At 45.6% G+C, this 72,089-nt stretch overlaps 1 protein-coding gene and 2 long non-coding RNA genes across 3 annotated transcripts in view; 1 reads left to right on the top strand and 2 right to left on the bottom strand.

The window, feature by feature from the left end:
* LOC137533694 (uncharacterized) overlaps positions 1-9,193 on the bottom strand; it is a 12,090-nt gene extending 2,897 nt beyond the window's left edge. The window contains exon 1 of the long non-coding RNA XR_011024186.1: positions 9,128-9,193. This is a non-coding gene — a long non-coding RNA (uncharacterized lncRNA). The remainder of the gene's footprint in view (positions 1-9,127) is intronic.
* A 24,690-nt stretch (positions 9,194-33,883) lies between these two features.
* EIF3D (eukaryotic translation initiation factor 3 subunit D) lies at positions 33,884-55,881 on the bottom strand. Its single transcript, XM_068251963.1, has 15 exons — positions 55,769-55,881; positions 52,045-52,177; positions 51,807-51,852; positions 49,216-49,352; positions 48,226-48,311; positions 45,948-46,020; positions 45,734-45,849; positions 42,909-43,041; positions 42,672-42,819; positions 40,654-40,784; positions 40,486-40,571; positions 36,829-36,958; positions 36,605-36,747; positions 35,589-35,781; positions 33,884-33,985 (listed from the first exon to the last, which is right to left on the bottom strand). Exons 2-15 carry the CDS (start codon positions 52,165-52,167, stop codon positions 33,884-33,886), a joined length of 1,647 nt encoding a protein of 548 aa, XP_068108064.1. The 5' UTR covers positions 52,168-52,177; positions 55,769-55,881.
* A 200-nt stretch (positions 55,882-56,081) lies between these two features.
* On the top strand, positions 56,082-66,514 carry LOC137533693 (uncharacterized). Its single transcript, XR_011024185.1, has 4 exons — positions 56,082-56,141; positions 58,684-58,807; positions 61,677-61,796; positions 66,309-66,514. It is a non-coding gene; the product is annotated as an uncharacterized lncRNA (long non-coding RNA).
* The last annotated feature ends 5,575 nt before the right edge of the window (positions 66,515-72,089 follow it).

Below are 72,089 nucleotides of genomic sequence, written 5' to 3'. Positions count from 1 at the left end.
TTTGTTTAGAAAAAAAATATTGCTTTCTGGTTTTAGATATATCCTACTGCAAAAATCGAAATGTAGTATATAATTCTGTACTACTATGTAATGTAACTTTATTTCTCTGAACCTCAAGATATTTAGGTATCAGTAACTAGACGTCTTTACAATACACAAAGAATAATGATTAGAATTTACATGCGCCATTCAGAACAGAGATTTTGTGTTTGTCACGTCTAATGTATTTCAACGGCATCACATTTAACCTGGGTCTTTCATATTTTTCATGCGTTTTGTGATTTTTGTGCGTTTTTAAATGGAGTGCAGGGTTTTTTTCTGTGCGCAATTCACATGTAATGTTAATCAATGGAAATGCAAAAAAAAAAAATTCTAATTTTTTTATGAGGAAATCTCATTCTTGTGTAAAAAAAAAAATCTAATTTTTTTATGAGGAAATCTCATTCTTGTGTAAATTAACTTCATTAGTATGCATGGGAAAAATTGAAATCTGAGAAATCGCATACAAGATGTGCACCCCACAGAGGAAGAAAATCAAAGGACAAAACCGAAAAATAGCAAACCGCAGCGTTGGATGTGTGGAGATCGAATACTGCCTGGCTGCTTATCGTGTTACACGATAAAATAATATTCATCTTAAAAGCATTAAAGTGGAGCTGAACTCTTGCACATGACAGAAGGTAAACAGAGAAATGCACCCTGTATGTACAGGTCCTTCTCAAAAAATTAGCATATTGTGATAAAGTTCATTATGTTCTGTAATGTACTGATAAACATTAGACTTTCATATATTTTAGATTCATTACACACAACTGAAGTAGTTCAAGCCTTTTATTGTTTTAATATTGATATTTTGGCATACAGCTCATGAAAACCCAAATTTCCTATCTCAAAAAATTAGCATATCATGAAAAGGTTCTCTAAACGAGCTATTAACCTAATCATCTGCATCAACTAATTAACTCTAAATACCTGCAAAAGATTCCTGAGGCTTTTAAAAACTCCCAGCCTAGATCATTACTCAAAACCGCAATCATGGGTAAGACTGCCGACCTGACTGCTGTCCAGAAGGCCATCATTGACACCCTCAAGTAAGAGGGTAAGACACAGAAAGACATTTCTGAATGAATAGGCTGTTCCCAGAGTGCTGTATCAAGGCACCTCAGTGGGAAGTCTGTGGGAAGGAAAAAGTGTGGCAGAAAACGCTGCACAACGAGAAGAGGTGACCGGACCCTGAGGAAGATTGTGGAGAAGGACTGATTCCAGACCTTGGGGGACCTGTGGAAGCAGTGGACTGAGTCTGGAGTAGAAACATCCAGAGCCACCGTGTACAGGCGTGTGCAGGAAATGGGCTACAGGTGCCGCATTTCCCAGGTCAAGCCACTTCTGAACCAGAAACAGCGGCAGAAGCGCCTGACCTGGGCTACAGAGAGAAGCAGCACTGGAATGCTGCTCAGTAGAGTTGGGCCGAACCTCCGATTTTAGGTTCGCGAACCTGGTTCGCGAACTTCCGCGGAAGGTTCGGTTCGCGTTAAAGTTCGCGAACCGCAATAGACTTCAATGGGGATGCGAACTTTGAAAAAAGAAATAATTATGCTGGCCACAAAAGTGATGGAAAAGATGTTTCAAGGGGTCTAACACCTGGAGGGGGGCATGGCGGAGTGGGATACATGCCAAAAGTCCCGGGGAAAAATCTGGATTTGACGCAAAGCAGCGTTTTAAGGGCAGAAATCACATTGAATGCTAAATGACAGGCCTAAAGTGCTTTCAAACATCTTGCATGTGTATACATCAATCAGGTAGTGTAATTAAGGTACTGCTTCACACTGACACACCAAACTCACCGTGTAACGCACCGCAAACAGCTGTTTGTGTAGTGACGGCCGTGCTGGACTGGTGCGCACCATGGCGAGAGTGCAGGTTTTGGTGGCTTTACAGCCCATATGGTCGCCTGGCTGATGTAGCTGAATGACAGAACAGTGACTGTCCAGCTGATCAAATTTGGTCTGACCACAATGAGGCAACGACCTTATTATCTTTTGTGTGCCCCCCGAGACACTCATCTAGGCGCCGGTCATTGCTTCATTGTGATACGCAAGCCCCTTCACCACGGCAAGGTAATGATCACGAAGGGGAATGGGCGCATGTACATGCCTTTTCTTTTGTTGTTGCAGCTGCCCGCAGTGCAGCCAGAAAAATTAGGCAGTCATGTACACGCACCAGAAAAATTATTACAGCGGCCGCTGCTAGCAGCGGCCTAAAAAATTCAGCAATCCGCCTGGAGTCCCGGACCCTGTTGGTGGTGGCGGAGAAGGTAGTCAAGCGGCCTGCAGGCAGACATGCTGTGTGGAGGGACTGGGAGCGACTTAGTCTTCTTGGGGCAGGCCAGGCAGCCAGTCACACGGCGTGCAGGCAAAGATGCTGTGTGTGCGGGGACTGACTTAGTCTTGGGGCGGGCAGCAGCCCTCTGGGATCCATGCCTCATTCATTTTGATAAAGGTGAGGTACTTAACACTTTTGTGACTTAGGCGACTTCTCTTCTCTGTGACAATGCCTCCAGCTGCGCTGAAGGTCCTTTCTGACAGGACGCTTGCGGCAGGGCAGGAGAGAAGTTGGATGGCAAATTGGGACAGCTCTGGCCACAGGTCAAGCCTGCGCACCCAGTAGTTCAAGGGTTCCTCATCGCTGTTCACAGCAGTGTCTACATCCACACTTAAGGCCAGGTAGTCGGCTACCTGCCGTTCCAGGCGTTGGTGGAGGGTGGATCCGGAAGGGCTACGGCGAGGCGTTGGACTAAAGAACGTCCGCATGTCCGACATCACCATGAGAACGCTGGAGCGTCCTGTCTTTGACTGCGTGGACACGGGAGGAGGATTAGTGGCAGTGGTACCTTGCTGGCGTTGTGCCGTCACATCACCCTTAAAGGACTTCCGAGGCCAAAACTAAGAAAATTACACTGTACCTTTTTTCTAGCCGAATCCACGGAGGACGCCCTGCGCGTCCTCCGCTCCGTTCTGCCGTCAGTGTCGGCCTATTCGTTCCCCCAGGGCAAGCCCCGACCCCACCGAACGGGTCGCATCAATGCCACCCCTAAGATGGCCGCCGCCTTGATCCGCGGCTGCGCAGTACGCTTTGCCGCGATTGCGACTGCGCAGCCTATAGCCCGCCTCTCGCCGCGTATGGGTCCCGGCATCCTCCTGAAGCGTGCGGCGGGAGGCGGGCTAAAGGCTGCGCAGTCGCAATCGCGGCAAAGCGTACTGCGCAGCCGCGGATCAAGGCGGCGGCCATCTTAGGGGTGGCATCGATGCGACCCGTTCGGTGGGGTCGGGGCTTGCCCTGGGGGAACGAATAGGCCGACACTGACGGCAGAACGGAGCGGAGGACGCGCAGGGCGTCCTCCGTGGATTCGGCTAGAAAAAAGGTACAGTGTAATTTTCTTAGTTTTGGCCTCGGAAGTCCTTTAAAGGCATTGTAAAGCATAGTTGACAGCTGGTTCTGCATGTGCTGCATCCTTTCCACCTTCAGGTGAGTTGGTAACAGGTCCGCCACTTTGTGCCTGTACCGAGGGTCTAGTAGTGTGGCCACCCAGTACAGCTCATTCCCCTTGAGGTTTTTTTATACGGGGGTCCCTCAACAGGCAGGACAGCATAAAAGACGACATCTGCACAAAGTCGGATCCAGTACCCTCCATCTCCTCTTGCTCTTCCTCAGTGATGTCAGGTAAGTCAACCTCCTCCCCCCAGCCGCGAACAATACCACGGGAAGGTTGAGCAGCACAAGCCCCTTGCGATGCCTGCTGAGGTTGTTCTCCTGCCGCTGTCCCCTCCTCCTCCTCCTCCTCCTCCCCCAAAGAAACACCTTGCTCATCATCCTCTGAGTCTGACTCGTCTTCTGCACACGACTTCTCTTCTTCCTCCTCCTCCCCCCTCTGTGCTGCCGCAGGTGTTGAGGAAACAGCTGGGTCTGATGAAAATTGGTCCCATGCCTGTTCCTGCCGTAACGGTTCCTGGTCACGCTCATTCACAGCTTCATCCGCCACTCTACGCACAGCACGCTCCAAGAAGTAAGCGTAGGGAATTAAGTCGCTGATGGTGCCCTCACTGCGGCTCACCAGGTTTGCCACCTCCTCAAACGGCCGCATGAGCCTGCATGCATTTTCCATCAGTGTCCAGTTGTCGGGCCAGAACATCCCCATCTTCCCAGACTGTTTCATTCTACTGTAGTTGTAGAGGTAGTGGGTCACGGCTTTCTTCTGTTCTAGCAGGCGGGAGAACATGAGCAGGGTCGAGTTCCAGCGAGTCGGGCTATCGCAAATGAGGCGTCTCACCGGCATGTTGTTTTTGCGCTGAATTTCCGCAAAGCGTGCCATGGCTGTGTAAGACCGCCTCAAATGCCCACAGAACTTCCTGGCCTGCTTCAGGACATTCGCTAAGCCAGGGTACTTTGCCACAAATCTTTGAACCACTAGATTCATGACATGTGCCATGCAGGGTATGTGTGTCAGCTTCCCCATATGCAAAGCGGCAAGCAGATTGCTGCCGTTGTCGCACACCACGTTGCCTATCTCCAGGTGGTGCGGGGTCAGCCACTCATCCACCTGTTTCTTAAGAGCAGCCAGGAGAGCTGCTCCAGTGTGACTCTCCGCTTTGAGACAAGACATGTCTAAGATGGCGTGACACCGTCTTACCTGGCATGCAGCATAGGCCCTGCGGAGCTGGGGCTGTGTAGCTGGAGAGGAGAACTGCCACTCAGCCAAGGAGGAGGAGGACAGCGAAGAGCATGTAGCAGGAGGAGAGGAGGTGGCAGGAGGCCTGCCTGCAAGCCGTGGAGGTGTCACAATTTGGTCCGCTGCACCCTGCTTGCCATCGTTCACCACCAGGTTCACCCAATGGGCTGTGTAGGTAATGTAGCGGCCCTGCCCGTGCTTGGCAGACCAGGCATCCGTGGTCAGGTGTACCCTTGACCCAACGCTCTTCGCAAGAGATGACACCACTTGCCTCTCAACTTCACGGTGCAGTTGGGGTATGGCCTTTCTCGAAAAATAAGTGCGGCCTGGCATCTTCCACTGCGGTGTTCCGATGGCCACAAATTTACGGAAGGCCTCAGAGTCCACCAGCCGGTATGGTAACAGCTGCCGAGCTAACAGTTCCGCCACGCCAGCTGTCAGACGCCGGGCAAGGGGGTGACTGGCCGAAATTGGCTTCTTCCGCTCAAACATTTCCTTCACGGACACCTGACTGCTGCTGTGGGCAGAGGAGCAGGAACCGCTCAAGGGCAGAGGCGGAGTGGAGGAGGGTGCCTGTGAAGGTGGAAGGGAGAAAGCGGCAGAAGCAGATAATGCACCTGATGGAGGAGGAAGAGGAGAAGGAGGGTGGCTTTGCTTTTGTGTGCTGCTGCTGCTTTTGCTCAGGTGGCCATCCCATTGCTGTTTGTGCCTTTTCTCCAGGTGCCTTCGTAAGGCACTTGTCCCTACGTGAGTGTTGGCCTTTCCACGGCTCAATTTTTGTTGGCAGAGCGAACAGATGGCTTTGGTCCGATCTGAGGCACACACATTAAAAAATTTCCACACCGCTGAGCCACCCTGGGATGTGGGCACTATGGGGACCTCAGCAGCTTATGCTGAAGGGCAAGTTGGCTGGCTGTACATAGGTGGCGATACATGGTGCCGGACTTCTCTCCTCCTACTACTCTCTGACTCCCCCTCTGAACTGTCCCCCTCTTCATCTCCTCTATTGGGAACATACAGAGGATCCCTATCATCGTCATCATCGTAATCATCCTGCCCAGCTTCGCTTGCCTCAGACAAATCCAAACATGCACCATCAGTAGGTCCTTCATCCTCCTTACACGTTACATCCATAGTGTTGCCGCGTAACTCAAATATATGAGCTGGTGAAAATTCATCTGGCTGTAACAACAATGGCTGTGCATCAGTGATTTCAACACTAAATAATTCTTGCGAAGTGTCAAATGCAGCGGAAGTGGTGCTAGTAGTAGCGCTGGTGGCTGAGCAAGATGAGGTGTTCTGTGTCGCTAAATACTCAACCACGTCCTGACAATCTTGGGAGGTGATGGGACGTGCCTTCTTCCGAGCACTGTACTGTGGGCCAGGTCCACACGAAATTACATTTACACGACCTCGCGCAGACCTGCCGGGTGGCCTTCCTCTGGCTCTGGCACTACCTCTTCCTCTACCTGTTTTGTCCATATCGGGTATGCACGGAGTGGTATATCACACTGCGTGCACTCACGTAGGTAGGTGGGTTCACTTAACTGCACAGGTATGCGCACTGATGCGGTGGGTTCACTGAACAGAACAGGTATACAGTGGCGGGTTCACAGAACAGGTATGCAGTGGCGGGCTCACTGAACAGGTATACAGTGGCGGGTTCACTGAACAGAACAGGTATGCAGTGGCGGGTTCACTAAACAGAACAGGTATACAGTGGCGGGTTCACAGAACAGGTATGCAGTGGCAGGTTCACTGAACACAACAGGTATGCAGTGGCAGGTTCACTGAACACAACAGGTATGCAGTGGCGGGTTCACTGAACAGGTATACAGTGGCGGGTTCACTAAACAGAACAGGTATACAGTGGCGGGTTCACTAAACAGAACAGGTATACAGTGGCGGGTTCACAGAACAGGTATGCAGTGGCAGGTTCACTGAACACAACAGGTATGCAGTGGCGGGTTCACTGAACAGGTATACAGTGGCGGGACCACTGAACAGAACAGGTATGCAGTGGCGGGTTCACTGAACAGGTATACAGTGGCGGGTCCACTGAACAGAACAGGTATGCAGTGGCGGGTTCACTAAACAGAACAGGTATACAGTGGCGGGTTCACTAAACAGAACAGGTATACAGTGGCAGGTTCACTGAACACAACAGGTATGCAGTGGCGGGTTCACTGAACAGGTATACAGTGGCGGGTCCACTGAACAGAACAGGTATGCAGTGGCGGGTTCACTAAACAGAACAGGTATACAGTGGCGGGTTCACTAAACAGAACAGGTATACAGTGGTGGGTTCACAGAACAGGTATGCAGTGGCAGGTTCACTGAACACAACAGGTATGCAGTGGCGGGTTCACTGAACAGGTATACAGTGGCGGGTCCACTGAACAGAACAGGTATGCAGTGGCGGGTTCACTGAACAGGTATACAGTGGCGGGTCCACTGAACAGAACAGGTATGCAGTGGCGGGTTCACTAAACAGAACAGGTATACAGTGGCGGGTTCACTAAACAGAACAGGTATACAGTGGCGGGTTCACAGAACAGGTATGCAGTGGCAGGTTCACTGAACACAACAGGTATGCAGTGGTGGGTTCACAGAACAGGTATGCAGTGGTGGGTTCACAGCACAGGTATGCAGTGGCGGGTTCACAGAACAGGTATGCAGTGGCGGGTTCACTGAACAGGTATACAGTGGCGGGTTCACTAAACAGAACAGGTATACAGTGGCGGGTTCACAGAACAGGTATGCAGTGGCAGGTTCACTGAACACAACAGGTATGCAGTGGTGGGTTCAATGAACAGGTATACAGTGGCGGGTCCACTGAACAGAACAGGTATGCAGTGGCAAGTTCACTGAACAGGTATGCAGTGGTGGGTTCACAGCACAGGTATGCAGTGGTGGGTTCACTGAACAGGTATGCAGTGGTGGGTTCACAACACAGGTATGCAGTGGTGGGTTCACAGCACAGGTATGCAGTGGTGGGTTCACAGAACAGGTATGCAGCCAGACAGGAACAAGTTAAGCCTAACTAATCTTTCCCTGAGAGACAGTCTGCAGCAGCTCGCCCTACTCTCACTAACGCAGGCAGCACACGAGTGACCGTAATGGCCGCCGCTGCCTGCCTTATATAAGGGGGGGTGGGGCTCCAGGGGCTAGTGTAGCCTAATTGGCTACACTGGGCCTGCTGACTGTGATGTAGAGGGTCAAAGTTGACCCTCCATGTGCATTATGGGGCGAACCGAACTTCCGCAAAGGTTCGCCTGCGGGATGCGAACGCGAACCACTGAAGTTCGCATGGAACCGTTCGCAGGCGAACCGTTCGGCCCAACTCTACTGCTCAGTGGTCCAAAGTACTTTTTTCGGATGAAAGCAACTTTTGCATGTCATTCGGAAATCAAGGTGCCAGAGTCTGGAGGAAGACTGGGGAGAGGGAAATGCCAAAATGCCTGAAGTCCAGTGTCAAGTACCCACAGTCAGTGATGGTCTGGGGTGCCATGTCAGCTGCTGGTGTTGGTCCACTGTGTTTTATCAAGGACAGGGTCAATGCAGCTAGCTATCAGGAGATTTTGGAGCACTTCATGCTTCCATCTGCTGAAAAGCTTTATGAAGATGAAGATTTCATTTTTCAGCACGACCTGGCACCTGCTCACAGTGCCAAAACCACTGGTAAATGGTTTACTAAGCATGGTATTACTGTGCTCATTTGGCCTGCCAACTCTCCTGACCTGGACCCCATAGAGAATCTGTGGGATATTGTGAAGAGAAAGTTGAGAGACGCAAGACCCAACACTCTGGATGAGCTTAAGGCCGCTATCCTGGCATCCTGGGCATCCTGGGCCTCCATAACACCTGAGCAGTGCCACAGGCTGATTGCCTCCATGCCACGCCGCATTGAAGCAGTCATTTATGCAAAAGGATTCCCAACCAAGTATTGAGTGCGTAACTGAATATAATTATTTGAAGGTTGACTTTTTTTGTTTTAAAAACACTTTTCTTTTATTGATCGGAAGAAATATGCTAATTTTTTTAGATAGGAAATTTGGGTTTTCATAAGCTGTATGCCAAAATCATCAATAGGAAAAACAATAAAAGGCTTGAACTACCGGTACTTCAGTTGTGTGTAATGAATCTAAAATATATGAAAGTCTAATGTTTATCAGTACATTACAGAAAATAATGAACTTCATCACAATATGCTAATTTTTTGAGAAGGTCCTGTATTTAGAGAGTTTAGACAGTTTAATCCCCCCTCATATGTGTCTAATCACAAGTTGTTATTTGAGCTCTCCCTTGTGTCACCTGACTGTTACAGCAGATAAGCTGATTTCAAAGCACAGGATAACCCTATGTCTGCTTCCAGGTATGAGCAGTGCGCAGCAAATTTACCTGCCCGAACGTCAGGGTCGCACCACCCGTTACTCTGTTAGCGCCACGCGCATCATCAGGTTAATGTGCACGTTGCTATAGTAACATGCATTACCCCGGTAACATATTTGGCACTAATAGAGAGAAGGGCGGAGCTGCCCTGACATTTAGCTGCACATGTCATTAAAACGTTGTAGACCATTCCTATACAATAACTTTTATGTTAAGTGCGTGCTCATAGTCGTCTTTCTCAGAATACTGATGGTTCCATGATAATATCCATCTTTGTATAGACAGCCAAAAGCACTGCTTCATAAACGAGGAATATTCCCTGCCCACTCTACGTATGTATTTTTAAAGGGAACCAAAACTGAGAGGGATATTGATGTTTCTTTTTAAACAATACCAGTTGCCTGGCAGCCCTGCTGATCTCTTTGGCTGCAGTAGTGGCTGAATCACACACCTGAAACACGCATGCAGCTAATCCGGTCACACTGCAGTCAGAGCACCTAATCTGCTGCATGCTTGTTCAGGGGCTGTGGCTAAAAGTATTAGAGACACAGGATCAGCAGGACAGTCAGGCAACTGGTATTGTTTTAAAAGGAAAAATCCATATCCTTCTCGGTTTAGGTTCCCTTTAAAAGAACATTATTCTATTACTGAACAAATTATCTTTGATGTAATACTGTTAGTGCATTTAGGAGTAAATATAATTTAATCTGCTGAATTAAACCGAATATCAGCTGCAGTGTTCTAGAAGATCGGAAAAATATTTTTCATAATTAAATCTCATTTGGAATAAAAATCAGCGTCTAGTGTTCTTGTGCTCACACAGATCTTAAAGCTGGGCTCTAGACCGCACAATTACACTGTAAAGTCTGGTGCGCACAATTTATCACTCCCCTGTACAGTAGTTTGAGAGCTTACCTGCACACCTGGCCCGCATACTACATGGAGGTGGTGCTATGAATTGGCCAACCAAAATTGGATGTGTGGGAGGGCGCATGCGCGAACCACCCAAGATGGCCGCATAGGAGATACGCTCCGCTCACCGCCGCTCTTCACAGCCGCATCCTCCGCCCCAGAAGCAACAGACAGCGGCGGTTTTGCTGGGGGTAATCTCCGCACACCTTCCTGCCCGGAATGACATCCAAAGGGGGCCCTAAATCTTCGTCCCCAGCGGGCACTATGGACAAGTTTCTCCGTCCCTCCCCCAGCCAAGATGGCGCCGATCCCACAGACCAGCCAGAAGCTCCTTCCTCTGACCAGGCAAGTGACATACATGCTACGCAGCCACTAACTGCAGCACTCCTGGAACTCTCTTTAGACAAACACTACCACAGCTTGCAAGATTCTCTGCAGAAAGTTATTATGGCTGCAGTGGGGGAAATACGTGCTGACATGGCAGGGCTGGGGGAGCGCACACAGGCCTTGGAGGAAAAAGTAGATGCCCTTGCTACAAAACAGGCTGATTTAACAGAAGATCAACAACTCATGCAATCTGATATAAAAGCAATGCGTTTAGCCCAGGAAGATATGGAAAGCAGAGAGAGGAGGCAAAACGTGCGCATCAAAGGGGTCTCTATGTCTCTTAAAAATGAACACATTGTTCCTTATCTGAAAGAGTTGTTCCACACTATTGTTCCAGATTTGCCAGATGAGATGTGGAGAATGGACAGAGCACACAGATCGTTGGGGGAAAGGAAACCAGGCTCTAGATCACCTAAAGACATAATTGCTAGACTGCACTACTTTGAGGCAAAGGATGCTCTCTTCAAAGCACTGCGGAACACATCAAACATCCCTTTTAAGGGAGAAGATATTGCTATCTACAATGACTTATCCCTAATAACTTTGACAAAACGCAGGATCCTTAGACCAGTTACACAGCTACTTAGGGATGCCGGCATCGCATACAAATGGGGCTTCCCCTTTCGCCTAATTGTTAATAAACAAGGCCTTATCCTAACTCTATCTGATGTGGACGATGCCCCCATGTTCTTAAAACAACTAGGCCTCAAACTCCCATCTACTTCCGCATCCCTCATTCGCCCTGCGATAACTTCTTCACCACCGAGGAAAATCCGCCACATCTCTGAATGGACTAAGCAACCACTGAGGAGCCTCACGTTTTCAGATAGAACAGAAGACATGGATGACCACCCCGCTTGAGTATATCCTCACAACGCTATAGCTTTACATAACAATTATGGAAAGTTATTACAGCTTCCATATACTCCTTTTTCTTTTTTTTTTCTCCCTATCTTTTTGACTGATAGTTGAATGTTTCTTTATGTTGTTCCCTGGCCTAGCAGGAGAAATGTCTTCAATTACATTCTGATATATAGCGTAACCACCCCCCCTCAGTTTTCATACTCCTGGGATTTGTCTATACGAGCGGCGGGAGGGAGCTTATCTCGTTATTTCTCTTAATGGTTCATGATATGTTTATTACTATGTTTACCCTAATGTTCCTATTCTTGGGTCTCGGCATGCACCTCAGGGAGACCCTCCTTCGAATTGTCTGGTTGCTACGGCAGCTAGCCAATCAAGGACGATTTCCATCTAGGCAGCAGTTTTATGCTGCCCATACGTTTAGCCATTGGTCTATATATGGCTTGCCTCTAGATAACCGATACGCTAAGCCACAATACGTTATTCTCAGTACAATATATATCGTCATGTATATATACACGGTTATACCTTTTACTTTTTATTGTTTGTTCATACTTGTTCTCTTTTTTTTTTTTCTCTTTTTCCTTATATGGCATATGAGCATCACAGGGTCTGTCCACCAAATACCTACACTACCTTATATACATCTCAAAAATGGTTAAATTCCTGACACTAAATACTAAAGGCCTAAACACACCTCAGAAAAGGTTCTCACTATTTCGAGATATGAAGAGGCTGGATATTGACTTAGCATTCCTTCAGGAAACCCATCTCCGCAAAACTGACAATACACGTTTATACCATAGACTATATTCTGAGGTGTGTTTGGCCTCCGGCCCCACAAAAAAGGCAGGAGTAGCAATCATATATAAAAAAGATTTCCCCCTACAAATCTCCAAAACTATATCTGACCCAAAAGGTCACTATTTGATACTACAGGGATCACTAGCAGGTAAAGATATCACATTGGCTAATGTCTATGTCCCTAATAATAGTCAGATATCTTTCCTTACCTCATTTCTTAAGAAACTACTCAAATATACCAAAGGCTGCTTATTGTTGGGAGGTGATTTTAATCTAGCATTCTCTAACCTTAAAGATCGATATGTTCCCCCCAGTACGACTTCAACGGCCACTCATGACCGCAATTCCCGCAAGTTTAGAATCCTTATGAGACAGTATAAACTGCTTGACTTGTGGAGGATCTCTAACCCCACTTCTATTGAATACACCTTCTTTTCTCCCCCACATGCATCTCACTCCCGTCTAGACTATTTCTTCTCAACATCTAGTCTCCTGTCATTGCTGAAGGGAGCAGAGATATTACCAATTGCATGGTCAGACCACCAAGCAGTCATTACAGAAATTGACCTACTCTCCCACACACATAAACCGATCTTCTGGAGATTGAATGAAACCCTACTACAAGATAAAAAGATACTATCCAGGCTGACGGAAGAATTGCAATCCTATTTTTCAGTGAATATCGATTCAGTTCCCTCCTTTGGGATGATATGGGAAGCACACAAGGCCTTCATCAGGGGTATATGTATATCAGAGGCTACTAAACGTAAAAGAATGTCCTCCTCTAGACTCTCTAAGCTTTACTCAGACCTAGACTCGGCCCAAAAATTATACAAATCTAACCCAATCCAGATGCATTATTCTAATCTACAAACCCTCAAACAAGAAATACAAACCCTCCAATGTACACAACTGGAAAAAAGCATGAGATGGACTAGACAACTTTTTTATGAAAGAGGTAATAAACCACACACGATTCTTGCCCGCAAATTAAATCCAAAATCTTCTAACCACCATATATACTCTATGAAAGACACCCAAGGGACTGTCCATTATCACCCAAGAAAGGTAGCACAAATCTTTACAGACTACTATAAGATCCTTTACAATCTACCAAAACACCCCAATCCTTCAACACATCTACCCAAGATAGATGCGTTCCTAGATCAATTAAATATGCCTTCTTTAACTCCAGAAAACATCAAATCACTTAATGCCCCTATAACAGACGAAGAAATTACAGAAGTCATAAAACATCTTCCTTCCACAAAAGCTCCAGGCCCAGATGGCCTACCATATTCCTACTATAAAAAGCTCCAAACCATCCTGGTCCCATACTTAAATAAATTAGCAAACACACTTATGAAGGGGAATGTAGCACCCAACTCATTCCTGAACTCCTTAATCACTATGATTCCCAAGGAGGGTAAGGATCCACAACTACCACAGAATTTTCGGCCTATATCTCTACTCAACTCGGATCTAAAAATTATCACAAAAGTAATGGCAAACCGTCTAAACCCAATCCTGATTTCTATGATTAATAATGACCAGGTAGGTTTCATACTGGGTCGCCAGGCGGGAGACAATACTAGAAAGGCTATCAACTTGATAGAATTGATGAACAGAGCTGGGAAGCCTTCTCTGCTTCTAAGTTTGGATGCAGAGAAGGCTTTCGACAGATTGTCGTGGCCGTTCCTATTTAGGGTTATGGAACGTCAGGGTTTTTGTGGATCCTTCCTGACGTTAGTCCGGTATCTATACTCTTCTCCATCCACAATGGTCAAACTTCCCTTTGCCCCAGTGTCCCCCTTCCCAATAACGAATGGCACCCGACAGGGGTGCCCCCTATCCCCACTCTTATTTGCAATAAGCATTGAGCCCCTGGCGTGTGCCATTAGACAAAATCAAGATATCACTGGAGTCAAACAAAACACTCAGGAATATAAGATATCGCTTTTCGCAGACGATATATTATTAACGATCACTAATCCTCTCACTTCTCTCCCAGTACTACACACAATTTTAAAAGAATTTGAAGCCATATCAGGTTTCAAACTTAACCAGGATAAGACGGAAGCACTCCCCATTAAAATACCACAGACAATGCTTCAAAACCTAAAACAATCCTTTTCCTATAAATGGAAGACGCATTCTATTAAATACTTAGGGATCCAATTAACAACTACCTACACCACCCTATACAAAGCTAATTTCCCTTCCTTAATACAATCCATCCTACAAGACTTACATAAATGGACAGCCTACAAAATTTCATGGATAGGTAGGATCTACTCCTTAAAAATGAATATACTACCACGCCTGCTATACTTATTCGAAACGCTACCTGTCCAAGTTCCCTCCTTACAGTTTAAAATCCTACAATGAGCCTTTTTAAAGTTTGTCTGGAACAACTCTAAACCACGAATCCATTCCTCTGTCCTGCTAGCTTCTAGGGAACAAGGGGGCTTAGGCCTACCTAATTTGAAACTATACTATCAAGCTGCCCATCTACGCCAACTCCCTGAATGGTCGGACCTTAAGACATATACTAAATGGGGCCTTATTGAGGCATTCAGTGTTTACCCAACTTCCCTGGCTTCTTTAATTTGGTCCTCACCTCCTCCCAAGCTACCCCAAATTAAACTACTCCCTACAATTAAATTTACTATCCAAATATGGCACTCGACAGTTCTAAAAGCTAACCTCAGATCTTCAATATCCCCTCTCTATCCTATACTAGGAAACCCAGCATTTACTCCGGGTATGACAGAAAACTTCATGGGCAGATGGTTTAGTCTTAAGTACACCAATCTTCATAATTGGACGAACGTTCTCACTAGAAAACTTATCAATAACACTGCCTTAGAAGAAAAAATAACTTTCACGCCACAACTGTTTATGGAATATAACCAAATTAGTCACTTTCTTAGAACTCTCACTAGGGGAATAGACCCCCTGCCCACGTTTACCCCTTTTGAAAGACTATGTCACAATAAAGGTCACCAAAAAGGACTTATTTCAGCTATCTATATGCTACTCCTGGACAACTCTGGTACCCTCAAAATTAAACACTCATATATGAATAAATGGGAACAAGCTCATGGACAATCCTTAGAATTGGAAGATTGGGCCTCAATATGGGAAAACGCGAAAAAAACATCAATATGCACACAGGTAAAAGAGAATATTTATAAGTTGATGTTTCGGTGGTATAGAACGCCGGAAGTGTTATCAAAAATATACCCTGATGTACCCAACCACTGCTGGAGGGGATGTGATCAGGTAGGCTCCCTAGAGCATATATTCTGGTATTGTCCAATAGTTCAACCACTATGGGTCGAAATCCAATCTCTGATAACAAGGATAACAAACTCTAATATTCCCCTAGACCCCTTATATATGCTCCTAGGTAAACCTATACCCGGAATAAAGAAAAATACGATGAGACTGATCACACATATACTCACAGCCACTAGATTGTCCATAGCATCCTATTGGCGTAAACCTCTCTCCCCTACAATCTCTGCAGTCATTATCAAAATCAATTGGACTAAGGCTATGGAATATCTCACCTCCCTACTAAGAGACACGGAAGAAAGATTTAAACAAATCTGGGATCCATGGGAAACATATTTCCTCAACTATATCCCTCCCTGACTTGTGATCTTACTCCCTAACTTCCACTGAAATGACCTATGGGACATAAATTGGGTAACAAACTCTATCTGGGAATTTTCAGACTTTGAATGGTTTAACTGATACATACCATAATGACCCATGATTTATGGTGCTTCTCCTCCTTAATGGGGCACAACCCAAATCATAACTGGTACGCTTTCTTCTCCGCATTGATGGACAGACCATAGGAACAAAAGACTCATATGCTAACTTAGCTTGGATTATATTAGTGTGTTGTCTTTATTTTTTCTATTCTGTATAGGTTATTTGGACAATTGGAAACACTGGACAATACAAACCTATAAGAATAATACAGGTTACATACCTTCAACGCTATTGTATTGTAAACATGATATGTTCTCCTTTTTGTTAAAAATGGACATATACTGATATTTTCAAACGTATGTAAGATACAATGTATGTTCAATAAAAACAGTGTTACAAAAAAAAAAAAAAATTGGATGTGTGAATGCAGCCTAGTGCTGGGAATACACCATGAGTTTATTTGGCAGATAGATGGTTTGATAACTTGCAACAGGTCTGATCTTATTTTCGATCATTTTTCTAATCGCTTTCTCATAGAAGTGAATAGAAATCGATTAGAAAAACGATAGCAAAATCGATCGCACAGTAAATCTGCTGAAAAATGTCATGGTGTATTCCCAGCATAACGGTGCACATACATGTATGGGCAGATCGACCAAGAGACAGATCTCTCTCTGATCCAATCTGATTGGAGAGAGAGATCTGTTGTCTGCCCATACACCAAAGGCTGATTCCCGATCAATTTCATGCTGAAATCGATCCAGAATTGGCCTTGTGACGCCGCATCCGCCATCCCCCCCCCCCCCCCCGGTGCCCAGTGCGCTGTACATTACCTGTCCGCATCCGTAGCTCGTCCGCCGCTGCCTCTGGGCCGGATCCTTCATCCATACACGCGCCCCACGGCGTTGCCGGTGCCGGAGTCATGTGGGCGTATGCGTGACGTACAGGCGCACCCTCGTGCACAGAGGACCGCCCCCGGAGCCAGCAGCAGACACGGACAGGTAATGTAGAGTGCACTAGGCATCAGGGCGCACATTGAACATTATAGGGACAGCGTTTTGTCACTCGTCCCGATATTGCTTATCGTTACCACTACGCACCCAACCAACCAAGACCACCTGACATCTTGCAGCATGTCTGACCGATAATGCAACCAATTTAAGGCTGAAATTGGTTGCATTGTCAATTGGGCATATACTTGGCGGTACTGTTTTTAATTTGATTTGATTCTAATAATCGAATTGGATGGTCGATTGGCCACCAAGTTGTCTGATGTATGGCCAGCTTAAAGGGAACCAGAGACGAAGCACCCTCATGTATTTTACCATATATATCAGTGGGAACATTAGAGAAAACACCTACCCTGATCTCTGTTTCATTATTCACTGCTCAGCCTGCTTGTTAGCAGCCCTGATAAAATCCCCGACTGAGCATTCAGCCTGGCTTTGCTCAGGAATCATTATAGCTGAGTCTGTCTTCTCTGATGTCTTTTCAAACCCAAGCCTGCCCCCTTCTGGCTCTGCTATAATGACTCGGCTATAATGATTCCTGAGCAAAGCCAGACTGAATGTTCAGTCAGGGATTTTATCAGGGCTGATAACAAGCAGGCTGAGCAGTGAAGAATGAAACAGAGAGCAGGTTAGGTGTTTTCTCTAATGTTCCCACGGATATATATATGGTAGAATACATGAGGGTGCTTCGTCTCTGGTTCACTTAAAATGCTGTATAGCTGTCAGAGAGATTAGAGCGGTGTTATTAGATCTTCCCTGTTGTTCCGCAAGTCCCAGTCTTACATTGGTGCAGACCTTAGGCAAGATTCACAGTAGGCATTGCGCTGTCTGTGTTCCCTGTAACAGCAGGAACATGAAGCAACGGGTAAGCAGCTCTGTACATTACTCTCGCGTAGCATCGCGTAGTCAATGGAAAGTATGCTTCACTGTTAACACGCTGCATGCAGTGCGTTGGGATGCTGCCCACTGTTAACCATTTCAGCAGCCCAGACGAGAGCCTCACGTTTGTGGCAGATGCTGCTGTAGTAGCAGGGACGTGAGGCTCACATCTGTGCAGTCTACGGTGGTGTGTGCGTGATCGTGCAAGCAGAAGCTCGCAATTGTGATGGTCCCGGTGTCAGGGGACAGAAGTTCCCTGAGCCAATCCGTTTTTGTCTGCCGAGAATGATCACTGTTTTTGTTCGAAAACAGTGATCATTCTCAATTGGTGCCGCCGCGCTGCCTCCCGCTCGCTCGTTTCCACCACTCCCACCACCGATCGTTAGATTAATAAATGGGAAGTTTGTTCCCATTCATTCATCTCCCCTCTAGGCCACTGTGATCAATGCGATGCTTGCGTCACTTCCAAGTAACACAGCAGCGCATAACTTCATAATAAGCATACTTATTGTACGCTTAAAGGAAATATTTGCATGAGGACATCTTGTGGCCAAATAGTAATATTACACATACATACATTAGGGCAGTGATGGCTAACCTTGGCACTCCAGCTGTGATGGAACTACGAGTCCCATGAGGCATTGCAATACTCTGACAGCTCTAAGCATAACTCGGGGAGGCAGATGCATGAAGGGATTTGTAGTTTTGTCACAGCTGGAGTGCCAAGGTTAGTCATCACTGCATTAGGGAATACATTTTTTTTAATATGTATGTCAAGAGGGTATATTATTACTACATTTTGGGCTTGCAATTAGTGATGGACATAAAACTGAAAAAATAAACCTTTATTTCCAAATAAAATATTTGCATTGCAATAATTGGGACACATGTGCAAATAACATGTGGCTTTTATCCAAAGTAGAATGTTTTATTTTAAAACTATATTGGCCGAAAACTGAGAAATAATTAATTTTTTAAATTTTTCCCTGGTTCTGGACACCGTCCGCAATTCGCATACACGCCCCCCCCCCCCCCACACAAACACGTTACAGCGGGAACCACAAGGGGTGCGTGTACGCGGAAGGAGCCCTCAGCCAGAAGAAGAAAGATAACCCTAAAGGCAATTATATGAAAAATTGGGTAAAGCATGGGTCAGGGTAGCCCTGAGACCTTGTTCACATTGCGTTCCGCTCACGTGTCCATCCGCTGTGGGCTTTTTTTTTAGGCGTTTTTTTTTTTCGGTCAGCGGTTTCTGACGTGTTTTTCCCAAGCGTTTTGGTAATGCACTCCCTTCCAGGAAGTGAACTCTTTGATCCGGAAAAGAATAAATACTTATATTTATTCTTAAAAACGCGAACACAATCGATTCACAAAGCGGTTTTGTGAGCGTTTTGCGTTTTTCTATACCTTCCATTGAGGCGAAATCGCCTCAAAAATGGCTCAAGCACCGCTTTATAAAGCGGAACGCAAACGAGCAGCTCAAATGTGAGCTATCTCATACGGAATCATTGTGTAAGCGCTTTCAGGGCGATTTTGAAAAATCTTAAAAAAAAAAAAAAAAGCTTAAAAAATAACAAAACCGCCTGCAGTGTAAACAATCCCTGACTGCAGATGAAGGAGGTTTCTAAAGCCTGGTACAATTCCATGTAGTATGACAGTTTACCTACACAATCTGCCCTTAGGCCCAGTGCACACCAAAACCGCTAGCAGATCGTCAAAACGCTAGTGGTTTTGGGAGCAGAGAGCCGACATTTGCCGGGTGCACACCGAGCGGATTTTGTATGAGATCCGCCGGCCGCATCCGCGTGGCTAATGTATCTCTATGGGCTGGTGCACACCGGCGGTTTGAGGTTTTTAGCAAACCGCAAACATGCAGCAAGAGGCACGTTTGCAGCTTGCTAAAAATCTCAAACCGCCAGTGTGCACCAGCCCATAGAGATACATTAGCCATGCGGATTTTCAGGTGGATTCAGCTGGCGGATCCGCCCGGTGTGCACTGGGCCTTAGTCTTCAATATCTGTTAACCCCCGTACTACACGGAGGTGGTAAAATTGGTCAGTGATTGACCAATCAAAATTGAAAGTGTGTACCAGGCTTAATAGACTGATTCACCCATCGTCTGCAGGAAACACACATTCTGGAATATAAAGCGGGAAATGACAGGGACTCCAGGCAGACCTTTGTTTGCAATGATTGCATTTGTTCTCTAGTGTTAATCGTAATGGATCATAATTTCGCTTTTGACAACTTTTGTGTCATTTTCTCAACTACGATGTAAATCATAACTGGGACTTCACATGTAATCTTGATTCTGCGTAATTTGTGCACGTTACACGAAATGACGTCCACGGAATTCACTGAAGAGTTCTGAACATTTTCTCACATAAACTGTGTAATTCAAAGACAGAGCAAAACTTTAGGTGAAACCGCCTCTACTTAAAAATGATGCCCTAGTTACCATACGAACAGCTAACTTCCCCTTCAGAGTAAGCTGGCAGGTCCCCTGCATAACAATTAGGCAGCATGCTCCCCCAAACCACAGAATTCAGCAGTGTGTGCACTACAAATGGCCTGAACAGTTCGCTAATGAGCAGTATTCGGCGATATTCCGCTGTTTGCATTTGCGGCGAACGTTTGGCGTGTTCAATCCGCCCCATATACATCATCATGGAGCCAAAGTTTGACCCCGTACCTCAAAGTCAGCAGACACATGGCAGCCAATCAGCTAGCACCCCCTCCTGGACCCCCCATCCACCTATTAAAAAGCAGTTGCGGTGGCCATATTGGATTCATTCTCTGCTGATGGTTAGTGAGAGCAGGGACAGACTTGCTGCAGATAGGTAGGGAAAGCATTAGCTAGGCCTGTGTTCTTGTTCCTCACTGACTACTTGCAAAAAGTACCCCAAATAGCCCTTTTGAGGGCTAGTACATCGGTCTCCTATGTGTTTTTTTTTGTATGTGACGCTCCACAGCCCACTGACACCCAGAGCTGGGTGCACACTACTGTTGTTGCCTCATTAATTAACAGGCACAGAACCACTCCAGTGCATTATTATGTCACTTTATTCTGATAATACTACTGCATTTCTGTGTGTGAGACACTCCGCAGCCCACTGATGCCCAGAGCTGTGTGCACACTACTGTTGTTGCCTCATTAATTAACAGGCACAGAACCACTCCAGTGCATTATTATGTCACTTTATTCTGATAGTACTACTGCATTTCTGTGTGTGAGACACTCCGCAGCCCACTGATGCCCAGAGCTGTGCACACTACTGCTATTGTGGCCACATTAAGTTGCAGGAACAGAGTACCACTCCACTGCATTATTTGTAGGAATGTAATGTGTTTTAATCGCTAAAGGGCAGAAATCACAACTGCGACAACTCTGTAATTTTTGGTGGGACTTTTGGCATGGATCCCCCTCCGGCATGACTCTAATACTTTTAGCCGTAGCTCCTGAACAAGCATGCAGCAGAACAGGTGTTTCTGACAGGTTTCTGACACCAAGATTAGCTTGTTTCTGGTGTGATTCAGACACTACTGCAGCCAAATATATCAGCAGGGCTGCCAGGCAACTGCTATTGTTTAAAAGGAAATAAATATGGCAGCCTCCATATTCTTCTCACGTCATTTGTCCTTTCAAGCGGGAGTGTCACCATAAAAATCAAATTTCAACAGCAACTGGTCTGAGTGTATTAAGTGATAAAGATGCTAATCCTGCATTCAAAACTTGCAAAACTTTTTCTACTGTTATGGTTTGTAGTGATCACATACTTTAGGAGCACTGGCCCTAGTGCCACACAGTGCCAAAGAGTTGAATGCTGGGAGTTCTTTTATCTATAATATATTCCTCCTCTCCCATTTATTTCCCTGCCTAGCTGCTTATCAGAAACACCCTCTGATTACTTGTGTTTACAAGCAAGGCTGAGGTGACTCAGCGATTGGAGGATAAGACAGTGTAGTTCCTAGTATACACCTCAGTGGGAGTGTCTGAAGTCTCTGGGAGGAGGGCAGCTAATGAATACACAATGAGCAAGAGAAGGGAGGGGGGGGGGGGGGGGGACAAGAGTCAGGGAGGATATGATGTCAGCATTAGCTTGGCAAGATGGCCACTGCCTAGAATAGGATTTTCTGCTTTTCCTTTATAGAATTCACAGGAATCATTACGTGGATAGCACAATCCATCTGTTATGTAAGTAGAAGTAGTATTTATCTACTTATATATGTGTTTTTTATTTCTAGGTTAGCATGGGTGTCGCTTGTTCTTTAAAAAATTCACAGCTTCCCAATGTAAATGATCAGGTGGGACTGTGTGATGCCTGGCAAGATCTACATTTACATTATATAGGTGAAGAGATGCAAAGTTATTTTATCCATTTTTCTGGTAGGTACAAAAGCAGACTGTTGACATTTTTTGCAAGTATTACTACCAACCTCCCTGCATTTTCGCAGTAGTTTGTATATGCAGCATGCGATGTCATTCTTAAAATATCTTCTCATGAACACTTTTTTTCGCTCTAGCAAAGCAATGCACCTGCTGTGCTATAAAGTAAATTAAACCTACAACTCATAATGAAATTTCCCCCTTGTTCCCTTTCAGTTGATGGAGATCCACATTTCCTAGTGAAGCCACCAGGGGGAGATGTGGCTCTTTGCTTTCATGTTCAGCAGAGATCTGCTATTTTCCAGGGTTTGGTGGAGGATCCGGAGACAAGCAACACACATGAATATTGATATCATTAAAGCAGAACTCCAGCAAGATATTTTTGTATTGGATGATGTGTGGAGGAATTAATACCTATGTTTTTTTATTAATTTGTACATATATTGGTTGATTGAACATGTGTACATGTTACATAAAAAATGGGTTAAAGGACCACTATCATAAAAAAAATATCAACATTTAAAGGGGAAATGAAGTAAGAGGTATACGGAGGCTGCCCTGTTTATTTCATTTTAATCCATACCAGTTGCCTGGCAGCCCTGCTGGTCTATTGCTCTGCAGTAGTATCTGAATAACACCAGAAACAAGCATGCAGCTAGTCTTGTCAGATCTAACTTTAAAGTCTGAAACACCTGATCTGCTGCATGCTTGTTCAGGGGCTATGGCTAATAGTATTAGAGGCAGAAGATCAGCAGGGCTGCCAGGTAACTGGTATTGCTTAAAAGGAAATAAACATGACAGCCTCCATATACCTCTCTCTTCAGTTCCCCTTTAAGTACAAGTCCAAGCTGCATATAATTATCATACAATTTATATCAGCTCCAAACCATTAGTATCTTTACATTTTTTTTTATGACGTGGATTTATGATACATGACACGTGATGTGAAATTAGGAAAACCATGTATGTTTATATTATGAAACTTTTTTATCTTCCTATTTTACCTGCATTTAAAGTTGACCCAAACTCCTGCACAGGCCAGAAGGGAAACCAAGAGAGATGCATCCTGTATAGAGAGTTTAGCCGGTCGAATTCCCCATCATTTGTGTCTAATCACAAGTTGTAATTTTATCTCTCCCCTGTGTCACCTGACTACCATGGAAGAGATGGCAGATAAACTCATTTGAAAGCACAGGATGTTAACCCTGTGTCTGCTGCCATGAATTAGGAAGTAAAAACAGTGCATATATATTTTAGGATTTGTATCAGTTGCAACAAAGTAATGTTTTTCTTTAAAGGTTATCATGCTGTTGCTTATCTTTTAGAGCGGAGAGGAAGTTCCGAGTTCAGGTCCGCTTTTCAAGAAGGCTTGGATGCTTTCCTTGCATTGAAGGGCATCTATGGCTATAATTATTAGGTAATAACTGGGAGAGTTGATCCAGGGATTCATCTGTCTTCTGTCTAGAAGGTATTGTTTCCTTTCGGGTATAATTGGCCCAGGCCTTGAAAGGTTTTTTCACCTTCCCCTGGATCAACTGAAATATGTGCAGGTTCAAGGGTTTTTGTGCTAGTTTTTTTTCCTTCTGGTTGAACTTGAAAGACGGATGTCTTTTTTCAACCAAACTATGTTACTATGTTAATCAGTTTTTACCTGCTGTTTTCTCCCTGCGTATGTATTATTGTGCCGCTGGTGAGCTGGGCGCAGGGGTAGCCGAGTGACAGCTCCCCCTTCTGCTGCTCAAATCATCCCGCAGGCGCAGCCTGCCCAGATGCATCCCCCCCCCCCCCGCCTCACTCCCACAACTGTGAGCATCCTCTGCTTGCACAGTACTACTGCGCAGGCCCAGAACGCTCCCAAAGACAGGAGCACAACCTGGAAGTACCTGGATGGGAATGTGCGATGAAGCACGACTCAGCAAGGTTTTTAGGCAGTACTGTGAGTGACAGGAGCCACCTGCAGAGACAGCAAGGGACCAAGCGGCATCAAGGGGGCTTAAGGAAGCCCCAGGGAAGTATAGAACCGTTCACTTTAAAGGAATACTGTAGGGGGGAAAAAACTCCAGTTAGACTTACCTGGAGCTTCTAATGGTCCCATGCAGGTTGTCCTGTGCCTGCGCAGCCACTCACCAATGCTCCGGCCACGCCTCCGGTTCACTTCTGGAATGTTCAAACTTTAACCTTCCTGGCGGTAACCATGCGCGGGAGGTTTTCTCCAGCCCTGCTCGGCCGATTTTCTTAACTTTTTTTTTTTGCTGGACGCAGCTAGCACTTTGCTAGCTGCGCCAGCACACAGATCGCCGCCGCCCCTGCGCCCGATCGCCGCTATCCGTTGCGGCGCGAGAACCCCCTCCAGACCCCGTGCGCTGCCTGGCCAATCAGTGACAGGCAGCGCCAAGGGGTGGATCGGGATTCCCAATGACGTCACGACGTCGGTGACGTCATCCCGCCCCGTCGCCATGGCGACAGGGGAAGCCCTCCAGGAAATCCCGTTCTTTGAACGGGATTTCCTGATCGGAGATCGCCGAAGGCGATCGAAGAGGGCGGGGGGATGCCGCTGAGCAGCGGCTATCATGTAGAGAGCCCTGGGCTCGTTACATGATTTAGAAAAAAAAAAAAACTGCCGCGCTGCCTCCTGGCGGAATTTTTCATACCGCCAGGAGGGTTAAACTCTGAAAACCACAGCGCCTGCGCAGCCACGCCCTCGCTCCCACTGACGTTACCAGGATTGTAGTGCGCAGGCACAGCCCGTACTGGACCTGCACAGTACACTCCTGGTGATGTCAGCGGGTGGGAGGGCGTGGCCACGCAGGCAGTTTTCCTACTTTAAAGTCCGAAATTACAGAAGTGAACCCAGAGACGGGGATTAGAGCATTGGTGAGTGGCGGCACAGGATGTCTGCGGGGGACCATTAGAAGCCCCGGGTAAGTTCAACTCTTTCTCCCCCTACAGTAGTCCTTTAACAGACCATCCTTTTGAAAAAAAAAAAAAAAACCTGTTAGATACCTTGGTGGTGAGAAGCCTCTGGATAGATCAGCAGCTTCCAGGATCCGCTTACAGCCCCCGGTGGTGTAGCTAGGGTGTATTTGTCACCTGGTGCTGATTATTTAGACAGCCCCCCCATTTTTTTTTTTTTTGGGGAGGGAAGGTAATTGAGCAAGTGGTGCTCTAGTCTCCATGTAACATAACTGGTGGTAGCCTGAAGGGAAGGGGGCAGCATCATACCTTCCCGCTCCACAGACCCGCTCCTGTGGCCCCCTGCAGAGTGGGGTGCAGTTTGTGAGTTAATCTCACCTGATCCCAATATGTCCATGCAGCTAGTAGACTCTTGGCAGAGGTAGCACCAATCATCTAGCGTATGTACAGGGCTTTGGGGATCTATTTATGAAGAGGCAATCTGATCTGCTGAAGATCAGACCCTTTTTACGTGCGTGTGAAGGTGCTGCCGCCGCTGGAGTTGGCCGCTATTGCAGATCTGTGCTCTAGACAGTGGGGTCTGGAAGTAGATGGTTTTGGACTTCGCAGTGCTGGGCGTAATGGAAAAAGCTACGCTTACGGATCATTACGCTATTACGCATTACGGAATTACGCTTACGGCATAGACATTCAATTTCGGTACATGTCTGTAATTACACATAGCCCTTACGCAATTACGCGTAAGAATACCGTAATTCAGGTTGTTACGTTATAGGCTTACGCGTAAAATCCTATTAGCAATTAATGCGTAAGGTCATGCTGCCAAGCAGAAAAGTTGACGCATGGATCAATGTTAGGTAGCCGCCGACTTTAAGGGTTAATAGCAAAGCCCCCTTAAGTGCTAAGAGCCTCAAATTTGGAGAAAATATTAAGGAGATCAGAAGGAATAGGAGGAAAATTTTTTTTTCAAAAAGACCTTATAGTTTTTGAAAAAATCGATGTTAAAGTTTCAAAAGAAAAATATATACATTTAAAAACCCGCCGACTTTAACGGTTAATAGCAAAGCCTGCTTAAAATTTAGGAACACCAAATTCACAGGGTATATTAAGGGGATCAGTAGGAATAAGAGGAAAATTTTTTTTTTCAAAAAGACCTTATAGTTTTTGAGAAAATCGATTTTTAAGTTTCAAGGGCAAAAATGTCTTTTAAATGCGGAAAATGTCAGTTTTTTTTGCACAGGTAACAATAATGTTTTATTCATGGTGGCATCTGGGAGTCCCCTTTAAAAAGGGGTCCCCCAGATGCCCACCCCCCCTCCCAGGAGAAATTAGTATAGAGGTACTTGTACCCCTTACCCATTTCCTTTAAGAGTTAAAAGTAAATAAACACACAAACACATAGAAAAAGTATTTTAATTGAACAAAAAACATAACCACGAAAAAAGTCCTTTAATATTCTTAATTAACCATTAATACTTACCTGTCCCTTTAAAAGCCAGTTCCCACGCAATATCCTCGGAAATATACTAATCGGTTACAATGTAACAAAGTTATTACAATGTAACAACTTTGTTACTTTGTAACACCACCGCACCCGACGTCACTCGCCGCTCACCCGCCGGCCGCCGCATACACGCTAAGTCCCCGCCGGCTCCCGCCGTCCACTCCGCCCACACCTGTCACCCATATACATGCTGGCACCCATGGGTGCCAGCATGTATATAGGTGACATGTGGGAGAGGCGGGGAGGGCAGCGGAGCCGGCGGGGACTTAGCGTCCTTCACCCGACAGAGCTCTGAGCTATATAGCTCAGAGCTCTCTAAAGCATCTTTGTATTTTGGCTCCAAGGAGCCCCATTGGTCCTTAGCAGACCAATGGGGTTCCTTCAAATCAGAAGGAACCCCATTGGTCTGCTAAGGACCAATGGGGCTCCTTGGAGCCCAAATACAAAGATGCTTTCGAGAGCTCTGAGCTATATAGCTCAGAGCTCTGTCGGTCCGTGCAGCGCAGACGGGTATGCAGCGGCGGCGGCGAGTGACGTCGGGTGCGGTGGTGTTACAAAGTAACAAAGTTGTTACATTGTAACTGATTAGTATATTTCCGAGGATATTGCGTGGGAACTGGCTTTTAAAGGGACAGGTAAGTATTAATGGTTAATTAAGAATATTAAAGGACTTTTTTCGTGGTTATGTTTTTTGTTCAATTAAAATACTTTTTCTATGTGTTTGTGTGTTTATTTACTTTTAACTCTTAAAGGAAATGGGTACAAGTATCTCTATACTCATTTCTCCTGGGAGGGGGGGGGGCATCTGGGGGACCCCTTTTTAAAGGTGACTCCCAGATGCCACCATGAACCCCCCCCCCCCAGGAAATCGCGGCCTCCACCTCCACCGCCCATCGGAGGTGGAGAAGAGCCCCTTGTCCTTGGATTGGACAAGGGCTCGGAGGGGGAGGGGAAAGCTTGGCTGCCCCTCCCCTTCCGAGACCCCCCAATCCATGGACCATGCGGGCTGGTATAGTCAGGGTGCGGAGCCCCACGCGGCCGGTGCTCCGCATTCTGGCTATCCCAGTCTGCATGGGGGACAAGGGGTTAAAGAGGTCTGGGAGGGGGGACCCCACGTCGTTTTTTTTTAAATATTTCCCACACTCAGAACGAAGTAAGTAAAACTCTTCCCACTTGGGGGAATCTATGAAAATAAAACACTATTGTTACCTGTGCAAAAAAAACTGACATTTTCTGCATTTAAAGACATTTTTGCCCTTGAAACTTAAAAATCGATTTTCTCAAAAACTATAAGGTCTTTTTGAAAAAAATGTTTTTCCTCTTATTCCCACTGATCCCCTTAATATACCCTGTGAATTTGTTGTTCCTAAACTTTAAGCAGGCTTTGCTATTAACCGTTAAAGTCGGCGGGTTTTTAAATGTATATATTTTTCCTTTGAAACTTTAACATCGATTTTCTCAAAAAGTATAAGGTCTTTTTGAAAAAAAAAAAATGTTCCTCTTATTCCTTCTGATCTCCTTAATATATTCTCCAAATTTGAGGCTCTTAGCACTTAAGGGAGCTTTGCTATTAACCCTTAAAGTCGGCGGCTTTTTTATATTATACGGGAGCGTAATATTACGCGTTTACGGCAGACTGTGTAATTTCAATGGGAGTTTACTGTCTTACGCGTAATTTTTTACGCGTAACAACGTAACCTACGGTCTACGCGTAATTAATTACGCGCAATACCGTAACCTTACACGTAACGCTTACGGTGCATTTGTAGTGAATTACGATGTGTAATTACGCTAATGTGTAATTTCGGCCCAGCACTGCTTCCAAGTGATCTACTATCACCCATATTAGACAAAAATTCTGTTATGAGTAGACAATCTGACGTTTGGCATAGCTCCTTCAGGATGGTCACCATTTCTCACTGAAGGCACTATGAGGACATTCCCTTAAGGATTAGTAGAATGCAGGGATAGGTTTGCCGTCAATAGACTTGTTCATCTTGCGATCCATTATGTACAGTACTTCACTATATTTACTGCTTAGATGGAGAACCACCCTGTCAGGTGCATCATTAGATAAATTCACGTCCACCACGACTTGTGGCTTCCACTGTGTAGCTGTAACCCCACTGGCTCAACAACTTCCAAGTCAGGCTGTAACCCCACTGGCTCAACAACTTCCAAGTCAGGCGTATTGTCATTGCAGATCACATCCGATACTACCTGAGGCTCAAGAACAAATTGTGGGGGAAGCAGAGGTGCTCACTGTCCTCAGAGGAGCTCACACTCTAATCCTACCATAGTCATAGCCTAATGTCCTACCATATTATTATTATGTATTTATATAGCACTGACATCTTCTGCAGCACTTTACAGAGTACATAGTCATGTCACTGACTGTCCTCAGAGGAGCTCACACTCTAATCCTACCATAGTCATAGTCTAATGTCCTACCATATTATTATTATGTATTTATATAGCACTGACATCTTCTGCAGCACTGTACAGAGTACATAGTCATGTCACTGACTGTCCTCAGAGGAGCTCACACTCTAATCCTACCATAGTCATAATCTAATGTCCGACCATATTATTATTATGTATTTATATAGCACTGACATCTTCTGCAGCATATTACAGAGTACATAGTCATGTCACTGACTGTCCTCAGAGGAGCTCACAATCTAATCCTTACCAGATAGGAGTCCATCATAGTCTAGGGCTAATTTTAAGGCAAACTTTTCTGTATGTTTTTGGGATGTGGGAGGAACCCTACAGACATGGGGAAAACATACAAGCTCCATGCAGATAGAGCAGTAGCTGGGGACCTAGCACTGCAAGGTGAGGGTGCTAAGCACTACCCTACTGTGCCGCCATAATCTGTACAGGTAAAGCTCTGTAAATGTTCAGGGTTTGTAACACCCCAATGCCGATGAAGTCTTAAGTTTTCCAAGTGGTGAAGGCAACACATTTGATGAAATAACCTAGACAGGATTTCGGTTAAGTTTCATCTACACGGTCCAATTTTCCATCAAATTGGATCTATTCAATCATTTCCAACCGGTTCATCGGATTGCGTTCGATTTTAGGGTACTTATCAAAGCAAAAACTATCGCAAAATTGATCTGAAACAATTTATACATCTACACACGATACAATTTCATATTAGATCTATCTAGTAATTGTACCGTGTACAGTGAGGATTAAGAAGACGGCTCTCCTGCAGACTGGAATATCTTGCCTGTTATAACCGAGGTCCCCAGCAGTCTGGCGTCATTCTCTGCGGTATGAGAAATCACAGCGGGAAACCACCAGCCACCCTTGTAGATGAAAGCAGCTGACAAAGTGTATCATCTCCCCCCCACTTGGCGTATATCACTTCTGGGTGGTCTCGTACAACCCCTCACCCACAATGATGCAGCATGTAACTCAAGAGGACCTCTCTACAGCTGGTAGACAGTCCAAAGGCCACCGCACTCTGTTGTGTAAAAAATGCACATTAGTTGAAGCCCCCAGCATCGGTGCACTGTGGTTAAAGTGGACCTGAACTCTTCTTGCACAGGACAGAAGGTGAAAACACATAAATCCATCCTGCATATGTTTTATAGAGAACAGCCAGTTTAATTATCCCGTCTCAGCAACTCATGAGCTAGTGTAATTTGAGCTCCCAGTTGAGAGCTAATATGTAAAACAGGAGTTTAACCCTTTCTGTGCTTCCAGCAAAACAGGACATTACACTGCAGAATTAGGAGCTCTATAAGCTGTAACTGTTTTTTTTTCAGTAAAGGTTATTGTGCTATTACTTGTCTTTTAGAGCAGAGAGGAAGTTGTGAGTTCAGGTCCACTTGAACCATTTCAGCCTGCGGGTATTTTTCACCTTATGGACAAGAGGAATTTTCCCATTTCAGCACTCCTCCCTTTTGTTCCCCAATAACTTTATCATTACTTATCACAAAGAAATAATCTATACCTTGTTTTTCCACCACCAATTAGGCTTTCTTTGGGTGGTACATTACGTTAATTATTTTATCCTAAATGCATTTTAACAGGAATAATTAAGCAAAAAAATGGGGAAAAAAATAATTTCTCAGTTTTCGGCCATTATAGTTTTAAAATACCACATACTACCATAATTAAAATTCTCACATTTGCCCATTTGTCCCGGTTACTGCAACGTTAAAATTATATCTCTAGTACAGTGATCTGCAAACTTGGCTCTCCAGCTGTTAAGGAACTACAAGTCCCACAATGCATTTGCCTTTATGAATCATGACTGTGGCTGTCAGACTCCATCAATGCATTGTGGGACTTGTAGTTCCTTAACAGCTGGAGAGACAAGTTTGCAGATCAACTGCACTAGGGATATAATTTTAACGTTGCAGTAACCGGGACAAATGGGCAAATGTGTGGATTTTAATTATGGTAGCATGTGGTAATTTTAAACCATAATGGCCGAAAACTGCTGGAGAGCTAAGTTTGCAGATCACTGCCCTAGAACAATGTATAGTGACAATATTTTATTTGGAAATAAAAAGGTAATTTTTTAAAGTTTTACATCCATTGCTAATTTTTAGCCCATAAATTTATAATATGCCCTGTTGACATACATTTTTTTTTTATTCCCTAACGTCAGTAGGTGTAATTTTACTATTTGGCCACAAGATGTCCCCGCTGAGCAAATCCTATTAGCTTACAATATGTAGGATACATAGAAAACAATGTGTTGCTACATTGTAACTAGGGAAGTGACGCAGGCAGCGATCATGGTGGCCTGCGGGGAGAATAATGAATGGGAACTTCGTTCCAAGGACTTGTTGACGTGAGTACAGCCACACAGTCTACACAGCAGCACAAAGCAGCTCGCTCATAGATGGGAACGCCCCAGTGACCTTTCAGGGAGTCCTGGTGTCCAGCGTTGGTTTGGAGGATATGGAAATCATCTGGTGGATCCACAGGCTTTTTCCTACCAAGGCGAGTACATGACTTTTTCCAAGAATGATAGGTTTGCTTTCAATCTCTGTGCGTTGCTTATTTTCTCGCTGATTTCTGTAAGTATCAGTACAGGAAGTGCGGACACAGGAAGTAGACTGACAGACGACATGTGACAGCAGACTGAACTGAATGGATTTATTTTGCATAACAGGTCAAACAGAATGTGTATGGAAGGTGCTGCCCTCTGCGGAGGAAACGGCTCCGATACTCTCCACCGCTCAACTCTCTTCTTCTGGAACAAGAGAAACATAATTAGCCTGTGTGTGCGATAGTACCTGAGATCTGTGTCACAGCAAATCCCTGCAGAGTAAATCCTGGTACACACTTTCAATTATGATTGGCCAACCACTGACCAATCTTACCACCTCCATATAATATGAGGGTTTACCTACACACTCTTATGTCAAGACAATGTCTTGTCTTGACATAAGCAGGACCACTAAAGCAGGCGGTTAATGCCAAAGAGGAGGGACGTCATGCGAACACTCTGAAGATTATACAGCAATTAGATGTATTACACTGAGCCTGGCCATACACTATGCAATCTGACTGTATAATCTTATTTAGATCAATATACTACTACCGTCTTTCCTCGAATTTAAGACCTCCCCCTAAAGTAAGACACCCCATATATTTTGAGAGTGCTCGAAATATAAGACATCCCCCTAATATAAACCCTAGTGGCAGACCGACTCCTGTCTGTCATTATTAACACTGTCTGCCCGCCTGCTTGCTTGCCCACCTGCTCCCCTTACCTCCCCTGCTCTCGCCGCTGTCCCCTCGTGAAGTCTGGAATCCTCTGTTCATTATGTCTGTCATTAATCACACCGCAGAGTAGCGGTGACTCGTGTGAAAGCAGCTACAGGAATGTATCAGGTAACAGCGCCGCCCTACAGGAAGTGATCTCTGTTTACTTCCTGTTGGCGCTGTTACTTGATACATACCTGTAGCTGCTTTCACGCGAGTCACCGCTACTCTGCGGTGTGATTAATGACAGACATAATGAACAGAGGATTCCGGACTTCACGAGGGGACAGCGGCGAGAGCAGGGGAGGTAAGGGGAGCGGGTGGGCAAGCAAGCAGGCGGGCAGACAGTGTTAATAATGACAGAATAATCAATCAGGAGAGGCTTCCGGACTGAGGACAGCGGCAAGAGCAGGGGAGGTAAAGGTAGTGGGCGGGTAGGGGGAATCTATCTGGCTACCATCATTGAATTTAAGACCCCCCCCCCCCCCCCCCCCGAAAATAAGACCTAGCACAAATTTTTAAAGACAAATTAATATAAGACAGTGTCTTATTTTCGGGGAAACACGGTATGAGAACCAACTGAATGTAAAACTTGGCTAATATTGTTCAGGCAGTCCTTCTATAACACACACACGTGGCAAGATTGGAGGTAGCAAGTCCAACACGTGTGATTTGACCCCTCCTCCTCCAGCAGAGCCGGGCATGGGATTTACACACAGCAGGATTGGGCAGGTTTGTATAAACACCAGATGAAGAGATTCCGAATCTTCCACATATTGTAGCAATACGGACGGTCAATAAGATGCGAATAATTCTATGTTGTTGCAAATGCAGCAGGAAATGGACCAGATATCGCTGCTGCCTGTGTGGCCTATTTCCAAATGGCATAAAATCAGCATCCGCTGCAGTCATTAGCGTCTCACTGTCCCTCACTGTGCGGCACTGATGGGATATTTACATAATAAAGGGTACCGGAGGCAACATGTGACATGAGATAAACACAGTGTTATCCCTAGGCTCTTTTAGGCGGGCGCTCCACCCGGCTAGTTTTTCTGACCACCCGGCTGTCATCGGCTGACCTCCTCCTATGCTGTAAGCAGAGTTGCTCACAGAAGCAGCGACCTTAAATTCTCTCATCTCGCCCCACCCGGCTACCATTTCATGCCACCCGGCTACCATTTTATGCCACCTGGCTGGAAAAAAATATCTGGGGAGAACACTGTTAACATGTGTATGTACAGTACAAAACCTTATAACCAGGCTGTTCTACTTGCTTTATTTTGCTGCCTGAAAGAGTGAATTTCTAGGCATGGAAGTCTTGTCAGGAATATACAGTAGTAACCATCACTGATCAGCAAATTACAGCCATAAACGTTTTCCTGGCAGAATACAACTTCTGAGGCCGGGGAGAAATCAAATAGTGTCAGCCTAATAATACCTTATTAGGCTGTCACTGAGCAGAGGCAACAAAACATTCAATCTAGTTTGTAAATGTTTAAATACAAAAATAAAACCCTGGGATATCTACAAAATACTCATTTTTAGGAGTAGGAGGATAAATACAATTGTTAATCTCATCAGTTTATTTTCACTTCGGGTTCACTTTAAGCCCTTGCCTTATTTGGCATTTATCTGAATATCCGTTAATTACCTTCCGCCTCCTCTTCCTCCTCCTCATCGTCGTCATCATCATCCTCGTCAGAACTGAATGTGCCGTCAGGCAAGCTGTATATCCTAATAACTTGCTGTAACCAGAAAAGAGCCAACAGTCACAAGGGGGTACTAAGACTGGAGGCAGCAGAGATCAGCACACACTGCAGCTAGTTTACTATCAGTACAGGAACAGAGTAATAACATACTGTACATACTGGAGGTAGCAGAGATCAGCACACACTGCAGCTAGTTTACTATCAGAACAGGCACAGAGTAACCGCTTATACGGTACATACTGGAGGTAGCAGAGATCAGCACACGCTGCAGCTACTAGCAGTACAAGCACAGAGTAACAGATTATACTGTACATACTGGAGGTAGCAGAGATTAGCACACGCTGCGGCTAGCTTACTATCAGTACAGGCACAGAGTAACAGCTTATGCTGTACATACTGGAGGTAGCGGAGATCAGCACACACTACAGCTAGATTACAATCAGTATAGGCACAGAGTAACAGCTCATACTGAACATACTGGAGGTAGCAGAGATCAGCACACACTGCAGCTAGTTTACTATCACTGCAGGCACAGAGTAACAGCTTTTGCTGTACATACTGGGAGTAGCAGAGATCAGCACACGCTGCAGCTAGTTTACTATCAGTACAGGCACAGAGTAACAACAGGTCATACTGTACATACTGGAGGCAGCAGAGATCAGCACACACTGCAGCTAGTTTACTATCCGTACAGGCACAAAGTAACAGCTCAAACTGTACATACTGGAGCTAGTTACTATCAGTACAGGCACAGAGTAACAGCTTATACTGTACATACTGGGAGTAGCAGAGATGAGCACACACTGCAGCTAGTTTACTATCAGTACATGCACAGTGTAACAACAGCTCATACTGTACATACTGGAGGCAGCAGAGATCAGCACACGCTGCAGCTAGTGTACTATCAGTATAGGCACAGAGTAACAGCTCATACTGTACATACTGGAGGCAGCAGAGATCAGCACACGCTGCAGCTAGTGTACTATCAGTATAGGCACAGAGTAACAGCTTATACTGTACATACCAGAGGCAGCAGAGATCAGCACACACTGCAGCTAGTTTACTATCAGTACAGACACCGAGTAACCGCTTATACTGTTCATACTGGGGGTAGCAGAGATCAGCACACGCAGCAGCTAGTTTACTATCAGTATAAGCACAATGTACAGTAACAGCTTATACTGTACATATTCAGACATGTTCTATAATTTGCTGAGATCATGAAATTGTGATACGGAAACCCCAAAATAGAATTTGGCCTGAGACCCACTGTGGGCTGTTTGAGAGCGATCACAAAACCCTCAATTCCCAAATCTCACTATTTGAATGCGTTTCCCAGAGCGGTTTGTCTTTGCAGCCAGCGCTATGGGATCGTTTCAAAAATGCTGCATATATTGCTTTGTGATTTCGCCACAAATGTATCCCTGCAAGAGGAATCACACCAATATGGTTCCACAGCTGCAGCGCCGTCAGTGGGCACCAGGGGGTAGAGGTATTAGCGGCAGATGATCAGCAGGATGCCAGGCCACTGGTATAGCAGCCTCCATATCCCTCTGGCCTTAGGCGTCCTTTCCGTTTGGTAGCTCCGAGGTTCAGGTTGAGATCACAAGCTGCCGGTCAGTCTTTATACTTTACTTGCCTTGTTGGGGTCTTTCAGGATGAGGTATTTCCCTTCATCCAGCTTCATGCAAATGTCCACCACACAGCGCAGGATGCCCCAGGCGTTCTCCATACTCAGGTTAATCTGGTTGGCAAACTCGTTGGGCTTGAACTGCTGAGTCCCGAGGACAACGTGCCGGGAGGAGTCCTTCACGTGGTACCGGGAGACATACCTGAGAGAGAGAGAGAGAGAGAGAGAGAGAGAGAGAGAACAGACACGTGTGACATTCAGGCAACTGGAAGACTTTATAAAGGATATCAACAATCCACGAGAGCATGTTCTCTGCTAATCCCGCCAACCGCACTTTGGCGCTAAACGGCATTAGGCGGTCCCCAGAAAGCCACGCTCCCACCGCTGATCGGAGTTAGCAGTCGGGAGCTGGTTAAAGAGCCTATAAACATTTTTTCGATCACTCCACAACTATGCATAACCTACTACACATTGAGGGTTCCCTATGTCTGATTTTGAGGCTGCAGTGTCATCTTCTCCCCTAGATTGTTTAGGGCAGGATCAGGCAATCCAAAATCAGGTGAAGATGGAGCCAGCACACAGGCATACGTATCCAAATGTATTAATTCCTTGAGAAAGCAGAATATTTCACTAGGACTCCCTTGACAAGGCTTAGAATGGACAGAATTTATTCCATCCATGCTTTACCTTCACAAAAAGGGTAACTGTGTAACATGAGTGGATGGCCTGCTGAAGGGAACAGGAAGTGACATCACAAGGTGAGCCAGCGACTGCATCTAGATCCAGCTCTATGCAACCCGGCTGATGGATCTGCAGATTGACTTCAGGGGATGCTACAAAAAGCGGATCAGGTGACGAGAAGATCTTCCTGCCATTGATGCAGACAGGGCTGTGGTTTATTGACATTTTTACACGGTCCGTTATGGTAATCTGCCACAGACTGAAGGCAAAGCTGCTTTCTACTCTTCCATAATTTATACAGACGGCTTTCCGCTATAAGGCGTTTCACAGTCGGCAGTACTCACCCCAGTTTCAGGTACTCCGATCCGGCCAGCAATGCGCAGCAGGTCCATCTCGCCAGCTTGTAGCTGTTATTCTTCAGCTCTGTGGCGATCACAGCTCCCCTCTGAGAGTCCAGCTTCTGCCGCCAGTCTACGCCATTACAATACTAAAGACGAGAAAATCGCATCATTCATGCCACCGGACAGGAATAAAGTCATAATGAAGAGCTGACATCGCTGCTGCTTACCCGAGAGTCCCACTCGTTCAGGGTCTTAATGTTTATGAACGACACCTCTCCGTTCGCTCCGGTCATCACGCCATCGTGCTCACAGCGCACCACCAGATCAATGTCCTCTCCCAGCTTCCAGCGGCGGTACCTGCGTTACACAACATCTCCAATCAACAGGCTTATTGCTATAGCAACAGTGCACAGAAACACTATCCCTAAACCTCCCCGGCATTTAATTTACCTGCGATTTTTATACCAAAAGCTGGACTTTTTGTTTAAACCATTTGTTTATATTGTAGGCATTTTTGTGGCCAGCTTGTAAGTTGCAGTCTTGCAAGCTTTCCACACGTATGCGTCCAAGATAATAAAAAACAAAAACACTTAAAAATGTATTTTTTTTCCTTTAATATGTGCTGCTATGGGCAGTAGTGCTGCCCATAGCTTTTTTTTTTTTTTCTTTACACTTAGAATTTTTGTCATATTGGATTCGATAATGATGTATGTATTGGATTCAATTTGCAGCTTCCGTTCTGTGTTTGCCCAACACCAGGCGCACATGCCGGGGGTGTGATCGCCGAGCGACAGGAAGTGATGAGGAGGAAGAGGAGGAGTTCGCTGCTGGGAAAACGAATACATGTGCAGGGAAGCTGCGAGATGCTGGCGAGGGATCTCACACACGAGTGACGCCACAGGTGAGCAATTGCAATTACTGGAGGAGCCTAACTCATCCTTTCTGATTCTAGCCATTTTTAAGGACGAGTCAGGCTCCTCCATGCTAGGGAGGTTAAAAAGATGACTATTAATGAAAGATCCGATAATCGCAATTGGAGAGTATGGGTAGGGCCAATTGACAACAAACCGATTGTTATATTTTGAATTTCATTTATAAAGTTGATTGAACAATTATAATAGTTTCCTTCTGATTGCAATTATTGGACCGGAAAGATCGATCGGTCGATAAAATGACACACAGTTAAACCATGCACTGGCAGCGATCATCAATAGGATGCTAATCATTCTAACTTGAATGTAAACCGTTATGCACCTTGGAAGTGGGCGAATCAGAACCAGCAGGAAATGAATCCGATTGGCCGTATTCCAATCCCCAATCAGCATCTCTGCGGTTTACATTTAGACAAACCGCCTATGCAGTGTTGTCGTGGAGACCCTTACGGTCTGGAAGTGAAGCAGTTAACTTCCTGATAACCGCCTCATCAAGGCCCATTATTTAGCAGCATTGTGATACCTTCACCCGCTGCCAGGAAAGCCACAAGCCCCGCCCTCCTGGGAACGCCAGCTTTGTGTGATATATTTATAATCGGGTATCTGGCATCAGTATATAGATGTGGCAAGCAGCACATCGCAGCTACAGGCAAACAGGCAAGCGAGCAGCTGAACTTTAAATAGCGGTCGGCTATTACCGCCAGAAGAACTAATATTTCCAGCAGGTCGGCAACAGCAGCTTATAGATTTCGCTCAATACAGGTCCACTTTTCAACCGATATCTGAAAAAATGCAATTTCTGCAGAGGTGATTGAAAGTTTCTGTTGATCAAGCTGCCCCCCATCACTGTAATTATTCTGCAAACAGCTTCAATTGAAACAGACGACATACGTGGGTGCTGGAGATGGGATTTTCTACTCGTGTTAAGTTGTACGTCGCATACTAAAGATCGTTGAGTATTCTCAAACTTAACCTTGTGATACTTCCTCACTCTCTCTCTACTCCCCTATCTGTAATTACTATAAATGTAGAAAACATCCCCAATACCCTTAAAAAGCCCTCTGTCTGGTGGTAACATTGGACTCGGAGCTCTCATTTAAACCAAATATTAACAACCTCCATCTATTTCTCCAAAATTAGTCCCTTCCTTACACAAGAGACTACTAAAATGCTTGTGTACATGCTCTAATCATATCCCATCTTGATTACTGTAATGCCCTACTCTGCAGTCTACAAAAAAACAGACCGGCACCTCTCCAATCCCTACTGAGCTCTGCTGCCTGCCTCACCCACCACCTCTCCCCCCGCTGCTCTGATGCTGCCCCTCTGCCAATCCCTACTGACCTCTGCTGCTGTTCCCCTCTGCCAATTCCTATTGACCTCTCCTCCTCCTGATGCAGCCCCTCTCTGCCAATCCCTACTGAAAGCTCTGCTTCCCACCTCTCCTCTGCTGCTTCCCCCCTCTGCCAATCCCTACTGACCTCTCCTCCCGCTCCTCTGCTGCTTCCCCCCTCTGCCAATCCCTAATGACCTCTCCTCCTGCTCCTCTGCTGCTTCCCCCCTCTGCCAATCCTTATTGACCTCTCCCTTCTGCTCCTCTGGTGCTGCCCCCCTCTGCCAATCCCTATTGACCTCTCCTCCTGCTTCCCCCCTCTGCCAATCCCTATTGACCTCTCCTCCCGCTCCTCTGCTGCTTCCCCCCTCTGCCAATCCCTATTGACCTCTCCTCCCGCTCCTCTGCTGCTGCCCCCCTCTGCCAATCCCTATTGACCTCTCCCTCCTGCTCCTCTGGTGCTGCCCCCCTCTGCCAATCCCTATTGACCTCTCCTCCTGCTCCTCTCCTGCTTCCCCCCTCTGCCAATCCCTATTGACCTCTCCTCCCGCTCCTCTGCTGCTTCCCCCCTCTGCCAATCCCTATTGACCTCTCCTCCCGCTCCTCTGCTGCTGCCCCCCTCTGCCAATCCCTATTGACCTCTCCCTCCTGCTCCTCTGGTGCTGCCCCCCTCTGTCAATCCCTATTGACCTCTCCTCCTGCTCCTCTGGTGCTTCCCCCCTCTGCCAATCCCTATTGACCTCTCCCTCCTGCTCCTCTGGTGTTGCCCCCCTCTGCCAATCCCTATTGACCTCTCCCTCCTGCTCCTCTGGTGCTGCCCCCCTCTGCCAATACCTATTGACCTCTCCCTCCTGCTCCTCTTCTGCTTCCCCCCTCTGCCAATCCCTATTGACCTCTCCTCCTGCTCCTCTTCTGCTTCCCCCCTCTGCCAATCCCTATTGACCTCTCCCTCCTGCTGCTCTGGTGCTGCCCCCCTCTGCCAATCCCTATTGACCTCTCCTCCTGCTCCTCTGGTGCTGCCCCCCCCCCCCCTCTGCCAATCCCTATTGACCTCTCCTCCTCTGGTGCTGCCCCCCTCTGCCAATCCCTATTGACCTCTCCTTCTGCTCCTCTGCTGCTTCCCCCCTCTGCCAATCCCTATTGACCTCTCCTCCCGCTCCTCTTCTGCTTCCCCCCTCTGCCAATCCCTATTGACCTCTCCCTCCTGCTCCTCTGGTGCTGCCCCCCTCTGCCAATCCCTATTGACCTCTCCTCCTGCTCCTCTGGTGCTGCTTCCCCCCTCTGCCAATCCCTATTGACCTCTCCCTCCTGCTCCTCTGGTGCTGCCCCCCTCTGCCAATCCCTATTGACCTCTCCTCCTGCTCCTCTGGTGCTGCCCCCCCCCCCCTCTGCCAATCCCTATTGACCTCTCCTTCTCTGGTGCTGCCCCCCTCTGCCAATCCCTATTGACCTCTCCTCCTGCTCCTCTGGTGCTGCCCCCCCCCCCCTCTGCCAATCCCTATTGACCTCTCCTCCTGCTCCTCTGGTGCTGCCCCCTCTGCCAAGCTCTACTATTCTATTACACAACTAGTTCATTCAGACAAGTAGAAGCATCTGACGAGGACGGCGGAGACACTCACCTGTACGCTACAGACGCCACCTCATTCTTGTCCACATCATCCTCCACGAAAGGGTTGGGATTGGGGAATTTGTATTTTTCTTTTCCCTGCTGGAAGGAGACAACCAATCAGCAATAAAGACAAAGTTTGTGACGTAACGACTGTGACGGCCGACTCTCACACACTTACAATCTGCAGGCACTGCTGGGAGAAGTTGTGGTTGATGTATGTGGCCTCCATGGCGAGATTTCGGGGAGAGTTAAAGGAATTTACTTCATCTTGTGGAGGCTCGTTGGCCGTTTCACTGACAGTCAACAGATCTACAAAAAAGTAAATAAATTTGAAAACAGCTGAAGACTGGGCCAAGGACAGTACAGAGGACAATACAATTAAAAACCTTGCGTCTATGCAAAAGTTACGGTCCTGCTCCACAAGGAAACGCAATCACATGCGCAATCGCAAAACGATGCAATCATGTTTCCTTTGCTGAGGTTTTGAACGCGAGGCGGGGGAGAAAACTTGCTGGGAAAATCACATAGCAGTGCGATTGCTAAATGATTTTCCTGCACCCGATACAAAGTATAGACGTACAAGCGCACAAAAATCATGCAGGAAGGTGAATGGAGGAAAACTGAACTGCACTGGTGACAGAACAGCACCGCGAAATACATGCTAATCGCGGCGCTGTTGACTAGCAAATCGGGCATCATGTGATTTTCAAGTCAAATCACGCCTAGTGGAAAAGGGCCTTTAGGTTTTTTTCCCAAATCACAACTGCTGGCTGGCACGATTTTTGGTGCATTTCTGCTCTTATCATAATACTCTGCATAGAAGTGCAGGAAAATTGCATAGCAATCACACGCCCACGCGATTTGGCAACTTTTCAGGGCCCGCCCCCCCCCCCACATTGGAAATCGCAAGTGTGAACACTGCAACTCTCTGCTCTAAAAGAGAAGCAATAGCATAACAACCTTTACAGAAAAAAAATGTCCTTGTTACTGCTTATGGTGCTCCTTCAGAGAGGCTGCAGTGTAGTTACTTCCTGGTTTGCTGGGAGCACAGAAAGGGTTAAACTTCTGTCCCTGCATATTAGCTCCGAAGCTCACAGCAGGGATTTCTGTGTTCACCTTCTCTCCTGAGCAGCTCAGGTACGCTTTAAAGGGAACTAAGCACCCTTTCTTTCCTTGGAATTTCGCCTGGCTTGTAATAGCTATAGGAGCTGCAATGTTTCCCCCCTCCTCCTCCTTATTTATCGAAGTCACAGATGCTATCTTCACACATTCCCTCTAGATAAGCTCTGAAGAAACTTTCCTAATTGTTGATGAAATGGTATTGTTTACTTCTTGCTAACGAATACAATAAAACAATTACTAAGTCCTTAGCTGCCTGAAATCTCTGGACAGGCTGGACCATAGGCCTGCTGAAGTGGGCTGATAAAAAAAAACTTAAATGCTAAACTTTAAAAGTAAAATTAAAGTTTATTTCAATGAGCCACATTGTTGGCATGCATTTTTCATGTGCTATTGAGATGACCTGGGGGCTAAAAAATGGTGCTCGGTTCACGTTAAAGAGAAACTCCGACCAAGAATTGAACTTTATCCCAATCAGTAGCCGATACCCCTTTTACATGAGAAATTATTCTTTTTCACAAACAGACCATCAGGGGGCGCTGTATGGCTGATATTGTGGTGAAACGCCTCCTACAAAGAAACTCTGAGGACCGTGTTACTCTTGGCAGTTTCGTCTGTTAACCCTGTTGCATTGTGGGAAATAGCTGTTTACAGCGGTTTCAAACTGCCAAAAAAGCATGCAGCAGCTACATAACCTGCCAGCAGTAAAAATGTCACCATGTAATAAATGTCAGAATGTTAATCAGGGATTTAAAAGATTTTACAATGGGCAAACACTGACTAAATCATTTATACATAATTTTTGTAAAAATGAAGCACTTTTTTTTATTACATTTTCACTGGAGTTCCTCTTTAAAGCTTGTAAGTGTACCAAGGAGGTACAATAATGTCCAACCGGCTCAGTTGGGGAGTTTACCGGGCCAGACGGAACCGGATGGACACAGAGGGAACCCCGGATAATAGGGAGCTGGAGGGAGCCCTAGGTAAGTTAAATCCTTTTATTTCATCTCAAGTACTGGAAATAAATATTAGCCTCCTTATCCCTCATTTCAGGAGTACTTTTAAAACGGTACTAACCGAAATCAGAGTTGTCCCTTTTGTCGAAGAAGATCTTGGATCCGACCCTCTGAACCACGATGTCCCAGGAGTTGACTGAGCGCGTGCAGCACATGAGTGTGGCCAGAATAGCGTCTGTGGCGAAGACGTTGCCCTGCGTCTTGGCTAGCTGTGGATGGAGAACAGAGGCGTGTCATGTCACTCGTCCGTTCACGCCGCGCTCAGGGCGTAACCGCACACCATCTGCTGGACTCTCACCTTTCTGATGATCGGGTCATCTGTTGTGGTCACCGTGTGGAAGATCCTCTTAATGCTCTTTAAGGGTCTCTCGTTTCTGGTGGTGACTCGATCAAAGGCTTTGTCGTAATACTCCAGGGCGCCGCAGCACTCGCTGGCGGGAGAAGAAGAGCGATTAGCACCGCCAATACCACAAACGTATTTATACTTAGATCTCTATGGCTAGTTTAAAGGAAACACGAATCCGAATGACGCAACAAACGGCTCCACTCTAAATGGACTCTTAACTTTGAAAGTTTTGCGCGGATTCCCTTCATACAAGTGCACCTGTCAGTTATAGTTATTTAGGGAATCTTTAATCCGAGGAGGATACCCTCTATAACGGTACACTGAATAATCGACTGCAATCCATAAATGGGGTGCCTCAAAGCGGCCCCTCAGTCTCTGCTGTGTAAATACCATATAGGATGGGGGTACGACAGCCCAGTGACCGGATTACATTCTATAAACCCCTCCTGGGGGCACCCCTAGTAATCATTAAAGCGGATCTGATATGAAAAACTAACTATAACAAGTAACTTGTCTATATATGTTACCTAAAGTTTAGATAGTTTACACAGCTGCAAACAGCTTCATTAGAATATGATTATTTCTTCCTGTGATACAATGACAGCAGCCATGTTGTTTGTAAACATTAAACACAGGCAAGCTGATATGCCATCTCCAGCCCTCAGCCTGTGGAAAAAACCTAATCCCCCTCCTCCCCTCTGGCTAGTAATACCTCCCCCTCTTCTGCCCAGACTGAGCTCTCATGAGCCCTTGCTACTGTCTGAAAAAGCTTTGGCTCTCTAAAAACCTGTGGGCGTGGCTTGTTTAGTTTATAGGGAATTAGAGTATTAAAACAAAAAAAAAAAAAGTATTTGGCTTGAGGAATGCCCTATAAACTATAGGAAAGGAACACAATTATGCAATGAGTAAAAGTTCATCTCGGATCCACTTTAAGGTTTAAAGGAGTACCTGTAGTGAATAAAGTGCCCTTAGGGATACTTGGGAGAGTGAAGCCTCTGGATAGTAATGAGGCTTCCATCATCCTCCGTAGCACCCGCATAAATTCTGCCGAAAAGGGCAAATCAGAGGATTACACAGGCGCACACGGCTTCCATTGCTGGGTCCCCCGAACAGTGTGCGTCTCGTACAGGTTCAGTGAGTGGTAACTGTTACAAATCTATATTGGCCTCAATTCACTAAGCAGTTTAGACTAGTCTACAGATGGTTTTTAGTCTACTGATGGTTTGGTGTAATGCTTAAGACCTGGTCAAACATTCAGTAATGACAATTCACAAAGGCAAACAAAGAGTAACCACACCCACTTTTCCTGACAGAGATTAGACCAGCTGATTTCTGTTGGTAAAGTAATTCTGTGAGGTATGTTAGACGTGAGGATGGAGCCTTTTGAATTAATTATGCAGGAGTTTAATTGTATGCAGAGGAGAGCTCATCAGAGGAGAAGGATGTCAGTCATAGCTACTTGTTTGAGACGTGGCATCTTTTGATCATTTCCCTTGCTTTACCCACCTAACTACCAAATGGTTTAGACCAGGTCTAAAACATTTGGTAATAGTGAATTCTCATTTAATGCAACTGACCAAACCATCAGTAGACTAAAAACCATCAGTAGACTAGTCTAAACTGCTTAGTGAATTGAGGCCATTGTGGTCTATACACAATATAACTGATTCTGGGAAGGAAACGCTTTGAGTTAAGCTCCCTAAATTATTAACCACCTTAGCGGTATGGACGAGCTCAGCTCGTCCATTACCGCCGGTGGCTGCCGCTCAGGCCCTGCTGGGCCGATTTGCTCCCTGTAAAAAGGAGGACACGCAGCCGGCACTTTGCCAGCCGCGTGTGCTACCTGATCGCTGATCCGCCGCGTGCAGCTGCGAAAGAGGGTCGCCCCAGCCGCCCGAGCCCTGCGCAGCCGGAACAAACAGTTCCGGCCAGCGCTGAGGGCTGAATCGGAGGCGGCTGACGTCAGGACGTCGGCTGACGTCACTCCGCTCGTCGCCATGGCGACGAGCAAAACGAAACAAGGAAGGCCGCTCATTGCGGCCTTCCTTGTTACTGCGGATCGCCGGAGGCGATCAGAAATAATGGATAGGAGCGCCCTCTAGTGGCCTTTCATGCAGCCAACTTTCAGTTGGCTGCATGAAATAGTTTTTTTTTTATAAAAAAAAAAAAACCCTCCCGCAGCTGCCCTGGCGATCTTAATAGAACGCCAGGGTGGTTAATATTTATATAGTGCCGGCATCTTCCATAGTGCTGTACAGAGTATATTGTCTTGTCACTAACTGTCCCTCAGAGGAGCTCACAATCTAGTCCCTACCACAGTCCTATGTCTATGTATGTATCGTGTAGTGTATGTATCAGTCTAGGGCAGGCATGGGCAAACTTGGCCCTCCAGCTGTTAAGGAACTACAAGTCGTACAATGCATTGCAGGAGTCTGACAGCCACAGTCATGACTCAAAGGAAAATGCATTGTGGGACTTGTAGTTCCGTAACAGCTGGAGGGGATGAGTTTGCCCATGCCTGGCCTAAGGCCAATTCAAGGGGAAGCCAATTAACTGTATGTTTTTGGGGGCGTGGAAGGAAAACTGGAGTGCCCGGAGGAAACCCACACAGACACGGGGAGAACATACAAACTCCTTGCAAATGTTGACCTTGGCTGGGATTCGATCCAGGGACCCAGCGCTGCAAGGCGAGAGCGCTAACCACTACGCCACCAAGCTGTTTAAATAAGTTGGTTCTTCCTATGTTGTATGGGAGCCATCGCACACACTGAACTCACATGTCTATGGGTTCAGCCACTTCCATGTAACGCATCTTCATCAATCGGGGGAAGTCCATTTCTTCCTTCACCTCCCAGTCACTGCGTACTTCCACTGATGAGTCTCTTGGCTTCAACTGTTGGTACGAAAAATGCCAATGGTTGGTCAGTAAAAGAGGCGGCAGTTCTGGAGAAAAGGTTTGAATAAGAACAGAACTGCTGAGCGGTACATTACCTGTGATTTCTGATCCCACTTCTGCCGGACACCAAACTGCTTCTGGAATTTCTTCTGCAACCTCAGACGATCCCTGGGAGGAAAGTAAATATCATCATTAGTTATGTAATAGTTAGATTATCTGAAAAGATTATTTCAATTCATTTTCTTTTAACACTAGACCCTCCATCTCCCCAAATTAAACCCAAGAATCCCCAACCTCCAGAATTATACTGCCCTCCCACTGCCGCAATCTTCTTCTTTTAGGGTCTTAAAATATGGAGTCTTGTGTCCATACCATCCAACAGGACAGCCATGCCCCCGGATGTAGAGGCCTGAATGGGTCTAATTTTTCAGACCCGCCCCCGACACCCCGCAACCTGCTTTCTGATTAATCTGGTACCTGCACCCAACGGCCTCCAAACCTGCAACCCAACCAGCTTTTTCCATTTTATTATAAAATATACATTGCAAGTCTCACTGGAAGGCTGTAAAGTAAGTGAAACCTATTTTTATTCACAATCCAAAGCCAAAGAAGTGGATCTGAGAAAAACTTACTCATTGCATAATTTTGCCCCTTACATATATTTTATAGGGCATTCCTCAAGACAAATACTATTTTTTGGTTTTAATGCCTTAATTCCCTATAAAACTAAACAAGCCTCGCCCACAGCTCCTCCAGCGCGTACGAGAGATAACGGCGCCGGACACAGCCGGTATATGGCTGATCCTGCTGCTGCACAAGTCCGGGCCGTGTTAGTTACTATTCCCCCTCCAGGTCCACGTGGTTAGTGGGGGAATGAAATAATTCGGCTTCCAGCAATTATTGTTTTAAAAGCAACTTCAGCTCTGTCTTCTGACGGCGCTGAAGTTACTCCCTACGCTTGCTATAGCCGTAGTTCCTATTACGGCCTATGGTGGCGCCGGCTCCGCCCAAGTCTCCAGCGCCTAGGTTTTACTGATGAACTGTGTTTTGCGTGGAGTTATAGTAAAAAAAAAAAAACCCTACAAACACGGCACACCAGAGCGGCGACAATACCAGGTATAGTATTTATTTAGTAAAATCTATTGGGGGACATGTTTATTTTGTGACAAAGCGTTCATCTCTGGTTTCTTTTAACCACTTAGCAACCCTTGCCACGCCCCTTTAAAATTCACCTGGGGCACAGGGGCGTAGATAGGCATCTCCTGTTTGTTTTCCCGATGTGAGCGGTCGCACGGATGTGCGGTCACGATCGGCACCCGCTGGTCAGCCAATCAAAGTGCTTACAAGTTTGAATAAGCACTGCCAAAGCCAATGGCAGTGCTCATTCATTCAGAATGTGTGTAAACATTGAATCAGTCACTATGCTGTTACAGTTACTGAGATCACTCGCGAGAGGATCTCAGATAACTAATACAGCATTAGTGAGTGATCAGCATCAGTTAAGTTTTTTTTAATAAATTATACCCCCATTAAGCCCATTAACCCATGCCTCCCTGAAATGTTAAAATTGCTGTGGTTTTTAGGGGAAAACCCCTGTGGTAGAGAAGTGGTTAAAGTCTTGTGAGTATGCCGGGAGGAAGCAAAGAATTTCTGCAAAATGTACAGTCTAAAAAAGGAACAATGCCAGTTGCCTGGCTGTCCTGCTGATCTTTTTAGCATTAGTAGTGTCTGAATTACACCAGAATCAAGCATGCAGCGAATCCAGTCACACCGCAGTCAGAGCACCTGCAGCCAATCTTCGGATTTGGGTAGCTGTGCCAAAATGATCATTTTCATAATACCGAATTTAAAGAGATACCGTAACCAAGAATTGAACTTCATCCCAATCAGTAGCTGATACCCCCATTTTACATGAGAAATCTATTCCTTTTCACAAACGGACCATCAGGGGGCTCTGTATGGCTGATATTGTGGTGAAACCCCTCCCACAGTGTGATGTCAGGACCATGGTGCTGACATCACACTGTGGGAGCCTTGTTGCATTGTGGGAAATAACAGCTGTTTACAACTGCCAAAAAACCAAGCAGCACCTCCTTCCACTGACATCACCTGCCAGCAGTAAAAATGTCACCATGTGATAAATGTCAGAATGTAAATCAGGGAGAGGAAAGATTTTACAATGGGCAACACTGACTAAATCATTTATACATAATTATTGTAAAAATGAAGCACTTTTATTACATTATTTTCACTGGAGTTCCTCTTTAAGCAGATTTGTGCAGCACCCTTCTACATTTATGGAAACTCTATAGTGGAAGTGAACTTTCCTTTTAAGCACTGGATGATTTATAGACTGATAAGAATTTGTCTCACCTCTCCTTCTGTTTGGCGCTCTTGGGCAGGGTTTGCATGTTGAACTGAAGCATGTTCCTCCTGTCTTTATCGCGACGTAGATTCCTCTGTAGATAAGAGAACAAATAGACAAGGTCAGGCAGTCTGTAGATAATAAATTAATGCCCCAAAATGTCATGACACGGGCAGGGGGTTGGGGAGGGCTGGTGGTGCTGGGACTCTAGCCATGACTTTGCAGGCTCCTCCCCCTTTTCATACACCATTTCCTGGTAGTCATGCCAAACATCAGGCCAGCACATTTTAAATAACTTGGAACGATGAAGCATATTAAGAGGTTCGGGGCTTCAGAACCCCCGGATCTGCAGACTTGATCCAGGTAAACCATCAACAATTTATTGTAGAACTAAAACTATTACAGTATAAGAGCTCAGACACACTGTAAGCGCTTGTCTGAGCGCTTTTTGACCTCCAGAGCTTTTTAAAAAAACGCTCCCATTGACTAACATTAAAATCGCAGTCAAATTGCACGATTTAAATGTAAGTCAATGTGAGCGTTTTTTTAAAAAGCGCTCAGAAAAGTGCTTATAGTGTGTCTAAGCCAAAAGATGTCCAAACATTACTCGATCTTCCATTGGTCGATTAAGTGATCAACTTTATTGAACAATCAACAACAGTGTGGTTGATCAACTAGTGGCCCATGCAGCAAACGATATCCTATGAGATTCTCCTTCACCAATCGTTCTGAACGATTTTGTGCCTCCATGCTCTGAAACTAAAAACCGATTGTGTCGACTGGAATCATGCAAACAGTAACTGTTTACTTTATAATCAACTGATATCTTCTAGTCCTGTGCGATAGAGTAGAATGGAACATAACCGATCCTCCCCTGATAACATAAAATGACCAATCGATCAGAAGATTAATGTATGGGAACCTTTAATTGGGGGAAGGAGAACTTTTGGGAACTCTGTAGACAAACTCCCAATATGACAGCGTCCTGCGCCCCTTACCTGTGCGAATCGCAGTCTGTTCCTCTGGTACGCCGTCTTCTGCATCTTTGTGGTGTCCACCAGCTGGAAGCTGGTCTCATCCTCCTCATGGAAGTAGGCGTACTGACTGCCGCCGCCAAACTGGGAGGAATACTTATCTAGAGAAGCAAACGTCACAGAGAGTTACAGCAATGTTTGCCAGACAGACATTTACTAAAACTCTACAGGCTGAGCAAACAAAGAGTACACAAATGAAGAAAAAAACTAAAAGCAAACATGCAACCCGAATCATGAACAGGTAATAGCACGCACTGCTGACAAGTTATTGTTTTAAACCAACGAAAGCTGCGTCGTCAAACTCTCAAACCTGTAGGGCGATCCTCCACCCAGATCAAGTAATTAGTAAGTGTCCCCTGGGCCACTCTGCATTAGGCTGTGGGAGGCCCACTGGCAGTCTGCAGATGCACAAAATAACGTGGCGCCACAGTGCACAAAAAATGGCAGGAAAAATGTGGTGAGAAGGATATGAAGGCTGACAGGTTTATTTCCTTTTAAATGATGCACATTGCCTGGCTGTCCTGCTGATCCTCTGCCTCTAATACTTTTATGTTTCAATAATTTTTATTGGTTTTAACATAGTACCAGACTGACATTACATTTACAGTAATGAACCATGAAATATATTGCAGTTTACAACATAAGGTACTGTGAATAACGTGCGAATTAAATAAAGTAATAACATGACAACATGAGTCTTGAAACTGTGGTAGCCTATGAGGATTGTAAAACAAGGATCGGAGGGTTGGAGTATGAAAAGCAACCCCTAACCGAGTAGATCAGTCTTTGGAAAGGCTGAGTGGTGGTATGTTTAACCACTTAATTAGGAAAGATGGCGACCGCCCATTCACAGACCAAAATGGCTGGGCAGGGCCACCCTCCCCTAGATATAGCAAAACGCTTATGAGGTCCGGCCTTCAGCAAGACAGGATCTTTATTGCAATTCTAAAAGGTCTACACTTGTGACAACGTGGTTCCTAGGAGTGTAAGTATATTTGGGGATTGCAATACCAGTAGGTTCGTAGAGAATTATACCGTATCAGGTTGTCAGTTTGTGAACGAAGATAGGTAAAGGAAAAGAGAAGTAAAGAAGGAAAAAGAAGTACAGAGAAGACTTTTAAAGCCATATCCGCTGAACAAGCATGCAGATCAGATGCCTGACAAATCTGACAAGATTAGCTGCATGCTTGTTTCAGGTGTGCGATTTAGACCCTACTTTCCAGAAAGATCAGCAGTACTGCCAGGCAACTGGTTATTTAAAAAGGAAATAAATATGGCCGCTTCCATAGATCTCACACCTCAGGTACCTTTTAAAGCGACTTGGTTTGTGTGTGTGTGGACATACACTACGTGGAGGGAGACTTGAAGGAAATCTATGTGCAGATGTGTGGCAGCAATAGAGCCCCCTCTGATCATATTCAATCAGACAGGAATCTATCGGATGATTGAATCTGCAGCCCAATCCGCCCATGTATGGGGACCTTTGTTACATAGTATATCTGGAGGTACAGACTAACCAGCACGCTCATGGTGAACCAGAACTCAGAGTGTGTGAGGTGCTACATTGGTCCTAAAAGCCCCCTTACTAAAATGCTTGGAAAACAAAAAAGTTTGCTTTCTTAAAACAGTAAGAATTAGCGATAATTCAGGTTGGAGTGAGCTTGAGATGTCTCCCAGAGCACCACTGCTGAATAAATGCAAATTAACCATTGTACCCTTAGAAGCTAAACACACCTCCAGAACCGCTGGAATGCAATGATGTGTCAGCTTGTTAATATGTACAGAGCCATACTAATCCAACATGCATACAGACTGTTTCGGATTGGTTTTTCCTCATCAGTGCATGGCATGGATTATGTGGCTCTATGGAGTAGGACCTGAAACACCCAGAGTTACAGACTAACCAGCAATGGTTGATTTGCATATTTCAGCAGTGATGCATTGTGGGAGATATCTCGGAGTTCAGGCCAACCTGAATTATTGCAAAAGCTTTGTTTTAAAAAAGCAAACTTGTTTTTCATAGTATATTTGGAAACACACACAGTACAAAAGCTGCAAAGTTAGGGTGCGTTTCCACTAACGCGAATTCGCATGCGTTCCCCGCATGCAAATTCGCATAACCAATAAAAGTGAATGAGCCTGTGTCCACTTGTCAGGAAAACGGAGCGTTTTCTTGTGCATGAAAAATCTGCTCAGCAGAGTCATCCGAATTTGGACTCCGCACACACGCATGCGATTCGCATACAATGTATTTAATAGGGAATTCGCATGGTGTTTTTTCATGCGAATTTTCATGTGAATTCGCATACGATTTCGCATGGAATCAATGAAAAAGCACAAAGGCACTGACATGGTTAAATTCGCACACAGCGTGATCCATGCGAAATCGTATGCGAATTCGCGGTAAAATTCGCATACAACCGCATGCGATTTCGCTCCTACATGCGAATTCGTCCGCGGAGAATCCGCGGCGATTTCCCACCGCACTAGTGGAAACGCACCCTTACACATCGGCACAGCAGGCCTGAGACTGATAGCAGAGAGTTCCTACTTACTGGTATATCTCTTGTCCTGATATGTGGCTCCAGTCCAGTCTGCAACCTTATCAATGGAAGCACAGGAAACACACACCCATTAGAAGTCAGGTCATGGTACCGGCAGCAATGACAGTACAGAAAGCTAATAACAGGCCAGGAAATCATCTTACTATGCAAATAAATTCAGCATTCTCCCCATCAGACAAAATATGCCCGCACAGCAATGAGCGTGTAAGCACAATAAATAAAAACGTACCTTTCCCAAGCGATCTCCCTTGCTGAAAGGCTGGTAAGGCATGTCCTTAAACTGATCCGGAACGGCACAGGGACCCCAACCCAAAGGGTTGTCATTTATCGCGGGGGCCCAAAACTTTGCCATGGTGAGATACCTGGAGGACAGAGGAAAGAAAAAACTTCAGTATGCAATGCACAGATAAGAACACGATATACACGCTTGTTGCACAAAATAGCCCCGCCTCTGAAATGCACTCCTCACTCAAGAATTGGTTGAACTGCAAGCACTCTAACGATGGCCGATTCGACCGCTTTGATCGAATCGGCTAGAAATCGATGCAGAAAAAAGCATGATCGATTGATTTCTGGCCGATTTCGAACGATTTGCTTGATCGGTCCGGGCGGAAAATCTGGGTCGAACGGCTGCTGGCCCATAGGGTTGCATTGGATCGAATGGTGCAACACTGCATTTCAATCGAATTTCATTCTGAAATCTATTGAAATTCGATTCCTACTGTGTGGTACACATCAGATACATTCCTGTCAGATTCGACCTGATAGGCATCTGACAGAAATCTATCTGATGGTCGAATCTGCTGCAAATCTGTAAGTGGCCACCTTAAAGGTGGCCATACACTGGCCCGATTCGCGGCCGTTTCGACAACAGATTCGATCCTGGGATCGAATCTGCTGCCAATCGTTAGCGGTAAACGCACCCGACGATCCGATTTCCTCCCGAAATCGGATCGGTCCGTCGATCGCGCCGTGCGGGAAATTACCCTCGATCGCCCGCGGGTAGGGAGCGCGTCGCTAGCGGCGGCCGATCCGGAATACATTACCTGACGCTGGCTTCCGGGCATCTTCTCCGCGCTGCAGTGCTCTGTTCCGGCTCCATCCCGGCGCTTCCTGTGTCACTGCAGTGACCAGGAAGTTCAAATAGAGGGCGCTCTATTTAAACTTCCTGGTCACAGAGTAACACAGGAAGCGCCGGGATGGAGCCGGAACAGAGCCGTGCAGCGCGGAGAAGACGCCCGGGAGCCAGCCTCAGGTAATGTATACGGGCGGGGGACAGGCGGCAGGAGCAGCTCAGCAGATGAATCGGTTTCAGGCTGAAATCGGTTCACAATCTGTTTGCAGTAAAGGCAGCCATACGATCCCTCTCTGATCAGATAGGGATCTGTCAGCTGGTCGATCTAATGGCAAATCGACCAGTGTATGGCTACCTTAAGTTGTGCAGTGCAGCCAATGATCCCACACGTTGATCATGGTTGATAAACTGCACAAAATTAATTGACAGTGACTCAGTCGCATATATAATGGCTTGTTTGACCATCATAGAACGTATAAACGTTACTGTACAAGAACATTGCAAATATGCTTTGATACCAATCAGCCTCCCGCAGCAGCCATATGCTATGTTTCACTCCCAAAATTAACAAAATGTGGGGCTAGGAGTGCCCAGACCTTTGCACACAACTGTATATTCAGGTTTGAATTAAAGCCCAGTTGCATTTCAAATAAGCAGCGCTTGGCACAGTCCACACAAACCTTATATGCCAGTGAAGGTCTCCAACCTCTGATGTGGGTAAAACTGGAATAATCCGGGATAAGAGCTAGTCCACACTAGGTCCGGAAACGTATCCGTGGCTGCGTTTTTCAAACCTGATGAAAAACGGAGTCCCGGATACTAATGTTGAAAATAGCAGCCAGCCTCACCCAAGTAAAAAACGGATCCGTCTGTGTTTGCGGGGATCTGTTTTCAAAACCTGAACGGAAGGTCCAGATCTGCTGCATTTTCACACAACGGATCAGGACCACGGATACACGCAGGGGGTAGTGAAAGCAATGAGAAAACGCATCTCCAGCTCCACAGGCAGAAAACTGATGTTAAAACAGATAGCCTGAGCTTTATGATTGGCCCAAAAAAATCGTCCCACTCCTTCCTAATGATAGAGACGTTTTCTGTCAGGGAAAAACCTGAACGGAAACTGATGCAAAACTGATGCACTTTCATCAGTTTGCAGTACGGTGGGTACTTCCCCTAATCTTCCCCTGATCCGGACTGCAGTGTCCGTCCTGCAACCGTGTCTAGTGTGGACCCACTCTAAGAGGAGCTCCAATCAAACTATTCCACTTCAAAACTAGAAGTCAACTAGACTCCAACTACTAACACAATAGTGTACCAGCACAGCTGCACAAAGTACCAAGATCTCTAAGTATTTTATCCTAAACAAGATGCCCTCCCTTCCCCCTCACTAATGCTGAGTACACACTATGAGATTTTCTGGTCTATTTACTGTCAGATCGATTATTTCCAACATGTCCGATTTGCTTTTCGATCGATTTCCAAGCATGTTCCGATCGATTTCCGTGCACTCTAATAGGAAATCGATCGGAAAATGCTCGGAAAGCAAATCGGACATGTTGGAAATAATCGATTTGACAGTAAATCGACCTGAAAATCTCAGTGTGTACCCAGCATAAGAATAGTCAAGATGCAAATAGCCCTGACTTGAATAGAAATGTAATGCAAATATGGCACCATTTAAAAGTGCATTTGCCTGCATGGAGCTGTGAACTAGGCCAATCTGCATTACATTGGGATCCAAGCTAAGATTATTAGCATCTGAAAGACCCTCCTTGCTTTTAGTATTAGGCAGTAAGCATGTCTCTTATAACTTAGTGGACGCAACCAATCTGCTGCAAAGCAGGAAGCGGCCATGGCTCTTTCTCCCACTGTGTCCCCTCAAATAGAGGAGCGTATAACCCACTATACAGTATGCTCTGAAAGAGGACCTGAACTCTTGCACAGGACAGAAGGGAAACCCTGTGTGTATTCAGAGACTTTAGCCTGTCCAATTGAATACATTTGAAATCGGCGCCGGTAGACTTGGGCGCAGGATACAGCCGGTATATGGCTGATCCTGCAGCTGCACAAGTCCGGGCCGTGTTAAATACTACTCCCCCTACAGGCCGCCATGGATAGTGGGGGATGATATGATTCGGCTTCCAGCGATTACTGGAAGCTGAATTATTGTGATTTAAAAGTAACTTCAGCTCAGTCTTCTGACGGCACCGACATTACTGAGCGCCGCTACAGATGTAATTCCTATCACAGCCTATGGTGGCGCCGGCTGCGCCCAAATCTTACTGCACTGAAAAGCTCTGCTCCGGTCCAATTCGCCCTCATCTGTGACTAATCACTAAGTTATAATTCGATCTCTCACTTGTGTCAGCTGGCTGCCTCTGCAGAGCAGCTAATTTGCAAACACAGGATGTTAACCCTATGTCTGCTTCCATGAAAGCAGGAAGTAGACACACTGCAGATTTTTTGCAGGATTTGCATCAGCTGTAACAAAGAAATGTTTTTTTCTGTACAGGTTATTATGCTGTTGCTTATCTTTTAGAACACAGAGGAAGTTCTGGTCTGCTTGAAGTACCTCCTCCCCACCCCCACAGCAGAACTGATGCCCCTACCCCTCTCCCACCAATCAGTGATGTGTCCTGCAGCTCTCCTCAGATATGGCTGTGAATGATCGACCAAGATGGCGGCTTCCTCTCAGCCCCGTGCAAAGTTCCGGTTCAGCCCCCCGTAATTCCGGTACCACCAGGCCGGGATATGGAGCCGGGGGACCCCGGGGCTGCACAGTCCCCGCCGTACCCCCCGACTCTCCCCTCCCCCGCCGGCCATACCCCCCTCACCACACAGCGGAGCACCCCCTCCACCCATCCCCGGCCCCCCTCACCTCTTCCCGCCGCTCCTGCGCCCGGATGGCTGCGGATTCTCCTCCGGCCCCAACTACAGCCGCACTCCGCTGCCTGCTCAGCACACAGGAAGAGGGCAAAAAGACCGGCACGCCTCACCGGAAGTGCCAGGACTGTCGCAAAACCCCACGTTACAGCGCTGCGTTCCAGAAGGAGTATCGCGAGGTTACGTGCACCGCAGACGTAGAACTAGTGTGTGTGACGCTATAGGGATGCGCGTGCACAATCCTAGCGACCTCAGTGTGTGCGCGGCGCTGGTGTCTCCGCCTCCTCCTCCTCCTCCTCCTCCACTACGTCATTATCTCCCCTGGAGAGAGATGTGGGCTACTGTGAGATGTGGGCCCTACACATAAGGTGGCCACACACCATACTATTTTTAAAATATCTGTTCAATTTAAGAATTGCAATCTATTTTTCTGACTGATTGTAACATTTCAAAAATATGACCAATGTACCACACACACCTGTGTTCAATTTTCCCCCAATTATGATAAAAATGATTGGAAACTCAGAGAAAATTGCTTGGGTGTGTTTATTAAATTGACAATCTAACCAGAGCCGGGACAAGGTCCTCCAGCACCCAAGGCTGAGACAACAAAGTGCGCCCCTCTATCCCTCCCACCCCAGCCGTCACACACTGATTGCTATTAGACTAAGGCTCCTCCCCATCCCTCCCACCCCAGCTGTCACACACTGATTGCTATTACACTAAGAGGCCCCTCCTCCATCCCTCCCACCCCAGCCGTCACACACTGATTGCTATTACACTAAGAGGCCCCTCCCCTATCCCTCTCACCCCAGCCGTTACACACTGATTGCTATTAGACTAAGAGGCCCCTCCTCCATCCCTCCCACCCCAGCCGTCACACACTAATTGCTATTAGACTAAGAGGCCCCTCCTCCATCCCTCCCACCCCAGCCGTCACACACTGATTGCTATTAGACTAAGAGGTCCCTCCCCATCCCTCCCACCCCAGCCGTCACACACTAATTGCTATTAGACTAAGAGGCCCCTCCTCCATCCCTCCCACCCCAGCCGTCACACACTGATTGCTATTAGACTAAGAGGCCCCTCCATCCCTCCCACCCCAGCCGTCACACACTAATTGCTATTAGACTAAGAGGCCCCTCCTCCATCCCTCCCACCCCAGCCGTCACACACTGATTGCTATTAGACTAAGAGGTGGCACAGGGCCCACAACCTCCCCAACACCTTAATATCTAGTTATCTGGCTTGCAGTCACTGCCATGTATCCCCATTTCTTATTTCTTTCTGCTTCATACACAATTAGGAATGACAGCTGAATGAATTGTGCGCTCCCTCCGACACTGCGCCCTGAGGCTGGAGCCTCTCCAGCCTATGCCTCGGCCCGGCCCTGAATCTAACACACATCATACAATCTTTAGAAAGATTGAAGAAAAATATCTGGCATTCCGGAATGATAAAAATCAAAGAAAAACGGGAAATCCGATCGGATTTTTCAGTCGAATGAAAATAAAGCTTTCAATTTTTTCGGGAGATCCGATCGTTTTTATCGAATTGCTGTAAAATTGGATCATTTTATTGTATCGTGTGTGCCCACCTATAGTGACTGTGGCAAACCCATTGATTCCCACTGCCCATCGATATTCATTAGATGAAAATAGATCTACTGCCGTCCCCATCATTTTTTTTTAAATGATTATTTTCCAACCTTCCCAAAACAGATTGAAATGGCTGTCGATCAGATCCATACCTCCCAACTTTTTGAGATGAGAAAGAGGGACACTTAACCACCTTAGCGGTATGGACGAGCTCAGCTCGTCCATTACCGCCAGAGGGTGCCGCTCAGGCCCTGCTGGGCCGATTTTGATCAAATAAAGAGCAGCACACGCAGCCGGCACTTTGCCAACCGCGTGTGCTGCCCAATCGCCGCCGCTCTGTGGCGATCCGCCGCGAGCAGCGGCGAAAGAGGGTCCCCCCAGCCGCCTGAGCCCTGCGCAGCCGGAACAAATAGTTCCGGCCAGCGCTAAGGGCTGGATCGGAGGCGGCTGACGTCAGGACGTCGGCTGACGTCCATGACGTCACTCCGCTCGTCGCCATGGCGACAGGAGAAGCCAAACACGGAAGGCTGCTCATTGCGGCCTTCCGTGTTACTTTTGGCCGCCGGAGGCGATCAGAAGAACGCCTCCGGAGCGCCATCTAGTGGGCTTTCATGCAGCTGCATGAAATAGTTTTTTTTTTATTTAAAAAAAACCCTCATGCAGCTGCCCTGGCGATCTTAATAGAACGCCAGGGTGGTTAAGCCACTCCCCTGGCACACCCCTGATCACGCCCCTGTCACACCCCTCGTCACGCATACCATAAAGATTTCATAAGAAAAATATGTTGTTTTATAATACAAACCACACTGGTCCTTTATATCCTGGTTCATTTTCCTTCATATTACATGTTAAATTTAGTAAAATATTAATTTAAAGGATGGGAATAAAGTTTAGAGTCAATCACATTTTTTAGTAGAGAAATATATATATTTACATAGAAAGAGGGACAAAGTCCTGAAATAGGGACAAATGAGGAGGAAAGAGGGACAGGCCTCACAAAGAGGGACAGTTGGGAGCTATGTAAATGTGGTGTGCAGTAGATTCCCTACAGATTCCGTCACTTGATGTAAAATCTAAAGGTGGCCACACACGATAGGATAAGATCCGATTTTAGTTTCAAAGAATCTTAATTGAATGGTACGTAAATGATACATACTGCTCTAATTTACCATATGCTCATATACCAACTTTAGAGATATCTCAAACTACACAAATAACTACCGTATGTATGTATTTGTATTTCTACAATTGAATGTCATGACTGTACAGTGTCTTGAATTTCTCATGTATATTTGTTCGTCAATATTTGCAGACGGGCTGTGCATGCGCTTCAGAACCAGACTGATCCTTTCTGACAGAAATAGCGGTGGCCACCACAGCGGTGTGTATGCGCATGCGTATGGTCGTCACTGGAAGAACGGTGGGCCCCGGGACAGGTGATAGTTTATGCCTGCTCCCCCTCCCCCGTTTCGCTACCTTCCTTCACATTTGTTATCCTTTAAAGGGATACTGTAGGGGGGTCGGGGGAAAATGAGCTGAACTTACCCGGGGCTTCTAATGTTCGCCCGCAGACATCCTGTGTTGGCGCAGCCACTCACCGATGCTCCGGCCCCGCCTCCGGTTTACTTCTGGAATTTCTGACTTTAAAGTCAGAAAACAACTGCGCCTGCGTTGCCGTGTCCTCGCTCCCGCTGATGTCACCAGGAGCGTACTGCGCAGACACAGATCATACTGGGCCTCGAAGCCGTGGGTAACTTCAACTCATTTTCCCCCGACCCCCCTACAGTATCCCTCTAAGTATTGCTGCCCTTCTCTGCTGTGTACAAAAAAAGATTTATTGGAATCGATCCAAGTTCTTTTTGGGGGAAGGGGTTGATTCCAGCAATCTAATTGGATTGATTAGTGGGGATTCAGCTGTTAATGGGCACGACCGATCGTTTCCTATCGTTTACTGCGGCGATTGTAAACAATCATGCTTACTGGGCAATACCAAGAGTCTGCGGGTTGAATTGCTCTGTAATCAATTCTAGGCATTTGCCCCTCGGACCTGGAGGAAGTCTAGGGGCCTGGTGGATGCCCCATCAGGTCGGAGGTGAGAGGGCCGTATTTGCCATAAGGCACTGTAGGCACGTGCCTACAGGCGCCTGATAATGGAAAGGCGGCTCCCTCCCCTTCCCTGAGCGCCTCCCTCCTTCCCTATTCAGAGTCCTGAGCACAGTGAAAATGCTCACCAGCTTTTGGCATTTCACTGACAAAATCTCCTTTCATTAGGGGGAACCTCTAGCTACTTAAAGAGACTCTGTAACAAAATTTTCAGCCTTATTTCTTCTATCCTATAAGTTCCTATACCTGTTCTAATGTGGGCTGTGTTACTGCAGCCTTTCCTAGTTGCACAGTGGCTGTATTATCTCAGTTATATAATCTAATCTTCTTTCCTCTGACGGCTTTGTCGGGCTCAGGCACTCAGGCTGGAATGTGCTGCTTTGCTTGTGATAGGGAGAAGCTATACACACCCTCTCCAGGCCCCCTGCAGACTCTATGTGAATCACACACTGAGCTACTCTCAGCCTATCACATGCCATGTCTTTTGTTTGTAAACACTGCATAAAACTGGCAATTACAAGCCAGGATTGCAGCAGAGAGTGGCAGAAACAGCACAGAGGGGCACAGGAGAACATAATGAATAGAATGGTAGGCTTTTTAATGTAAGAATTTTAGAGTACAGATTCTCTTTAAAGAGACTCTGAAGTCTCAAAAAAACCCCACGTTTTTACTTAAATAACTTGATAAGCACTAATGCTCTGCCTAAAATGCTGCATCACCGCAGCTGAAATCGCTATTAAACCCCACAAATCCCAGGGCAAAAATCCACAACTTTCTTGGTTCGTGGATTTTGCTGGTGGGGGAGGCAGAGCTTCAGGCTACAGCTCTGCCTCCATTCTCGTCAATCAGCGCTAATCTCCGCCTCTCCCCCGCCCCTCTCAGTGAAAGAAGGCTAAGAGGGGCGGGAGGAGGCGGTAATCAGCGCCGATTGACGGGAGTAGAGGTAGAGCTACTGCTCAAAGCTCTGCCTCTACAGGAAGCGCTGCGCAAATCTCCCCCCAGGGATTTTGGGGGGTTTAATAGCGATTTCAGCCGCAGGGATGCAACGTTTTAGGTAGGGCATTAGTGCTTATCAAGTTAGTTAAAGAGGAACTCCAGTGAAAATAATGTAATAAAAAAGTGCTTCATTTTTACAGTAATTATGTATAAATGATTTAGTCAGTGTTTGCCCATTGTAAAATCTTTTAAATCCCTGATTTACATTCTGACATTTATTACATGGTGACATTTTTACTGCTGGCAGGTGATGTAGCTGCTGCATGCTTTTTTGGCAGTTGGAAACAGCTGTAAACAGCTATTTCCCACAATGCAACAAGGTTCACAGACAGGAAACTGCCAGGAGTACCACGGTCCTCAGAGTTTCTTGTGGGAGGGGTTTCACCACAATATCAGTCCTACAGCGCCTGCTGATGGTCTGTTTGTGAAAAGGAATAGATTTCTCATGTAAAAGGGGGTATCAGCTACTGATTGGGATAAAGTTCAATTCTTGGTCGGAGTTTCTCTTTAAGTAAAAATGTGGGTTTTTTTTTTGAGATTTCAGAGTCTCTTTAATACTGAGGCTTCTCTAGCTACTTAATACTTGGGGGCACCTCTAGCTACTGAGGGTACATCTGGCTACCTAATACTAGCTACCTATGATGGGCAAGGGAAGTAAGGGAGAAGTGACAGCCGGGACAGCCAGGACACTTGCGGTGCGGTTCAGCGGGGGTTGTAAGTTCATGGAGGGTGAAGTCTAAGGTGCCGGGACATCTGTGCCTATAAACTACTGTGATGTAAATCCGGGCCTGATAAGATTACAGGAAGTAGGTGATAGGGAAGGGGGGAGATCGGGGGGGGGGGGGGGGGGAGGGGGGGATTGGAGTATATATGGTTAGGTATTACAAGAGAAGGACAAATCTGTCCCATCAGCAGATGTGTGGTGGTCGTCAATCTCACGTCTCGTTCCCGGACCATTCATCACGTTCAGGTTTATCTCATCAAACGTGGAGATCAGCTCTTCTTGTTACATCTGGCAATCCAATCTCATTTCCGTGCCGTGAAATATGTCTTCTGCGAAACCCCTTCTTCCGTGATTTTCAGACGAGCTCATTTATCAACACGCCGCGACTTCAGAGTCACATTTTTACCCTCCACTCGTCAGCATTTTTTACAAAATTTTTATTTGTTTTTACCTGCAAGGTCAGATCTTTTTCCATATCACAGGTGTCCCGTCCGCGCTAATGGAAATCCTACAGGCCGATATAAACGGCGGGGGTCGGAGGAAGCGACAGCCGGCGGATTCCTGCCACATCACGGCGCAGATCGCGCTCTCTTCACGCTGATGTGAGTCCATTGCGCTTCCCCACCATTAGTTTAATTGAGTTTTGCCTAAATTGGCCATTATGTTTATGTGCTGAATGTGTGGCTGTGGCAGAGCGCTAAGTTGTGCGGAGGCAGGAGCTGATTTTTAATGATAGACTGGGTGACTGTCATCTTTCATTAAACAGTATAAAAGTTAAACAAAAGGACAACTAATGACTTTTGTGGTTAAAGAGGAACTGTAACCAAGAATTGAACTTCATCCCAATCAGTAGCTGATACCCCCTTTTACATGAGAAATCTATTCCTTTTCACAAACAGACCATCGGGGGGCGCTGTATGGCTGATAATGTGGTGAAACCCCTCCCACAGTGTGATGTCATGATCATGGTCCTGACAGTTTCCTGTCTGTGAACCTCGTTGCATTGTGGGAAATAACAGCTTTTTCCAACTGCTAAGCAAGCCGTATCTACCACTGTGCATGATGCGTAATACTGGATGTAAGATGGCCGCATACCGCTCATAATGCCAACGCAATAATAATGTGTACAAACCGACGCAAAAACGCCCTCTGGACGCATAACCGTAACGTGGATGCGTGCAAAAGACGCGTAACACGTGATACTAAACGCAACATAGTCGCATACTCCTCCTAATACCAATGCTGTATTAATGTGTAAAAACTGTCGCAAAAAAGGCCCTCCGGACGCATAACCATAGAATGGATGCGCACAAAAAGGCATATAATGCATAACGTCATGGCGGAACCCAAATCAAGTCCCACCATGAACTAATGCACGTGGAAATCGCATAACTGAAAAAAACAGTTCTCACCAGGCCACAAAGTTCTTCCCTCCATTGCGTTGGCATTATGAGCGGTATGCGGCCATCTTACGTCCAGTATTACGCATCATGCGTCTTTTTGTACGCATCCTCTTGATAATGCGTTTGGACGGCGAGTTGCGGCGGCTGTTATGCATTGGTATCGCGTCTATGGGACGCGTACTATGCGGACATTTGTACGCGTATACCATGCTGTATTTTGATGAGTGGGCTGATGGAGCCTGTTCCTATTGGTGCATGTGATTTTTGTTTACAATGCACTTCCTGCTTTTGCATGTGGAGGTTTCTACACCATGCTGCTATGGGCTGTCCTTGGTCAGCTGACTGGGAGGTATGCTCTGATGACATCATACACTGCCTGTTCCCCATCAGGTAGAGTGACCAGATTTTTGTGGGTCCAACCTGGGACGGGGAGGGGTCGCGGGGGGGGGGCGCGCAGAGCGCCGCGGCGAAAAGCGGGGAGGACTGAGGAGCGCGCGAAAATTTTGCACGAGGAACGGCGAAAAATGGGCGTGGTTATGACATTGTATGGGCGGAGCTAACGTAATGATGTAACAGCGAGGCATAAGAAAGCAGTGTTTACGCCATGATGTGGACAAACGAGACTTTGCATCATGGGTATGCAGAAACTGTGTGATGCTAATAGTATACCGTAACCACAAAGCAGCAAACATAGCCACCTATGACCATTAAATAATAAATGCAGTAACAGTTACCCCGGACACCAGAAAATAAACGTAATGCGGACAACATGTCAACACAAAATAAATGCAATGCGGGCAAACATGTCAGTACAAAATAAACGCAACGCGGGCAAACATGTCAGTACAAACTAAACGCAATGCGGGCAACATGTCAGTACAAAATAAACGCAATGCGGGTAAACATGTCAGTACAAAATAAACGCAACGCGGGCAAACATGTCAGTACAAACTAAATGCAATGCGGGCAAACATGTCAGTACAAAATAAACGCAATGCGGGCAAACATGTCAGTACAAACTAAACGCAATGCGGGCAAACATGTCAGTACAAACTAAACGCAATGCGGGCAAACATGTCAGTACAAAATAAACGCAATACGGGCAAACATGTCAGTACAAAATAAACGCAACGCGGGCAAACATGTCAGTACAAACTAAACGCAATGCGGGCAACATGTCAGTACAAAATAAGCGCAATGCGGGCAACATGTCAGTACAAACTAAACGCAATGCGGGCAAACATGTCAGTACAAAATAAACGCAATGCGGGCAAACATTTCACCAGAAAATTAACGCAATGTGGGCAAACATCTCACCAGAAAATTAACGCAATGCGGGCAAACATTTCACCAGAAAATAAACGCAACGCGGGCAAACATTTCACCAGAAAATTAACGCAACGCGGGCAAACATTTCACCGGAAAATAAACGCAACGCGGGCAAACATTTCACCGGAAAATAAACGCAACGCGGGCAAACATTTCACCGTAAAATAAACGCAACGCAGGCAAACATTTCACCGGAAAAGAAACAATGCGGGCGAACATTTCACCAGAAAAGAAACAATGCGGGCAAACATTTCACCTGGAAAAGAAACAATGCGGGCAAACATTTCACCTAGAAAAGAAAGCATTTACTCACCTGGCAGAAGTCTCCGGCCTCTGGCGCGCTGCTCCCGGGACCTCCTTCCTCCTGATCTTCTCTCCTGCGCTGACAGGGCTACGGCAAGATGGCGCCCGAAGCCCTGTACTGGAGACACAGTCCCTAGTACAGGGCTTCGGCAGCCATCTTGCCGTAGCCCTGCTCGACAGAATCCTTAGCCAATGCAGGCAGAAGACGGAGGGAGGGGAGCAGTAGCAGCAGGGCGGCGGGGGGCGGGACATTGACGTCACATACTCCCGCAGCCGGGACGTCCTGCATCTAAATGTGGGACGTTTCCCGGGACCCAAGCCAGCCTGGGACAGGGGACCCCGAATCCGGGACCTGTCCCAGGCAATCCGGGACGTATGGTCAGTCTACATCAGGTCCATCCACATGCCCTTGCACTCTGATTGGTGTTTCTGATTTTGAAATGATTGGCTAATTGATGTATAGACCAGTATATAAGTGTGTGGTCATTGTTGCTAGCATTTTATGGGCTGACTGGCTTGAGAAAGAGCTATAACAGCTCGAAACAGCGGGCTGGTGCTGACAAAGCCTTATTTTTTGACCATGCTGTCATTTTACTGACTGATCAATAAAGAGCTAATTTTTTACTTTTCTACTTCTGGTGGTGCCAGCCTCCTTTCTACATTTGACTTCTGAGGATACAGGAATCCAAGGCTTGGGCACACAATAGTTCCTTCCTATGGATGAGTGCTCCTCCAACTTCTGATTTTCACTGTATTGAGAAGGATATGGAGGCTGCCATATTTCCTTCTAAACAATATCAGTTGCCTGGCAGTCCTGCTGATCTATTCGGCTGCGATAGTGTCTGAATCGCACACCTGAAACAAGCATGCAGCTAATCTTGTCAGAAACACCTGATCTGCTGCATGCTTGTTTAGGGGCTGGGGCTCAAAGTATTAGAGGCTGGATAGCCAGGCAACTGGTGTTGCTTGAAAGGAAATAAATATGGCAGCCTCCATATCCCTCTCATTACATATGCCCTTAATACTAGTTGAATACATAGCATAGCATTCAAATTCTGCGGTTTTGCGTGCATGTGAGTTTTGCGGTTTTTATACACAGATGCATTTTTCAAGCGTTTTGCGTGCGTTTGTACGTGTTTGTGGTTCGCTAATAGAAAACGCATATGCATTTTCTATGCGTTTTTTTAATTTAAATATATGCAAAGCTTTAGGAAGACGACAGGAAGCGGAAAGGCGTCAGAGATCTTTACTTTTTGATTAAAAACGCAGCATAAAACGCATGGAAGACACAATGCATATGTGTTTCCATAGACTTTCATTATGTGCGTTTTGGCAGCCAGCCTGCATATTATGCAACACTACCAGCGCCTGCAGAACGCTTACTGTACATCGCAGGTGGAACGCTGGTCTTTCTGCGTCTCATAGACTAACATTGCTGCATAAAATGCAGCGTTTCCCGCTCCGCAAGCGTTTCTGCCATGTGTGCACCCGGCCATAAAGGGAATCTGAAACAAGAAGTATATGGAGGCTGCCATATTTATTTCCTGTTAAACGGTACCAGTTGCTTGGCTGTCCTGCTGGTCTACTTGGCTGCAGTAGTATCTGAATCACACGCCAGAAACAAGCATGCAGCTAATCCTATTAGATCCAACAATAATGACAGAAACATCTGATCTGCTGCATGCTTGTCCAGGGGCTATGGCTGAAGGTATTAGAGGCAGGCTAGCCAGGCAACTGGTATGGCTTAAAAGGAAATAAAAATGGCAACCTCCAAATACTCCTCATTTCAGGTTCCCTTTGAGGCTGTATTTAGAGAGTTTAGCCTGTCTAATTCCCCCTCATTTTGTGTCTAATCACAAGTTGTAATTTGATCTCTCCCCTGTGTCACCTGACTGCCATGGCAGAGATGAAAGATAAGCTCATTTGAAAGCACAGGATGTTAACAATATGTCTGCTTCCATGATTCAGGAAGTAGAAACAGTGCAGATATAGATCAGCATTATTTTAAGATTTGTATCAGCTGTATCAAAGAAATGTTTTTTGCTTAAATATAATTATGCTGTTGCTTATCTTTTACAGCACAGAGGAGTTCTGAGTTAAGTAATGAGATGAGGCAGGTGTCTTCCCAGCCTGCAGTTCCCCAGCACGTCCACCAGGCCGCAGCCTTGCTGTTATAACTGTCAGATCTTATATCAGTAGATCCTAAGTCCGCACACACACGACTCGTATGCCATCTATTGTGCTTTATATGTGTCATACATTTACATATATGACGAGTCACAGTTTATTCCTCTTTTATCCAAGTAAAATGTGATTGTTGTCTTCTATAATCTACTGATATTTGTCTCTATTTGAAGGGCTCTTTCCCTCTAAGAAACACAATTGTTCTGCGATCGTTTCTATTTCCAGTACCACAATTCCACCTCAATCGGACGGACATATGATATGGCGCAACAATGATTATTGCTTTTGTGATTTCTGACGGGAGAGAAAAACTGCGAGAAAATAATTTGAATTGCCGAATCAGGGAAAATTACATAGCAATAGCGGCACAATTGCTGTCCAATTTTTGGGGCTCCTACCCTTTGTATAGGGGCTCAAGCACATGAAAACTGCAACAGAGACAATGATAGTTCATAATACTATACTATGGTAGGACCTTAGACTATGACAGGATTAGATTGTGAGCTCCTCTGAGGACAGTCAGTGACATGACTATGTACTCTGTAATGTGCTGCAGAAGATGTCAGTGCTATATAAATACATAATAATAATATGGTAGGACATTAGACTGTGACTATGGTAGGATTAGAGTGTGAGCTCCTCTGGGGACAGTCAGTGACATGACTATGTACTCTGTAATGTGCTGCAGAAGATGTCAGTGCTATATAAATACATAATAATAATATGGTAGGACATTAGACTGTGACTATGGTAGGATTAGAGTGTGAGCTCCTCTGAGGACAGTCAGTGACATGACTATGTACTCTGTAATGTGCTGCAGAAGATGTCAGTGCTATATAAATACATAATAATAATATGGTAGGACATTACACTATGACTATGGTAGGATTAGATTGTGAGCTCCTCTGAGGACAGTCAGTGACATGACTATGTACTCTGTAAAGTGCTGCAGAAGATATCAGTGCTATATAAATACATAATAATAATATGGTAGAACATTAGACTATGACTATGGTGGGATTAGAGTGGGAGCTCCTCTGAGGACAGTCAGTGACATGGCTATGTACTCTGTAATGTGCTGCAGAAGTTGTCAGTGCTATATAAATACATAATAATAATATGGTAGGACATTACACTATGACTATGGTAGGATTAGATTGTGAGATCCTCTGAGGACAGTCAGTGTCATGACTATGTACTCTGTAATGTGCTGCAGAAGATGGCAGTGCTAGATACATACAGTGGTGTGAAAAACTATTTGCCCCCTTCCTGATTTGTTATTCTTTTGCATGTTTGTCACACTTAAATGTTTCTGCTCATCAAAAACCGTTAACTATTAGTCAAAGATAACATAATTGAACACAAAATGCAGTTTTAAATGACGATTTTTATTATTTAGTGAGAAAAAAAACCTCCAAATCTACATGGCCCTGTGTGAAAAAGTGATTGCCCCCCTTGTTAAATAATAACTTAACTTTGGTTTATCACACCTGAGTTCAATTTCTGTAGTCACCCCCAGGCCTGATTACTGCCACACCTGTTTCAATCAAGAAATCACTTAAATAGGAGCTGACACACAGAAGTAGACCAAAAGCACCTCAAAAGCTAGACATGCCAAGATGCAAAGAAATTCAGGAACAAATGAGAACAAAAGTACTGTAATTGAGATCTATCAGTCTGGTAAAGGTTATAAAGCCATTTCTAAAGCTTTGGGACTCCAGCGAACCACAGCGAGAGCCATTATCCACAAATGGCAAAAGCATGGAAGAGTGATGAACCTTCCCAGGAGTGGCCGGCAGACCAAAATTACTCCAAGAGCGCAGAGAAAACTCATCCGAGAGGCCACAATAGACCCCAGGACAACATCTAAAGAACTACAGGCCTCACTTGCCTCAATTGAGGTTAGTGTTCACGACTCCACCATCAGAAAGAGACTGGGCAAAAACGGCCTGCATGGCAGATATCCATGGCGCAAACCACTTTTAAGCAAAAAGAACATTAAGGCTCGTCTCAATTTTGCTTAAAAACATCTCAATGATTGCCAAGACTTTTGGGAAAATACCTTGTGGACCGACGAGACAAAAGTTGAAGTTTTTGGAAGGTGCGTGTCCCGTTACATCTGGCGTAGAAGAAACACAGCATTTCAGCAAAAGAACATCATACCAACAGTAAAATATGGTGGTGGTAGTGTGATGGTCTGGGGTTGTTTTGCTGCTTCAGGACCTGGAAGGCTTGCTGTGATAGATGAAACCATGAATTCTACTGTCTACCAAAAAATCCTGAAGGAGAATGTCTGGCCATCTGTTCGTCAACTCAAGCTAAAGCGATGTTGGGTGCTGCAGCAGGACAATGACCCAAAACACACCAGCAAATCCACCTCTGAATGGCTGAAGAAAAACAAAATGAAGACTTTGGAGTGGCCTAGTCAAAGTCCTGACCTGAATCCTATTGAGATGTTGTGGCATGACCTTAAAAAGGCGGTTCATGCTAGAAAACCCTCAAATAAAGCTGAATTACAACAATTCTGCAAAGATGAGTGGGCCAAAATTCCTCCAGAGCGCTGTAAAAGACTCGTTGCAAGTTATCGCAAACGCTTGATTGCAGTTATTGCTGCTAAGGGTGGCCCAACCAGTTATTAGGTTCAGGGGGCAATTTCTTTTTCACACAGGGCCATGTAGGTTTTGAGTTTTTTTTCTCACTAAATAATAAAAAACCATCATTTAAAACTGCATTTTGTGTTCAATTATATTATCTTTGACTAATAGTTAACGGTTTTTGATGAGCAGAAACATTTAAGTGTGACAAACATGCAAAAGAATAGGAAATCAGGAAGGGGGCAAATAATTTTTCACACCACTGTACATAATAATAATATGGTAGGACATTAGACTATGACTATGGTAGGATTAGATTGTGAGCTCCTCTGAGGACAGTCAGTGACATGACTATGTACTCTGTAAAGTGCTGCAGAAGATATCAGTGCTATATAAATACATAATAATAATATGGTAGAACATTAGACTATGACTATGGTGGGATTAGAGTGGGAGCTCCTCTGAGGACAGTCAGTGACATGGCTATGTACTCTGTAATGTGCTGCAGAAGTTGTCAGTGCTATATAAATACATAATAATAATATGGTAGGACATTACACTATGACTATGGTAGGATTAGATTGTGAGATCCTCTGAGGACAGTCAGTGTCATGACTATGTACTCTGTAATGTGCTGCAGAAGATGGCAGTGCTAGATACATACAGTGGTGTGAAAAACTATTTGCCCCCTTCCTGATTTGTTATTCTTTTGCATGTTTGTCACACTTAAATGTTTCTGCTCATCAAAAACCGTTAACTATTAGTCAAAGATAACATAATTGAACACAAAATGCAGTTTTAAATGACGATTTTTATTATTTAGTGAGAAAAAAAACCTCCAAATCTACATGGCCCTGTGTGAAAAAGTGATTGCCCCCCTTGTTAAATAATAACTTAACTTTGGTTTATCACACCTGAGTTCAATTTCTGTAGTCACCCCCAGGCCTGATTACTGCCACACCTGTTTCAATCAAGAAATCACTTAAATAGGAGCTGACACACAGAAGTAGACCAAAAGCACCTCAAAAGCTAGACATGCCAAGATGCAAAGAAATTCAGGAACAAATGAGAACAAAAGTACTGTAATTGAGATCTATCAGTCTGGTAAAGGTTATAAAGCCATTTCTAAAGCTTTGGGACTCCAGCGAACCACAGCGAGAGCCATTATCCACAAATGGCAAAAGCATGGAAGAGTGATGAACCTTCCCAGGAGTGGCCGGCAGACCAAAATTACTCCAAGAGCGCAGAGAAAACTCATCCGAGAGGCCACAATAGACCCCAGGACAACATCTAAAGAACTACAGGCCTCACTTGCCTCAATTGAGGTTAGTGTTCACGACTCCACCATCAGAAAGAGACTGGGCAAAAACGGCCTGCATGGCAGATATCCATGGCGCAAACCACTTTTAAGCAAAAAGAACATTAAGGCTCGTCTCAATTTTGCTTAAAAACATCTCAATGATTGCCAAGACTTTTGGGAAAATACCTTGTGGACCGACGAGACAAAAGTTGAAGTTTTTGGAAGGTGCGTGTCCCGTTACATCTGGCGTAGAAGAAACACAGCATTTCAGCAAAAGAACATCATACCAACAGTAAAATATGGTGGTGGTAGTGTGATGGTCTGGGGTTGTTTTGCTGCTTCAGGACCTGGAAGGCTTGCTGTGATAGATGAAACCATGAATTCTACTGTCTACCAAAAAATCCTGAAGGAGAATGTCTGGCCATCTGTTCGTCAACTCAAGCTAAAGCGATGTTGGGTGCTGCAGCAGGACAATGACCCAAAACACACCAGCAAATCCACCTCTGAATGGCTGAAGAAAAACAAAATGAAGACTTTGGAGTGGCCTAGTCAAAGTCCTGACCTGAATCCTATTGAGATGTTGTGGCATGACCTTAAAAAGGCGGTTCATGCTAGAAAACCCTCAAATAAAGCTGAATTACAACAATTCTGCAAAGATGAGTGGGCCAAAATTCCTCCAGAGCGCTGTAAAAGACTCGTTGCAAGTTATCGCAAACGCTTGATTGCAGTTATTGCTGCTAAGGGTGGCCCAACCAGTTATTAGGTTCAGGGGGCAATTTCTTTTTCACACAGGGCCATGTAGGTTTTGAGTTTTTTTTCTCACTAAATAATAAAAAACCATCATTTAAAACTGCATTTTGTGTTCAATTATATTATCTTTGACTAATAGTTAACGGTTTTTGATGAGCAGAAACATTTAAGTGTGACAAACATGCAAAAGAATAGGAAATCAGGAAGGGGGCAAATAATTTTTCACACCACTGTACATAATAATAATATGGTAGGACATTAGACTATGACTATGGTAAGATTAGAGTGTGAGCTCCTCTGAGGACAGTTAGTGACATGACTATGTACTCTGTAATGTGCTGCAGAAGATGTCAGTGCTATATAGATACATAGTAATAATATGGTAGGACATTAGACTATGAGTATGGTAGGATTAGATTGTGAGCTCCTCTGAGGACAGTCAGTGACATGACTATGTACTTTGTAATGTGCTGCAGAAGATGTCAGTGCTATATAAATACATAATAATAATATGGTAGGTGGTTAGACTATGACTATAGTAGGATTAGATTGTGAGCTCCTCTGAAGACAGTCAGTGACATTACTATGTACTCTGTTCAGTGCTGCAGAAGATGGCAGTGCTATATAAATACATAATAATATGGTAGGACATTAGACTATGACTATGGTAGGATTAGATTGTGAGCTTCTCTGAGGACAGTCAGTGACATGACTATGTACTCTGTAATGTGCTGCAGATGTCAGTGCTATATAAATAAACACACACACACACACACACACACACACACATATATATATATATATATATATATATATATATATATATATATATATATATATACTAGCTGGATGCCCGGCGTTGCCCGGGTATGTATTTGGCTAGTGTTGGCTCTGCCCACTTTTCCTAACCCTAACACACAATTACTTAATGACCAAGTATGTGAGCTTTGCGGTCTTTGGCATCAATAATTTGCAATGAAATAAAATTAATCTGATTGGATGTGGCTCCACCCCTTTTCTGAATTTGAACCC

Source organism: Hyperolius riggenbachi, chromosome 9, assembly GCF_040937935.1.
Source record: "Hyperolius riggenbachi isolate aHypRig1 chromosome 9, aHypRig1.pri, whole genome shotgun sequence".
Classification (NCBI taxonomy): Eukaryota; Metazoa; Chordata; class Amphibia; order Anura; family Hyperoliidae; genus Hyperolius; species Hyperolius riggenbachi.
Note: the sequence above shows the minus strand (reverse complement) of the source record. Positions and strands in the feature narration are given on the sequence as shown.

Excerpts from the sequence above, each read along its gene's own strand:
- EIF3D (XM_068251963.1), bottom strand. The coding sequence starts at position 52,167 with ATGGCAAAGTTTTGGGCCCCCGCGATAAATGACAACCCTTTGGGTTGG. Across the intron at positions 45,850-45,947 it reads AGTGGGATCAGAAATCACAG|TTGAAGCCAAGAGACTCATC; the intron begins GTAATGTACCGC and ends TCGTACCAACAG. Across the intron at positions 43,042-45,733 it reads GTGGCTGAACCCATAGACAT|CGAGTGCTGCGGCGCCCTGG; the intron begins GTGAGTTCAGTG and ends TTCTCCCGCCAG.